Below are 72,089 nucleotides of genomic sequence, written 5' to 3'. Positions count from 1 at the left end.
AATCCAGGTAGTCTGGGGGGTATTATTACAACATTCCTAAGGTGCTGCACTACATCATTACCCACTCAATCAATTAGGACCCAAATCCATTTGGAGCTAAGAGACAAAGGTTTCATCTTCTGTAACTACAGAGGGGCATAGAGCTGACCCTGCTTAGTGGGGACAACATTGAAGAGGGTAGGTGCTAAGGGCTGATTAATCTTGGGATCAGGTAGAGGAGAGTATCTGGGTTGAACAAGTAGTTGGAAGTACTTGGCATAGAGCCCAGAAGAGTCAAAGTTCACGAGAAGGTAAAATAATAGGTGGCATGGAAACTCTTCCACTCCTACATCCAAAGGTTGCACAAATTAATTTACTTATAAGAGACTGCCTTTGCTCCAGTTATAATAAAAGGCTTGGGAAGGTACTGAAGTACTTAATTCTAAAACAGTACATATCAAATAAGATATTTATAAGAAAACATGTTTGTACCATGGGACACATGATTTCCATATTAATAACAAATAGATAAAATTGACTTTTTTCATTGATGGAATAAAATATTCCATAAGTTATATCCCTCTTAAGAAAACTGATTACACTAAAATTATCTTCTCCAAACCATATTGAAGATGTTTCTGATTTAGTTTCAATAATCAATAGAATAAGTGAAATGTACCCGAGCATATAGTTCACTGATGATCAAGCAAGTCTTTTTAGGTATTTGGGGTGTCCCTATTATAGAACAGAAGACTATCTTTATCTTCTCAACAAAGTAAGGAAGCACATTCTACCCAAGCAGGCCATGTAAAAATATTGGGACTCAAGATGTGCAAAGCTTCCAAAATATATGAGTGTCCCAGACAAGTGTCATGGATGTCCCAAAAGAATTTGGAAGCTTAGATAATTTCTAAGTCAAGTGGTATAGTTTTATTATCATTCAATATTGTATTACTATATATACATATAGATGTGAGTATATTTAGAAAGACTAAGTGTGTGTGTGTATGTGTTGTCTCTACAATAAAATATAAAGTAAAATCCTATTTGGTTTTAAAGTCCTTCAAAACCTGCATTCCCCTCTCCCACATTTCCAATCTTCTTATACTTTTCCTCCTCCAAATACAGTGCAATCTCCTGATACTAACCTACGATTCCCTACATAGAATATACTAAATTTAGTATATTCTAAATCTCCTGACTCTTAAGTGTTTTTATTGGCTGTCCCTCATAACTGTAATTCTTTTTCCCCCAAATCCAACTCCTAGTTTCCCTGACTTACTTAAAGTTTCTGTTAAAGTCCAACTTCTAGAGAAAGTCTTAATTGTTCTCAATTATTTTTATAATACAGTATCCCCCCCCCAACTAAATGGAAAAACAATTTAAAACATTTTTAACATGTTTTTAAGTTCCAGATTCTGTCCCTCTCTCCTCTACCCCATCATGAGAAGATAATCAATCTGATATAGATTACACATGGGCAATTATTATTAATCATTTTGTGGAAGAAAACTTAAATCAAAAAGGAAGAAAGAAAGTGAAAATAATGTGCTTCTGTCTGTGGTCAGATTCCATCAGTTCTTTCTGAGAAGCAGAAAGCATTGTATATAAAAATGTATTTTATTTCTTTCAATGGCATCTAAAAACAATTTAAAACATTTTGTTTGTTTTGAGTTCCAAATTCAATCTTTTCCTCCTCTGCCCCTTGCCTGAGATGGCAAATAATCCAAACATGTGCAATCAGAAAATATATTTCCATATTAGTCATTTTGTAGAAGAAAACAGGAAGAAAGGAAAGAAGGAAGGAAGGGAAGAAGAGAAGAAAAAAGGAGGAGAGGAAAAAACAGTATGCTGAAGTCTGTTTTCTGATGCCATTCTTTTTTTTCTCTGTAGGCTAAGAGCATTTTTTCCATCATCTAGGGCACATTCATCTGTGGGAAAGAAGAAGCAGTCTGCCCTGGACAAGTGAACTTCTTCTGGGAGAGGAGGTAGCCTATCCTTCAAAGAGTCCTGGAGGTTTATAAAAGTGATGTCGTGGTTTTCTGGTTCTGGGTGAAAGAATAAGGACAGTTGTATCAAATAGACTTTAATAAGCTCTGTGAAGAACAATTGTGTTTCTGGGTGTTGACTACTCTTAATACCCCCAAACAAAGACCTATTTACTCCTATTTACCCTAGTTACTAATCTGATATTTCTTACCCCATAAGGTTGCTCTTTGTAACTCACAAAGTTCTATATAGGTGTGAATGATTTGAAGATATCTATGATATCATCTATCCAATTCTTTGGATTATTCTTCTGTGGATATGAACCCACCTAGTTTCCTGCTACTTTTCATTTTCTTCCTCCTTAATATGGTAACTGCACAGACACATGAGAAAGGAAATATTAAGTAAGTAGAGGGCTTAACAGTGAGAGCCAAGCCCATGACTTAATGTCTCTATAAAGGTATAGAGCTTAGTGTTTGTGAGTACTGAGCCTAGAATGACTCAAATTTGGGGTGGGATGAGGAAGAATATATTTATTTCACTTTGCTTAGGCTGTCCTGATTAGATAATCCAGTCTTTTGTTCCTACTGAAAGAAAAGGTGAAAGCCACAAATTAAAATTTGACTAATTCCTTATTCAGGTGTTCTTTAATCATTCTCTGAGTACCTGCACTTACACAGACTAGATGAATAATCTTTTTCCGGCAACAGTTACATTTTGCTTCTTTATTTTATATCCATCAGCTCCAAAATTTTCTATTAAATTTTTGGAGGGGAAAAGACTTAAACTTTTTTTTATTGAATATAACATCTTTTAAATGGTAACCTCAAGAATTAGTTAAATAGTTATTAGTTATAGTCAATCAATCAGTCAACCCACAAACATTTTTTAAGCACATTATATGTGTCAAACACAGTTAGTACTGCTGGAGATATAAAAGTAAAAGTGAAACAGTCCCTACACTCCAAATGTTTATATTCTAGCAACTTAATATCCAGTGTTTTGCAACCAATAGTAAGGAAACTCATTTTCCTAACTAAACAGTGAATAGACATTTCTGTAAAGACTGTTTTATAGTTGTATTCATATAATTCTCATTAATGTGCTAAATAGATTACCAAATATCGCATACATTCTATGACTATTTTGAATTGACTTTCTTTTTTTCATGTCTTCCTAGGTCATTTTATTGTTAATATTCAGTAAGGGATATAATTAAATTAGGTGGGTTTCATTTCTTATTCTTTTATTGATGCCATTGTTTCTATTAATTTTTAATTGACTTAAGGTTGTCGAAGTATACCATATTTTATCTACAAAATTTGACAATTTTATTTTCTCTTTGCTCATGCTTTTTCCCTCAGTTTTTTCCATACCTCATCACTATAGATGATATTTTGAACATAACATTAAATAACAATTGTCACAAATGGATCTTTCATATCTCTATTATTAAAAAGGCTTCTTGAGTTTTTAAATGGCATTTAGTACTGCCGCTTGTTTTTAGAGAGATATTAATCAGATATATGCTATACTGAACTTATTGTCTTCTCTTAGATATCTTCCCCTCCTCCTAACTTGCCTATTATTGTTGAAGACATCACTATCTTTCCAGGCATCCAGGTTCACAAACTAGGTATCGTCTTCAATTCTTTACTCTCCTCCAACCTTAATATCCAATCTATTGCCAAGGCCTGTCTAATATGCTCCATTTTATCTTCTGGATTATTACAATAGCTTGGTGGTTAGTCTACCTACCATAGACAGATCAGCTATCAAAATGATCTACTTAAAGTACAGGTTTTACCCCCACCCACAAACTTCAGTGGCTCCATATTACCTCTAAGATCAAATATAAAATTTTGTTTGACACTGAAAATCTTTATAATCTTACCTTACCCACTTTTCCTGTCTTCTTACACTTTTTATACCTCTATATATTCAAAAATCTAGTGACAGTAGTCTTCTTGCTGTTCCTTTGAAGATAGTCTGTCTCCCAATCCCAGCCATTTTCATTATCCAGCATGCTTTCAGTCATCTTCTCTACCTCCTTGCTTCTTTGGCTACTACAACTTCCTTCAAAATCAAGGCTAAAATCTCACCTTCTACAGGAAGCCTTGACTGGTCCCCATTAATTCTAATGCCCTCTCTTAATTACTTCCATTTATCCTTTATATAGCTTGGTTGCCTTTTCTCTTCCCCATTAGACTGCAAACTCCTTCAAAGCCAGACTTGTCTTTTACCTTTCTTTGTATCCAGGCACTTAGTACAGTGCCTAGCATTAGTGACATCATGGGTGATGATTTATGAGTAAATTGCTTCTGGGTGAAGCAGTTGCACTAAGTCATCAGTCTTACTCTCTTCCAGTCTTCAAGGCAGTCTTCATGACCTGGAACTAGATAGAAATGCAGTATATATGATCTTGGCATCTTGGATATCTGACCAAGCTTTAAGCACTTCACAGTGCCTGCTTCAGTCATCTTCATGGCAATTGGAACAAATTCTTCTAATGAATGTTTATTTAAAAAAAATTTTTTTATAGCTTTTTATTTACAAGATATATATGCATGGGTAATTTTTCAGCATTGACAATTGTAAAACCTTTTGTTCCAATATTTCCCCTCCTTCCCCCCACACTCTCCCCCAGATTGCAGTTAGACTAATACATGTTAAATATGTTAAAGCATAAGTTAAATACAATATATGTATACATGTCCATATAGTTATTTTGCTGTACAAAAAGAATAGGACTTTGAAAATAGGACTATGAAAGAAATCAAAAAGGCAGATGGACAAAAATAGAGGGATTGGGAATTCTATGTAGTAGTTCATAGTCATCTCCCAGAGTTCTTTCGCTGGGTGTAGCTGGTTCAGTTCATTACTGCTCTATTGGAACTGATTTGGTTCATCTCATTGTTGAAGATGGCCAGATCCATCAGAATTGATCATCATACAATATTGTTGTTGAAGAATATAATGATCTCTTGGTCCTGCTCATTTCACTCAGCATCAATTCATGTAAGTCTCTCCAGGCCTTTCTGAAATCCTCCTGCTGGTCATTTCTTACAGAACAATAATATTCCATAACATTCATATCCACAATTTATTCAGCCTCTCTCCAATTGGTGGGCATTCACTCAGTTTCCAGTTTCTGGCCACTGCAAAGAGACCTGCCACAATCATTCTTGCACATACAGGTCCCTTTCCCTTCTTTATGATCTCTTTGGAGTATAAGCCCAGTAGAAACACTGCTGGATCAAAGGGTATGCACAGTTTGATAACTTTTTGAGCATAGTTCCAAATCGCTCTTCAGAATGGCTGGATGTATTCACAATTCCACCAGCAATGTATCAGTGTCCCAGTTTTTCCACATCCCTCCAACATTCTGCATTATTTTTCCCTGTCATTCTAGCCAATCTGACAGGTGTGTAGTGGTATCTCAGAGTTGTCTTAATTTGCATTTCTCTGATTAATAATGACTTGGAGCATCTTTTTATATGACTAATGAATGTTTATTAACATTTACCATGTTTAGCATAGGTGCACTTTTCCTATGCTTTTTTAGATTTTTTTTTTTTACCAGAAATGGTGGTTGTATTATATCAAAAGTTTTCCTGCATATGTGAATACAATCATGTGAGTTTTTGTTTATGTGATTAATATGATTTATTATTGTTACAAATTAATTTTGAACTACCTTTTTGTGCCTAGTTTAAACTAATCTGGTCATAACAAAAATTTGTTTAATCTACTGTGACAATCACTTTAAAAATATTTTGTTGATCTTTATTAGGGAAACTGGTCTTCTCTTCTTTGTCTTTCCCTAATGTAGGTGTAAAGACATCTGTTTTGTAGAATGAATTTGGCAGGATCCCTTTTTTCCATATTCTTGTAAACTACAATGTTGAAAATAATTATTCTTTGAATGTTTGATAACATTTACTTACAAATTCAATAAGTCAGGGTTTCTTTGTAAGTTTTTTCAATTTCTTTTGCTGAGTTTAGATTATTTAAATTCTTTGTTTTTTATTCTGTTTAACTGGAATTATGTGTATTCATCCATGTTGTTTTCTAGTTTATTGTTGTTTCTAGTTTATTGGTATATAATTGAATAAAATAGCTTCTAATAATTTCCTTTCTTATTTGTTATAAATTTCCTTTTTTTATAAGAACTTTTATCTTCCTCTTATCTCTTTCTGTCTTTCTCTCTGTCACACACATATACACATGCAGGTGCATGTACAGGTACACACTTCAAAATAGGATTGTTTTTATAATTCATCCATTTTATTAATTTAAAAACATGTTTTGTTTTATTTTTAAATTCAAAGTCTTATTTTTGCTTTCAGTTTTGTTAGTCTTCAGAATTTCTATTTTGTTATTAAAATATAATTCTTTTAGGGTTTTTTTTGGTGAGGTGCAGCTCATTTACAATTCATTTTTCTGTTCTTTCTTTTTTGACAAAGGTAATACAAAATTCAAATTTTCTTTATAGTTCTGCTTTGGTTGAATTCTAAAATTTAACAAGCTCTCTTGTTTTCTTGATAAAACTAACGTTCCTATAATTTTGAACTACAAATTCTTTAAAATTAAATTTACTCTCCATTTAGATTAAATTTTTTTCTTCAAAATATGTTTATTGATTATATTCTTGTTTAGTATTGTTATCAAAGGGTGTGTTTAATATTTTTTCTTTTCTGTAGTTTGATTTTTATGCCCAAAAACATGGTCAAATTTTTTTGTTCCATAAGTAGCTGAAAAATATGTATACTTCTTTTCCACTTAGCAATTTCCAAGTATTTATCATAACTACTTCATCCTGATATATAACAATAGAGAAACAAGTTGATATAGTTGATTGATAGAGAGTAAACAAATCTTAGTGACAGAAAGATCTGGGTTCAGATGTTGTCTTTGTCAAATAACAGCTGCATGTTCCTGAGAAAGTCACTTAGTGCAATTCTGTCAAGCTATAAATTAAAGAATTACTGACTTGCTCTGGCAAAAGGAGTTTCACTTCTATGAAGTTACCCTACAGTGATGATGATAGAAGTCTGAGCAAAAAAGAGAAAAAGAAAAATCAAGTATATGGAAACCTTAAATGAAACATTAAAAGTCATCTGCTTCTTGGTGTTTAGTCATGAGGCTGATTTTGAGAGTAACTTTTGTCTAAACAATAGAACTCTCCAAGCAAATGAAACTACTTTTGGAAATGTTTTATGGAATGTATGGTGAGCAGCATACTATATTTGAGTGGAGGTAGAAGCTATCTGCAGCATTATTTCTTCTTAAGCAGTAATTTAGTTAAATGTTCATGTAAAAACATATGTAAAAGCCATGTGATCTAGGAAGGGAACTCATGCAGACACTGAGTAAGATCTATAAAAACCAAATTATTATTGGGAGGAGACGGGAGCACCATTGTGATATGACCATACAAAACATTCCATTAAGCAAAGATGCTTAGATGGAGGAGACAACTATGTCATTCTTGAATAAGAGATTCAAATATTAATTAATTACCAGAAGATCTAAATCTTTAATACTGTGCAAGTGTTAAGTATTGGATTTTTAAAAAAATATTTCCATTTTATCTCTTTCTCTTGAAATTTTCCATTGTCCTTCTTTTCTGATTTTTTAGAATTATTTTGCAATTTTAAAATGGCCTACAGTAGCCATCAATTTCATTTAAAATATTTTTATGTTTTTTTAGAGACATAATTATTCTGCTGAGGACACTTTAGCTGAATTTCTCAAAATTTTGCTTTCCTGTCTCATCATTATGTTTCACCTAGATATTTAATGTTTCTATTTGGGTTTTTATTCTGTGCTTATCCAAAATGTCATTATGAAATCTACATGCTAGTCTGTATCTTTGGATTTCATATGACATATTAGTAACTAATTTAATGCATTAAGTTTTGTAAAGAGTAGGTTTAGTATTGTCTTTTAAAGTATGGTTACAATTAAAATTCTTTTTTCAATTAAAAATATTATAATTATTAATTTTTTTGCCCTCCTGCCTTGCACTCCTCATTGGGAGAAAAAAGAAATACAAAATCCTCTTAGTAAATAAGCATAGTAAAGCAAACAAATTCCCATGTAGGCTATATCCAAATATTATATTTATAAACATAATAGAATAGAAACTAATCTATTACCTCTGTTTATTGAGGTTACAATATTCTTTGCCATCAATTCTCTGGAATTGTGATTGATCTCTCTTTTGACAAAGTTCTTAAGTAATTCAGAATTGTTTTTATAATACTGATATTATAGTACAAATTGTTTTTCAGTTCTACTTACTTCACTCTGCATTAGTTCATTCAAATATTCCCAGATTTTTCTGAAACTATATTTTCTTTTATTTATTTATAGCACAATTAGATACCATTACATTCAAATGACATAATTTGTTTAGTCATTTAATTATCAATTCTTTGTAACTTCAAAAATAAGTTCTAAAAGTTCATTAAAACATAGGGACGTTTCCCTCTTTTGTTTAGTAATTTATAGTTCTAAATTGCTTTCCACAATGGCAGAGCAACTTCATCAACAATGCATCAATGTATTCTGTCATCTTTTTTTCTTTTGTCTTTTTTTTCAATCTAAAAGGTATAAAATGGAACCTCAGAGTTGTTTGAATTTGTTCTTCTCTAATTAGCGATTTAGACTTTTTTTTCATTGTGGCTAGAGATAGTTTAATTTCTTTTTTTTTTTTTTTAAGAACTGTTTACTCATATCCTTTGAACATTTTTCAACTGAGGAATGGTCTTTATTCTTACACATTTGAATCAGTCTTTTATATATCTTAGGAATAAGATTTTTTTTCCAGAGAAACTTGCTGCAAATTCCCACACCTCCCCCCAATGAAATGTTTTTATTTCTAGTTTTAGCTGCATTGTAATTATGCAAAAACTTTTAAGTTTTATTAATCAAGATTATCTATTTTATGTTTTGCATTTTCCTCTATCCTTGGTCATGAATTCTTCCTTTATCTACAGACTATTTTATAGACTTGAGTTCCCTTTCTTCATATTTAAAAATTTTTCTTTTCCTTCAAATTCTCCTTGATCTTTCATCCCTCCTAGTTAATTTCATTATTTTTACTTAAGTTTTATAAGTTAATCAATGGGCTATTTGACACTGAATAAGTATATAAATTTAAAAATTATTGTCTTTGTTGTCTCAGCTTGTTATTGTTCAGTCATTGCCATGTTTGACCTTTTTGACCCCTGTGGGGTCTTCTTGGCAAAGATAATGGAGTAGTTTGCCTTTCCTTCTCTACTAGATCAATTCAAGGCAGTGATTCAGATAATCCCATTTTACAAATGAGGAAAGTGAGGAAAATAAAGGTGAATGACTTGCCCATCATATAGATAACAAATGTTGGAAGTTGGATGTGAACTCAATACTTCCTGACTCCAGACTCAGTGCTCTATCCACAACGCCACTTGGATGCCTCATTCTTACCTTACCCACAAAAAAATTCAACATTCTTCCAATTATTAGGTATATATGTCTGTACATGTTTTACTTTTGTATTCTTATATTTCCTTTGTATTTTCAATAGATTCCCAAGTAACATATTTCTTAGTTATTTTAAATGAAATTTCTCTCTTGCTGCTGAGTTTTACTGGTAACAAGAAGAAATGCTGACTGTGAATGTTTGTTATATGTAGTCTCTTACTTTGATATAGTTATTCTTTCAATTAACCTTAGTTAACTCTTTAGAGTTCTTCAAATACCCTATCATTAGCTGTAAAAAGTGATAATTTTATTTCTTTCCTGTCTTTACTTATTCATTTAATTTCTTTTTCCTTCTTATTTAGTATAGATAACATTTCTAACAATATATAAAATAGAAGTGGTGACAATGGACAGTGATATCGTCATTGCAATTGATTCCAGTTTATCCCCATTATATATAATGCTAACTCTTTATTATAAACTATTTAACATTTATTCCAATATTTTCTAGTGTGAACAAATTTTTAAAAAAAAGAATACATAAAAATTTTATATGTCTATTGATACATTTATATGCCTTTTCTTGTTTATAGTTTTAATACTGAACCAATCCTATATTCCTGCTATAAATCCAATATAGTCATACTATATAATCTCTAACACATTGCTGTAACTTTCTTGCTGACAATTTCTCCTCAAACCTAGAGAATTATAATAGTCAAATTATTAGTTAGTTTCTCTGCCTAAAAATCTGTACTTTCTTCAGTCAATCCTCTACTTATCTTAAAGCAAATGTCTCATGCTGTAACCTTTTCCTCCTCATGATTCAGCCAACTGTAGTAGTTTTCCATCACTTTTAGGATCAAATATCAAATCAATTTTTGTTGTGTTTTCAAAGTATAACCTAGTCTAATCTGCTTATAGTTTGCTCTCTTCTACATATTATGATTTAATGGCACTAGTCTCTTTGCTCTTACTCACAGAATATATTCTGCTCTCATTTTTGTGCATTTTTGCTGTCACTATGTCTGGAAATTTCCTTCTCTCCATCTCCACTGCCTGGAATCTTTTAAATTACAGCTACATACCCATATTCTTCAAGATGTAGTTGCCAATATCCATTAATGCTAGTGCCTTCCTTCTGTTGATAATCTCCAACTTATTTCATACATATCTTGAGTGTATATAGTTGTTTGCATGATCCCTCCCTCATTTAAACTGTGAGCTCCTTCAGATCAAGGATTGTCTTATCTTTCTTTGTATTCTTAGCATTTAACTTAGTGCCTGGCTTATATAATGGGCAATTAAATGCTTATTAACTGACTGGACATACACATTTCTATTTCTATATACATAAGCACACATTTATATGCACATATACATACTTATTATATATGAACACAAATATGAATAAAAGTATGTTTATCATTTTCTTTTTCTGTTTTACCTAACTAGTTGTGAGTCAAGTTGGCTGTCAATAGTTCCTTTAAGCAAAATCTTATAAGGCTTCCCAGGAAAAATTAGATTCACTTTTTTGCTGCTGAAAGTATAGAACTCCCAATCACACACAGCATATATAGTATAGCTCTGTCATTTAATTTTGAGAGAACATAGGTTCTCTCAAAATAGTGGCATTTGCCAGATTGTTTTGACTTGTGATCACCCAACAAGGGCTTTATAAAAGTATTGCCTATTAGGAAGAGCATAAAAGAGGGAAATATATTTGCTAATAACCTTAGACCCTCCTACCCAAGTGACCCTAGCACAGACTTTTTCCTTTCCAATCTGTTTTTCCATACTCCTGACCTTGACCCTAGAGTCTGCCAGTAGGTAGGTATATTTTATTAAGGGCAAAAATGTATAGAGTTTTATAGTCCATATGAAATATTTCCTAATGAAGTGCTTTACTAATTTTTCTTTCCTACTATACTGCATTGATAATAATACCATGAATTGCATACACACATAGCATCCTTGTGCATCCCTTAACTAGGGAGAGCAGGCATGTAGTATAAGCAGCAATGTTATTGGGAAAGTGATTGCATCTCTTCAGAAAGTAGAAACTCTGCCACAGAACAGAATGCTCTTAATTTTATGGCTCCAGATAAAAAAAAAAGAAATAAACTAGGTGTCTTAAATCCTTCTTCTTCTTCTTTTCTAGTTCCTGGTATCTCTGATGCTACGGTGGCAGCAGATACTTGGATACCTTCTTCATTGAATTTCAGGGAAGATGTGTGAAAAATACTTAATAGATAAAAAGATTTGAGTATTGACAGTCCAGAAAAATCAGCCTTATCCTCATGAAAGGCATCAGACATTCCCAAACTGCAGAGAATATGAACTATGTCACACTCTTGACTCTGGGGATGAACAATGGTTTGCTAAGAATTTCCATCAAGGCTATTGTTTCTGGCTTTGTCCAGGTTATAAATGTTTCATAGGTAAGCTCTTTTTCAACCTGTAGAAAAGAATTGAAAATCCCCAAATCACGCTATGTAACCTCATCTGTTCATTCTCCGTGTACTATATACCTAGAAAGTTATTGCCTCCCCAGGATCAATTGCAATTTTTGGTATATTTGCACATACACTATGCTGGATATTGTCTTTGCCTTTTTCTCTCCAAATGCTTTCAACTCTTAAAATATAACCATTGTTATCCTGTGGAACTATATTTAAATAAATATAAACACACAGGGGAAAAGGTTTTCTGTTGTGATATAGAAATTCTTGAAGATCAGGAGAAAACATCCTCTGACAACTTGGTGTAAAGAATAGAAAGGCAATCTTGGAGTTTAAGTTCTGTCTCTGATATATACCATCTGGTAAACTCCTTAACTTCTCAATCCCATAGGTAATTCTTTAATATTCTGTCTTGCAGATTATGTGTTGATCTTTCCTGGGAGAAGGAGTTTACTTGGGCAACTAGATCTATCATTTCATTGACAGATAAAGCCACCATCTGGTAATAACAATAAAAAGATACTAGAATTAATAGATATAGAGCAGGGAGTTCTCATCAGTGCTCTCACTTTCTAAATAGCAGGAATGATGTCCAGAAAATTGAAGTGATTTTCCTCAGGTATGAAAAGTACTTTACCTTCTCTCCCTCAATGATCTCAACTTGTTCTAAAAAGTCACAAGTAAAAAGACTACTGCTATTTTTGACACAATGTTGACTTCATGTGTTGATATTTTTCCAGATAATCTCTTACTTATACCTTCTCTATTATCCAGTTAATTTTTATTTAGTTAATTTTTGTTGTGTTCTTTGATAAATCCAAATATTATTGTTTGCTTTAGAAAGCATGAAAGATAGATTGTCAATATCATCTTTGCCCCATCATTCTCTCAGGTCTGCTTTTAAATGTCAGAATCATTGCCTTGGTTAATGAAAGTCTAGAGAAAGGGGATCTTATTAGAAGATTTGGACCTAGAAATATCTGATGATGCTTCTTCAGCCTCATACTTTTCTTGCAATCTTAACAATATCAGTTGAAAATTGTCTGGATATGAAAATTCATGATCTCCCCTTTTTAAGTCATCCTCAAATAGTTAAGTCTGATTTATTCTCAAGTTCCATTGAATTAGGCCTAGAATTATTTTAGGATTCCAAAAATCTTACTCCTGTTCATCTTCCCAAATATTTATTGTTGCCAGAAATTTGTTTTGTCACAAGACCACTTTCATTCCTTAAGCAGAGGTCAAAAGAAGAAAAATAATGAAATAAGTTTTACTTTTGAAATGTGAAAAAAAAAAATTCTATCTTGTTTGAGAGGCTTAAAAAAAAAAAGCCTTTTAAAAAATAAGAAACTAAAATCAAAGGAAGATACTTCAATTTTGCCAATGTCTAAATTTACCTTTAACTAGGAGAGAAGAGATAGAAAAAGTACCTGGAAATAGATAACTGACTTCATGAGACTGGATGCTTCTTTTGTAGGAGAGAGGCTAAGGTCTTGAAATCCACAATCATAGAAAAATATTCAAGATAGGTCAAAAGCAGTTACCCCATGAGAAGTCAGAGAATGCGGGGAGGGGAAGAGAAAGAAAACAGGAAGGGGGATAGGGGGACAGAGAGAGATAAAGATACAGTGTTATTATTATTATTATTATTTGAGATACAGAGTGTTATGAGACATCATGCCACCTATAACTGATATTGGTTCTAAAGAGAAAGGGAAAAGCAAGCAAATAAGCATTTATGTAGCATTTACTATGTTAGGCATTCTGCTGAGTACTTTAAAAATATTTTATTTGATCCTCACAATAGTCCTACAAAATAAGTGTTGCTATTATACCCATTTTACAGTCAAAGAGAAGCAAAGATTAAATAATTTGCTCAACCTTACATCTAACAAGTCTCTGAGTTGAAATCAAAACTTATGTTTTTTTGGGTTTCAGAAAACAGAAAATTTTCCACATGTTTCAGACTAAATCTACACTTCACAAATTCTTTAAATGTTGTATTTTTCTTTCTTGCCCCTTGTCCCTCCAGCCAATCTTAAAGGTATTTCATCCCTAAGGAAGATTCTTTTCCTTTGCAATGAAAGTGATCTCTCTCTTTTTGAGCAAATTCATTCAAAATTTTTCTAAATCCAATAATATTTTAAATCTTATAATAAAGAACAGTGTTTTACATCAGGAACTGAACTGGCATTTAAAAAAATTAACTACACTCTTGGCCTTTTGATAGGTTAGCTTAGGCAAATGGAACTCATATCCAATGTCTATTGTTAACAACTCTACAATAATAATATAAAAAAAAAAAGCAGTTGGAATAAGGACAAATAAGGATGACAAACTGTCATTGTAGTCACTAAGTCTTACCTTTTTGCCATCATCAACAGGAAGTACAAAAATAATATTCCATTCCATGCTATTATATGTACTTGTACAAACATTAGCACCTAGTTCTTCTATGTAAAACCCCAGAAATATCTCTTTCTTCATTACACTGTATGACAGTCTATATTCCTGGTTAAAGGAAACAAATGAACATTTTATTAAAACCAGATTATGTAAAAGGATAGGAAAAGAGCAAAAATAGCTTATTAAAAATATCTGAAGTTTTAAACCATTCATTTGTCTTTACAAATAAAGGCATTTTGTAATTGCTTTTTACATACTGAATTTGTGACAGTTCTAGGTTATCTGTGAATCTCTTCCTTCATCCTCCCTGTTTCCATCCTACCTTTCTGATTTCATAATTTCTCTTCATCGAGGTATTCCATTGCAATTTAAAGTTGATGGTATTCACAAAGATCAGCAGGCTAAGTGGATTCACTGAATCTTTAGGTAGAGCCTCTAAAACTTTAAGAAATTTAGAGAATATGTTTCATTTCTAGACATATATTCATTGAAAAACTTTCACATGACATATATAAAAGATTCTAGACTGAGCACCAGATAGTTTACTTTTCTAAATGAATATCAGAATGAAAGGGATGGACCTCCCTATTTTAACTCAGATTAGAAATGCTATAGCTTTTCCCGATCAGCAAGAAAGCTTTCATTTTCTTCATTTTTTCCAAGCTAGATGGATTCACTTCTCTTTAGGCAACCAGATGGCCCTCTTTACTAAGGCCTTATCTTATTAGTATATAAGACTTGGTGTAAATCTCTGATCTGTTTTAGTCCTACTGGCAGCTCAGAATTCCTGAGATTAAGATATCCACCAGTCTCAGCCTTCCCAGCAACAGGGACTACAGGCATGTGCTAATATACTTACCTCTGAAATTTAAAATTTTAAGAAGAAAAGCTTTCATTGTCACAGAAAATTTTAATGTAACAACCCACATTGATGCATACTTCAATGTATGTAATCCATTGTGTCTTATCTCCTTAGGTCCAAACAAGCCTGTCTTGTAAGTATTGTTATTGTAACTATTTAACAAAAAAGGGAAACTGAATCTGGTAAAGAATAAATGGGTTACCTAGAATCACATAGCTAATAAGTATCTGAGCCAAGATTTGAACTCAAGTTTTCATGACTCCAAGTTTAACATTCTATCCTCTGTACCACCCAATGATAACTGTTTTAGATAGCAGGGATTTTGATTTTGATAGGCCCTATTTTCAAAGGAATTATATCAAGAATCTTATCTTGATTCAAGAAAAGAGATATATAACATATATGCAAATAAAAGGCTTACTTCAGTTTTTCAAGAATCTATATTCCCTCCATGGACACAGACTGCAACTTTCATTTGTTGCAGTGACTTAAAAGTATCTTAGTTGTCAATCTTCTCAGATGAATTTCTCAAAATTAGTTATTGGTCTTTAGATAACAGACAAATCACTAGACTTCACTACACAGACTATCACTAGACTCAGACTCCAAACACTTCCAGCTTAGTAGAGCCTGCTAAATATGACCAAGAATTCAGGGTATCATCTCTATTCCACAGTAAGACATTAGAAAAGACTTGATTCTTCTATCTTTTATTGGGGAAGCCAAGTGCTAAAGTAGATAAGGAGTCAAGAAGACCTTCGTTGAAATCCAGCCTTGGACATTCACCAGATGTATGATCCTGGGCAAATCACAGCTAGCTTCTCCTTGCCTCAGTTTCCTCATCTGTAGAATGAGGATCATAATAGCATCTACATCACAATTTTGCTACTAATATCAAATGAGGTAATACTTGGAAAGCACTTAGCATAATACTTTAAGTTATATTTGCTTAAGATACATTTGTTTTCCTTTTCATCAATAAATACAGGAAAGATATGCAAACATGCAATCTGATAAATCAATAATATATTGGACACAATCAGTTGGAAAAACTTTGAAGCATTCTGTGACTAAAAAGCAGTACAAGAATATAGGCTATATCCTAGTACGGTACCAAAAAGGTCATTTAGGAAGTGGGAAAGGAATGATTGTATGCCAGTACTTCAGCCTTAGATTGCCTGGAATGGAGGGCCTGACATGAGTATCAGTATTTAAAGAAATGACTGTGGTAAAAAAGGATAGGAAAATATGGTAGAGCTCCTAGGATTCTATACTGGCATCACTGTATTTGATCACTGGTAGTGCCAGAAACCATTAGATGTCTGTGATGTGGATGAAAAATGTAAGCCCATACTAGGGAAAAAAAAAAAAAACAAAACAGAAATATTTTGGAGTTTTTTTTAAATCATGATTTTTTTTAAGCATTATTAAAATGGAATGGGCCACTTCATAGGATAAAGCGTGACTTTCAAGGAAAATTGAGATGATCCTTTGCAGTCTGTTAAGAAAGAGATCCTTGGTGAGATGCAGTTAAAGACCAGAAAGCCTTTAAGGTTTCGTAGTTCTATAAAGATGTAGCAACCAATATGGATATTCCTGAAAAAATAACTAATAAGCGACATAAAAAGATAAATTTATTACCTCCAGTCTTCCTTTTTACCCAAGTATTTATGCATTTTCTGATGACCTCTGCCTCTTTAGAAAAGCAAACATCTTTCAGTAGTGAGTTATAGAACTTTTCACAGCATCCTTTAAAGGACTAGAAGAGAGCAAGGGAGAAAAAAAGGTCAGAGACATTTCTCTGGCCCGTTTCTAAAAAGCAGCAAAAAATTATAATTTTTAGCAATATATAATACATTTTTATTATTAATATCTTATCAAATATACATACATATACATATTCCCAATAAATAAGATCATATCTTAACCATATATTTGTAGCCTATTCAAAAGAGGTCTCAGAGACAAGTTATATACTCCACCTCATTTTTCCCCTTCCAATGTTCATGCAAATTAAAATGTAATTTTAGTATCCATAGTATCCAAGTATCCAAGGATATTATTAACATAGTATCCAAGCAAAGACAGCAAGGTATAGTGGAGAGAGGATTGATCTAATTTAGTAGTTTTGGAAGTGTGGTCCAAAGAATCCTGAGAGTCTCTGAAATCCTTACAGAGTCTATAAATTCTAAATTAGTTTTTATTTCTATATGTAAATATCTATAAATATAATCCACAAAACAAAAATTCTTTGGATAGAGTCTCAACAAATTTTTATAATACAAAGGGATACTGAGAACAAAAGTTTGAGAACCACTAATCTAGTCTAAGACTTAGACTCCATTTTCCTCATTAAATATCTGTTTTTTATTTCCATTCTTCATTACCACTTTATGATTAAGTAGAAACACATGACTTACTGGGAGGAAATTTAGAGCATTTTCTCCAAAGAGCCTGTTGGTAGTTTCAAGCAGGTATAAAGTATTTCTTTTATTCATTTCAGTGAGAAGTGATTGGAAGCCCAGGTTAATATCTTCATCTCTGTTTAAAGAAAATAGCTGAGAAAAAGGGTAGGGATAAGGAGGGGAAGAGACATTAGCTTTTTCAGTTGGTCTCTTATAAACAGAAAACAAACCTTTCCAGTGAAAGCTTTGTGAAATCTTTGCTTAACTATGGAGAAAACTGATTAATTGTGAATTGACTATGTGAAGGATATCCTAGAAAGAAATATTTGCTTTTACCTAAAGGGAATGAGGAAATTGGGGAGTGGGGAATCCAGCAAAACCAAACCTCTGACCAAACAAAGGATGTCATTCTGGAAGACCAAAAATATAGAGAAACGAAAAGTAGCTTTATCATCAAAACCAAAAATAATTCTTTAGACTCAGATTCCAATTAGAATTGTCCCATGTGAATAAAATTTTGAGATTATTTTTCTCCCTTCTCTGATAAAATCTGCACTGCCCCATCTGGAACTCGGGTATGGTTTGGAATTTGGATTCATAAGACTTAGGTTTGAATCCTGGTTCTCCCACTTAAAAATTGTGTTGTTGTCAAGTCAACAAGCATGTGTAAATGTGTCAGCCGTTGTGCTAAGTACCTAAGATAAAAAAAAACAGTCAAAAACAGCCCCTACTTTCATGAAACTTATAATCTATTGAGGAAGACAATCTGCAAAAAATTATTTACAACAAGAAATGCAAAGAGATCAGTTGATAACCTATTCAAAATTAATCTCATGGGGACAAGTTATATTCTATCCCATTTTTTCCTTTTTAATATTCCCTCATTTTCCTTTTGACTTTCTTCAAAAATCATCAGCTTTCCATTTTTATTGTTGTTTCCCTTTCTTCTTATAAATATACTATAGGTCTCTCTTATTCTGAAAAAATACTTTCTTTTGATTTGGCCAAGCCACATCAATCTTCTTGCCAAATCTATCTTTTGCCAGACTTCTCAGGCAAATGGCCTAGCCCCTACCTCCATTTTTTTTTTTTTTTGCTACCAATAAATGCCTTTAACATTTAATGGATTTACTTTATGCTATTTTAAGATATATAATTTCCATCTTGACTACTCAAGTTACATTTAACATCAGAAATCTTTTCATGGCCTCAAAACATTTTACTTTATATGCCTCTTACAACTCTGTGAGATGGGACATTGAAAATATTTTTGATACCATCATTTCCTCTTTGTGGATGAGCCCCAAGGTAATAATAAATGTCAGAGCCAGGTCTTTCTTGACTCCACATTCAGAATCCTTTCTAATACTATAGGCGATCCTTTTCAGTTTATTAATGACCATGAAAACCTACTACTCTTTTCTCACTCATTCTCCCTGCCTGATTTGAAGCATATGACAATGTTAGCTGCCTTCTTTTTTCATTTTCAGATGAAATATACATTAGATTCAGATGTATACATTAGCATACAGATAATAGATATTTAATGAATATTAAATCGAACCACAATCTCAGCTATTAACAAGGAAACAAAAAAAATGGACTACATAAAAACAGATTCAGAATCACTCTGTAGCCCTATGAGCCCATGATCAGTACTGAAAATGTAACAGACACTCTACAAGTATATTTCCTACCTGTTCTTTGTCCTTTGATTTTTACATCCTTATGCAAAAAGACTTACAAAAGACATACAATTTTTTTCTAATTGTTCCTAATAGTTCTTCGTATGGATCCCACCTATGATCTCAAGGGAAGGGAGTGGAAAGTAAAGATTTAAGATTAAGTATATTTCTATATAAAATGAAAATGTGAGATGCTTTGACTTATGAAGGTTTCCCATGATGAAAAAGTGAAAAACTTGCTAGAATCTGAGTGGGCACAATCTAAAGACCATCCCTATGGTAGACATCCCTGATTCCCATCCTGCTTCCCCCTATGGAAGAAAGACCATTATACCCCATGTTCTGGATACTGATCTAATGGCCATGTTACAATTATATTCTTTGATCCTGGGTCCCCAGTGATTCCCCCCCAAGTAATTCAAAATAAGCTTTATATCTTCCTTTCTGTGAGCAACACACATCAAATAAAAGTATGATTGATTTATGCATAACCAGTCTGTGTCATTTTCTTTGTGAAAACTTTAGTATATAGTAAACCTAATTCACTTAGGGCAAGTGGCTTTTTTTTTTTTTTTAAATAGGGAAATAGGCTCAGAGAGATAAAGGGATGGGACAAAGAAGGTGATAGGGAAGCCAAGTTGGCAGAATAAAGGCAGAGACTTAATAGATCTTTCTAAAATTCCCTCCAAACAACTTTAAAATAACACCTCAAATTCCTGGAGCAGGAGAACCAAGAAAAAAAAGATGATGTGAAACAATATTCTAGTCCAAAATAACTTAGAAGATCAGCAGTAAAGGACTTTCCCCAGCAAGCTAGCAGCAGATCTTGAGGAAAACTGAAATCAGTAGTACTATAAATGATAAGAGCTTGGATAGCTGATCAGGAAATAATGGGGGACTCTGTTGGCAGACTCTGTTGCATTGCTCATATGTGATTTTGGGTCATAGTCCCAGGGTAAGGAGGAGCACTAACATAATGAAAGTTGTAGTTAGAGGGGAATGGGGAACCTGGTCAAAGTTCTAGGGCAGAAAAGAGTGCTTGTGGTCACTTACAGACAAGAGCAGTGACCAGGAGAACAATGATCATGTCTCCTTAAATCTTATAAGCACCAAAGTGCTTATAAGTTACTCAGAATTAGCTCTGAAAAATACCTGAAGTTTAGAACAGTACCCTTCCCAGCTCAAGAAGCACAGGCCAATTTTAACAAAGTTAAAAATCCAGAAACAAGTTAGAAAAATGATCAAACAACAACAATATCTAACCATGAAAAAGTTATGATTTTGACACAAACTCAGAAGAAGACAAGATGTCAAAACATCTACTAACAGAGCCTTGAAGAAAAATATGAATTGGATACAAGACCATCACAAAAAAGATTTTAAAAATCAAAAAAGAGAGGAAAATTTTAGAAAAGAAATGAGAGTGATACAAGAAAATTATGAGAAAAAGATAAACAGTTTGGTAAAAAGAGGCACAAAAATACTGAAGAAAAGAATTCCTTTAAAAGCAGGATTGGCCAAATGGAAAAAGTGGTACAAAAGTTCACTGAAGAAAGTAATTACTTAAAAATTAGTATTGGGCAAATAGAAGCTAATGTCTTCATGAGACATTAAGAATAAAGTTAATTGTTTTTAAATAGAAGAAAATGTGAACTCTCTCATTGGAAAAATAACAGACCTGGAAAATAAATTGAAGAAAGATATTTTAAGAATTATTGGACTACCTGAAAGCCATGATAAAAAATAGTCTAGACATCATATTTTAAGAAATTATCAATTGAGATGATATGCTAGAACCAAATATCATGAAGTCAAGATCACACAAGATTCAGTTGCTTCCACAAAGCATCAGAGCATTAGAGCTTGACATATGATATTTCAGAAGGCCAAGAATCTAGAATTACAATCAAAAAATCACATGTCCAACAAAACTGAATATAATCCCTTCAGAGCAAAAAATTAATATTAAATGAAATAGGACTTTCAAGCATCCCTAATGAAAAGAGCAGAACTGAATAGAAAGTTACATTTTCAAATACAATACTCAAAAGAAGCATAAAGAGGTAAACATGAAAGATAACTCACAAAGGATCAAAAATTGTGAAAAAAGTTAATAGCTTGGTAAAGGAGTCACAAAAAATACTTTAAAAAACACCTTAAAAACAGAATAGGCCAAATGCTAAAAGAGACACAAAAATAGACTGCAGAAAATGCTTTAAAAGACAGAACTAGAGCTCAAAATTAAAAACAAATGTTAAAAATTGTTTTTTACTTGTAAATGGAAAACAACAACAAAAAAATTAATGAAGTAATTGAAAGATTCTTTTTTAGTTCTAGGATTTTGACTGCAAAAAGGAAAAAAGAACCAACAGTAAAGATGGTTAAGTTCAGTCATGATTCTTATGAAAACATTCTTGAAACTGACCAAAGCCTGAGTTATTAGAACAGGGACTCCTTTAAGGATGAAGAATGTGAATATCAAAGAATACTCAAAAAAAAAAGTTACAAAGGCTGAAATTAAACATTTTTAAAAAGTTTAAAATCATGCTAGAAAGCAGGAATTTGGAAGATTTCAAATGTTTTGACAAGAAAACCTAGGTTCCATTTCTAAATGTATTACTTTCTGAATACAAGAAAGTCATTTCACTACATGTCCACATTTGTATAGGAAAGTGAAACCCAGTCACTGAAACTTCCTGAGATGTTACCCAGCAGAACAGACATTCACCAACTGCTAGCCTAGAGTTTCAAACATTATTCTGAGTCCATAGCATAAATTTCCTTCTGAAATTCAAAGATTCTATAAAGATATATTTGAAAAGGATGGGGAGAAAGTCCCATTCTAGTTCAGCAAAGTTCAAGAAATAACTCATATTGTTTCTGGAGTTACTATAGTTAGATTGTTTTTGTTTTTTTTAGATTTTTTTATGCTATCTTCATAAGAGATCCAGAGAATTGTGTAAAGAACAACCTTTTTAAATATTTTTAAAATTTACAAGATTAAAATCTTAAACTGTCACAAGCCCTCATCATTTTTTTTAATTGTGCATAAGCAGGGGATAACTTAGCAGTCACTGACAAAGGTGCCTCTTCTTGTCATCCTCAAGGAGAGGTAGTATGGAGCAGTAGAAAAAATAATGCATTTAAGACTTTATACTTCATTTTTAATCCCACCTCTGCATTTTCCTATCTTTATAAACTTGGACTAGTGGCTTCACCACTCTGGCTCTGTTTCCTTATCTCTTCTTGTTGTTTGTCCTTTATTCTCTAAGAGGACCATGACATTAGGGAAATAATGCCATACATAAGTCAGAGAGGGCTGTACAAAGTTACCTGCCTCACTTTCCCCTCCAGAGCCATCTGGATCCAGTGGCCAGATGCAGATCAAGACCACTGATTTTCCTTTTCCAGTTTATACTACAGCTTTTCATTTTACTAAGTTTTTCATTTACACCTTACTTCTGTTATCAAACTATGAACTCCTAGAGCACAGAGTTGATACCAACTCTGTTGATTGCTGAGCACAGGTGAGCACAGAGAAGATATTAACAATTTTGTTAAGGGGAACAATGAAGAGAGACAAACATTCCTTAGCCGAGCCCAGAGCCTCCCTCATTATCTAGTTAGAAGATGAGCCCAAGGTCTTTTCTGTTCAAATCCCAATATCCCTTTGCAAAAAGGCAGAAATGTTACAAAATTGGGTAGGAACATGTTTTGCTTGATTAACAATTGGATTGCTTTACTGCCAAGCAGGGATATGCCTATCAGCTTCCTTGATGTTTCTATTCATCTGGCTTTTAAAGATTTCCAGGAAAAGAGATTCATATTTTAGATGACTTCTCACTTGAATTACTCATCAATTAATATAAATGTTCTTTAAAATTGGTCCCTTAAATAAATAGTATGATCTCTGGTGGACTCAAAATATCTTATTACTACTCTTATTTTTTTCTCCTTTTCATTATAAAAACTAATCATTAGAATCTTTCTTTTGGATTACTTCCTAAAACTTGGGGCTAGTGTAGAGGAAAGTATATAAACATCTGCCTCACACATTCTTTAGACAGCCTTCTAGCTATGAACCATCATCATATTAACACAGATTTATTTATCAGTATCATTATTATTACCTGGGGGGCAGAGTACAAAAGTAATGAATGGAATTTACATAAAATATCAATTGAGTAAGGAGGCAGAAGACTCAAACTAAGCTTTAGTGTGAGTATAGCTCTGGATTGTAGATGGCAGAAAAAGAAGGGTAGAAAAAAGTGCTTAATAGTGTGACAGTCAAGAATAAGGCACAAAAATAGTGAGTATTAATAAATAAAATGCAATGACTTCACAGTTTTGATTTGCAAAGTGTTGGAATCCTTACTAATTGCTAACTAATTAGAGTTGATCTAATCTTACAAGAAGATGTTTTGGGCAGAACCTGAAACAAGGTACTAAGTAGAACTAATTAATACAAGGCTTGTGTTCACACCTTTACTCATTGGAGTTCAATGAGTTCATACCTCCCTTGAAGCTCTTTGGGAACATAAATAGAGCTTCAATGGGCCAGTCAAGGAAGTTCTTCAGAGGAAGAAGCTACAAGTCGAGATTTCACCGGAATGACATGAAGAGCGGTGCTGGTTCTGGAGGCTGAAGAAAGCAGAGGCAGAAGCAAAGGACAAAGTGGCAAGAGCTCTTGGAACCAAGCAGAGAGATAGGCCTCTAAGCTAACCGGGCTATATTGGAGATAATAAAAGATCTGAACTTTTATCACCTGGCTGCGTTTTGAGAAGAAAAAGCTCACCACATTTTGGCGCCCGAACAGGGACTGATTCAGATCCATCTGAACTAGATCACCACAGCAAAGGTCACAAAATCCTGAAGTTTTAGCTATCTCTGCCATCTTTGTCTGCCTCCACAGATTGGATATTCAGAATCTCTCTTAGATGTTTTTAAATAATTATTTATGGTTTTCTTAATATACAATCCACTTTATTAATATGAACTTGTGAAACTAGATTCGATTTTTTTTTTTTTGCATCTTGGCTACAAAGTAGTTGGTGCAGCTATGTTCTATCCCATTCATACCTCCATGCCATGACATAGATTCTAGTACCATAATTAAGTGACCACTGGTAAAATGCTTAATTACATCAAATATGCATGGGTAGGCTGAGCTAACATAATAAAAATGACAATGCTACCTAAATTAATCCACTTATTCAGTGCCATACCAATCAAACTGCCAAGAAATTATTTTATAGAGCTAGAAAAAATATCAAAAGTCATCTGGAAGAACAAAAAAAAAATCAAGAATTTCAAGGGAATTAATGAAAAAATTTCAAATTAAGGTTGCCTAAAACTATATTAGAAAGCAGCTGTCATCAAAACCATTTGGTATTAGCTAAGAAATAGAGTAGTGGATCAATGAAATAGATTAGATTTACAAGATATAATAGTCAATTACTATAATAACATAGTGTTTGATAAATCCAAAGATGCCAGGATAAGATATGACAAAAATTGCTGGGAAATTTGGAAAATAGTACGGCATAAACTAGGCATTGACCATTCTAACATCCTATACTAAAATAAGGTTAAAATGGGTACATAATTTAAACATAAATCTTAATACTATAAGCAAATTAGGAGAACAAGAGATAATTTACCTCTCAGATCTGTGGAAAAGGAAGGAATTTATGGCCAAAAAGAATTAGAGAACATTATGACATGCAAAATGGATAATTTTGGTTACATTAAATTAAAAAGGTTTTGTACAAACAAAACCAATGTGGCCAAGATTAGAAGGGAAGCAAAAAACTGGGGGAGGGATTTCTAAAATATAGAGAGAGTTGATTCAAATTTATAAGAATACAAGCCATTCTCCAATTGACAAATAGTCAAAGGATACAAACAGTTTTTAGATAAAGATGTTAAAATTATTTTTAGTCATATGAAAAAATACTTGAAATCACTGTTAATTAGAGAAACTCAAATTAAGACAACTCTGTGGTAACACTATGCACCTTTCAAATTGGGTAAGATAACAAGAAAAAATGATAAATGCTAGTGGGGATAGGGGAAGACTGGGACACTAATACATTGTTGGTGGAATTGTGAACTGATCTAATAATTCTGGAGAGCAATTTGGAACTATGCCTAAAGGGCTATCAAAATGTGCATACCCTTTGATCCAGCAGTGTCTCTACAGAGTCTGTATCCCAAAGAGATCATAAAAAAGGGAAAAGTACTCACATGTGCAAAAATGTTTGTAGCAACCTTTTTTTTTTTAGTGGTAAGAAACTGGAAATTGAGTGAATGCTCATCAGTTGGGGCCTGACTGAATAAGTTATGGTATATATATGTTGTATATTTTTTCCCTTTTTGATCTGCTTTTTCTTGTGCAGCATGATCAATGTGAAAATATGTTTGGAAGAGTTGCCTGTTTTATCTATATTGGATTATTTGCTATTTAGGGGAGGGGGAAGGAGAGGACTGGGGAAGAAGGGAGAAAAATATGGAACACAAGGTTTGCAAGGGTAAATATTGAAAGCTATCTTTGCATATATTTTGAAAAATAAAAAGCTATTATTTTTAAAGTTTCTTACCAGTTTATTTGGAAGGAAGGATTTTTCTTTCTTTGTGTCTCACATACTTACTTGCTCTATTTGGGCTGCAGTATCATTCTTTGCTCCCAAGAGAATCATGGCCAGTGCAAATGAGATGCTTGGGGGAGAAAACAACACATTTTCTGTTTTTTCTTCACAAAGCTTTTTCAGAAGAGTAATGGCAAACATGTTGATTGCATTGGTGAGAGAATCCATGACGGAATCTTTATCAGTCACACAGAAAGATACAACACAAGGCTTATGAACAGAATAGTTTGCACATAATAATACACATATTATTTTCATCTTATTTCCCTCTGCAGTTAATATTTCCCAAATAAAAAATATATACATCTTAAAAAATAAGGAATGTTTTTCCTGATGGAACACGAAGTATTGTAGTGGCTCCTAAGGGATTTGTTTGAAGTACAATGGGTATATACCAAGAGGAGAGGTCACCTTCATTCAAATTCTGCTTTTGCCATTTAGTTTCAGTGGGACTTGGAAAATCTGTTATTTCCTCTTGGCCTCAGTTTTCTCATTTGCAAAACTATAGATCTAAATTAAAGGACTTTGAAGGTCCTTTCCAGTTATAAATTAGTGATCTTGTGATTAATATAAGACACAATATTTTGAAAAGGACGGGAAGAGCCTATTTTGTTCACCCCTCCATTTGCACAGGAGGGAAGACAAATTATTTGCATATGCATAAAAAGAAAGCCTGACTGGAGCAAGAGTGATGAAGTGAAGGAAGAAGAAACTTTCCAGGATAGTAACCATGAAGTATAAGAGTCAGCTGTGAAAGCAGCTGTCGTAGGTGTAACACCAAGAACTGAGAAATGGGGATATAGACCAAGAAGTATCGGACCAAATGTGAAAACAAAGCTGAAAAGGGAAAGAAAGCAGCTAACTCTAGGACATCCCAGGAAAACATGCAACAAGGACTTGACTAGATGGTCCCATGACCTTTATATAAATCTCTAATATGTTCTATACTTTAGATGGATGTTTCCAGAGGAACCAAAGATTCCTATTGGAGACAATCAGCCAAATTCAGATGTTTCTGAAATAGGAAAGAAATGAAGCATAGAGTAATTAGAAAGATTTCAAGGTTGGACTGTGGTAAGTGAGAAGTTGTAATTCTGAATCATAGTGGACATAAGGAAATTATTTCCCATATAGAGAACATAGAGTGACCAAAAATCCAATCAAAATAATAATACGCTTTGGCTTATTGTGAGGATTCTCCCAACCTTAATTTTTTTTTTTTTTAACATTTCAAATATACACATTGATCTACTTCTTATTCACTTGATTTATAATTCTTAGATTTGACTGCACCTAGGCTTTTGGAGGCTACATAATGTTCACAAGTTCATTGTTTTCTGAAATAGTCTTTCTAGTCAAAATGCTTCAGAAAATTTTTGTACCTCGAAACCTTCCAGATCTTTTTTTGTCCTCAGTCTTAGAAATCATGTGCAGACAGGTATTACACTATCCACAACTGGTGAGGTTCAATCCCTATTCTCATAAAACTGCTTACTTCCTGGATTTCATTGAGAAAGAGACCTAACTGAGTTTCAATTGATAAATGATGGACAAAGAAGCAGTTACACCCAAAGAAAGAACACTGGGAAACAAATGTGAACTATTTGCATTTTTGTTTTTCTTCCAGGATTATTTTAACCTTCTGAATCCAATTCTCCCTGTGCAACAAGAGAACTGTTCGGTTCTGCAAACATATTGTATCTAGGATATACTGCAACATATCTAACATATATAGGACTGCTTGCTATCTAGGAGAGGGGAAAAATTGGAACAGAAGTGAGTGCAAGGGAAAATGTTGTAAAAAAATTACCCTGGCATGGATTCTGTCAATATAAAGTTATTATAAAATTAAAAAAAAAAAAAACTGCTTACTTCCTCCCACCCCAAAAGCTGAACTGGAACTAGAAAAGTTTAGTTGAAGTAAATTTAGTTCATGCTGACTTCAGGATCTCCCAAGGTAAAGAGTAGAATTCCTAAAGCAAAATGCTACCTTTGCCCTCCCCTGTCCCATGGAATAATGGAAAGAACAATAGATTTAAAGAAACGGGATCACAATTAAAACTCAGTGCTGATCTTCATTATTTATGTGCCTTTGGGCAAGTTATTTGCCTTATAATGGCTTTAAATTTTATTGTTGTTATTAAACTATGCCCCCATTTGGGGTTTTCTTGGTGAAGATATTGGAATGACTTTTTATTTCCTTCTCCTAATTCATTTTACAGATGAGAAACTGAGGCAAATAGGGTTTAGTAAATGTCTGAGGCCACATTGAACTCAGAAAGATGGGTCTTCAGACTATACTTTGAGCTATAACCACTACATCATCTAGCTGCACCTAAACTTTTGTTACTTAACTCTAAAATGAGGATATCAAATAAGGTAGAGAATCTTAAGATCCAAACAGTCTAATGTCTCTTCTGAACTACATAAATGAAACTTCCCAAATACCTTCAATTTGGCATATACATGGAAACATGAAGTCTTACTTACTTGGGAAGTTTCTCTTCTGTTCTTTTCTGCTTTGCTAGGAAGCCATTTTTTTTTTTTTTAACTAAGACAATTGAGAAGGTGAATTTTTTAAATAATCAGGAATAGGTGTGTCAGGTGAAAAGTATCAATTGAGCAAATCAACTCACCTCATTTGCTGATGAAGTTGAAACCCAGAGAGATTAAGGTCATAGGGTAAAGCTGAGTTTAGATAAGCTCACTGCCTCCAAAAACAATTCTATTTATACAACTTACACATTTCTTTTGTTTTCTTGAGTAGAAGAAAATAGCAGGACCTTAAAAATAAGGGCAGTTTTTGCTTTTTGTCTTGGCTGCTACTGCTTTTGGAGTATGATGAACACTTAGCTTAGGGTGGGTCTTAAACTTAGATATACTAGTAAGTTAAAAAGAAAGGTAAATTCTGGATCTACAGGAAGAAGGTGAGGGGCTCATTCTATCTGTCTATCACTTGGGACCAAGTGATCTCTCAACTTCATTTACCCTTAAAATTCAGTGAAGAAGAAAAAAAAAAACTTCTATTGTAATGTCAGAGAAACTGAGCAAGATAGAGGTCAGAGACCAATTTAACAGTTTATTAAATGGAGAGATATACTGGGACCAAATGGATCCATGGTCCCAGGGTGTAATGACCGCCTATTTAAAATCAGCCGGAGTCAGGAATTCAGGTTAAGGGAAAAATCTTCAATCTTTATTGAAGTGAAGAGGTGAAAAAGGATTGTGATAGCAATATGGGCAAGAAAGATTGTGATAGCAATATGGGCAAGAAAGTTTGTGATAGCAATATGGGCAGCTGTGACAGGAAGCCAGATAACAGAGTAGGATCTGAGCTGAAAGGGCCGTCGCAATGGCAGTGCGAGCAGTCTCTCCTTCCCCTTCCTTTTCCACTCTCCTGCCTATACAACACATTTCCTATACAACAAATCAGGACTTGCACAAAGAGTGGGCGGGGGCCATTATTTCTCCAAGCATATATATTAATAGAGTATCGTCCAATTACTATTTAGCCTCATGTGCTTGGGACCTCACTGCATCAACTCAAGCCTCAGCCCATTACACCAGGGCTAGACGAGAGTATCATCCCAAAAAATCCAGCACTAAGTATCAGAGAGCAAGCTTTTTTATAAGATAACAAGAACAATGACATAATGGAGAAGGTACCTGGATGAGGATAACCTAATGGGAGGAGGCACCTAGGATGACACAATGGAGGGAGATACTGGAGAGGTTACTGATGGGGATAAACTTTTATCCTGTCAAACATTAAAAAGGAATGACATAACCTAAAGATATAAAACCTTTATTTCATCAACCATTTAAGAGGGAATGATTATAGCCTATGGTTTTGGGGTAGAGCAACTGAGGTAGACCTTTATTTCATCAATCATTAAGAGGGAAAGATTATAACCTGAGACAGAATAACTAAAAAGGACAATGGGGAAACTAGGTCAGGACATCAAAAGGGAACTGTGGCACAACACTGTTATGGGAGGGATTGGCTTCAGTGGGTAGAGTGGTGACCTTTCCTATGGCTATCCCAACAAGCTCATGGCTTTTCATAATTCTTCTACAGGGAATCCACTCACTCTGATTCTCCTCTAGAGGAGAAAATCTCTTGATATTCTTTGAATGCCAAGAGTCCATGGACTTGTTATTCTGGTTTGCCTTTCTTTTTTTTTTTTTTTTTTTTTTTGGCAAGGCAGATTTAATTAAGTAACTTGTCCAGGGTTGTACAGATAGTAAGTGTTATCCTCCTGAGTCCAGGACTGGTGATTCATCTACTGTGTTACCTAGCTATCCCTTTCTTTTCTTTTTCACAACTGACTAGACCAACTTCTTTTCTGATCATTTGTCTTTGTGGTAATATTTTCCAGCATTCTCATATCTATCATATGCTTATCCATTATGTCTATGAATGAGTGACTTATAACTTTAATTCTTGGACTATATCACTAAATTACTTAGAGTCCAGGTGGACTGCTTGATTGTTTTTACATGGCTTGGATGAGCAGGGAGTCACTAACTTTTTCTTCTGGTAAGATGGAAGACTTATAAGTTTTAACTATCATCATGGGAATTATGAGAGACAAAAAGAGTCTCATGGACCATAAACTCTGTAAACCTGGGGGGGAGGGGGAGAGGAGTATCAAAAAATCTGTAGCCAAACTGAAATGAAAAGAAATCTATTAATGCACTAAGGAAATGAAAGATGTGGACAAACCTTAGGGTCACACAAGAGTTGCTAAAGTCAGATTTGTTTTTATGAGAATATGCATTTCTATGTATTCAGTCTTATTAGAATATCCTAGGTTTGTAGTAAATATCTAAAATGGTGGGAGCCTCTTTCAAGGTAGACTCAATCAGACTTATCCTGTTGTTCCCAAAAATGAGGGGAATAAAATACAGCCTTTATTTGCCAATCCTATAGTTCTTTGTGGGAGAGTGGCTGAAATTAGTTTATCAGGAAAGACATGGTTCCTCAAAACTATAAATAAATAAATGGATAAATAGATAGATAGATCTGGAAAGGGAAAGTGAATCCTCCCTCACTTAAATCCAATTCACTTGCGTATCATAGCATCACCTCCCTGATGTCATGGTCCTCTTCAGGAATGAAGGCAAACAATTTGTATTTATAAATTTACATTTACCCCTTGTATATCTTATATACCCTTGTTTTCTCCCTATTAAAATGGCTTCTTTGCCAAATGACTTTCCCTCTACTTTTTAGTTGTCATTATTACCTTTACATTTATGTTGTATTGTACGTGATTTAGGCATAAGGGTGACACTATAAGCAAACTGGTAAAGCAAGAGACAGTTTAAGCATCAGATCTTTGGAGAAGGGAGGGATTTATGACCAAAGAAGAACTAGAGAACAATATGAAATGCAAAGTGGACAACTTTGATTACATTAAATTAAAAAGGTTTTGCACAAAAAAAAAATCAACACAAACAAGATTAGAAGGGAAGTGCAAAACTGGGGGAAAAATTTACAGCCAGTATTTCTGTTAAAGACCTCATTTCTAAAAGATATAAAGAATTATATTAAATTTATAAGAATATAAGTCATGGAAAATTCTAAGAAGATGGTGTAGGTCAGTGAATTTCAAGGTCTTCAGATTTCCCCCACAAATAGAACAAATTTGCACTGCAGGGTGAACATAGACTTCAGAAAAATCAAGAAGACTTGGGGTAAAATAGAAGTCCTCTAGGTTCAAACCCAAAAGGGTCTGAAGAAAGACAGGGAATTAACTTGCGTAAAATGCAAATACTTCCAGGATAGTTTCTTAGAAACAACAGGTGGGGAGCCCTGGGGAAAGCTGGGTGTGACTGAAGCCTCAACAGGAACCACAGAAACTTTCACTTCCTGGCCTGTGTGTGGAATTGTGGTTTGAGTCCCAGAAGACTGAATGAACCTCAGCTGATCATAAGCCCAGCTGTGCTGCAGAGATGTGACCTTGGGCAAGAAGGAACCAACATATCCATGAGTGCAGAGGTAGGGGGAGGGGAGCAGATAGGATACTGGCTGCAGTCACTTGGTTGGAAGGTAGAGCTCTTGGTTTGGAATTCCAGGTCAGAAGGGAAGACTCAAGTGAAGTTAGAGACACCATCTCTCACCCAATAAGTAGAAGGCTTACACTATTATCTAAAATTTTGAAAAATGAACTGAATCGCAACATAAAAACTTACTATGGGAACAGGGAAGACCAGGGTTCATCTTCAGAGGAGTACACTAAAGTAAAAAGAGCTTCTTCTACCCCAAAGAATAACATGAAATTGCTCCCTGCCCAGAGAGAATTTATAGAAGAACTCAAAAAAAATTTAAAATCAAATGAGAAACACTGAGGAAAAAAAAAATTTTTTTAAAACCACCCAAGTAAAACAAGAAGATTATAAAAAATAACTAATTAGAAAAAGAGATATAGCATCTCAAAAATGAAAATAATTCTTTGAAAAGTAGAATTGAGCAAGGGAAAACCAGTGAAGCTATGAGAGGCCAAGAAATAACAAAACAGATTCTAAAGAATAAAATAAGAACAGAATGTGAAACATAAGAAGAATGACAGATCTGGAGAACAGATCAAGAAGAGAAAACATAAGAATAATTGGACTGCCTTAAAGTTGTGAATAACAACAACAACAAAAAGAACCTGGATGAAGAAATAATCCAAGGAAATTGTCCTGGAATTATATGAGGGGAAACTAGAAATAAAAAAAAAAAATCCACCAATCACCATCTCAAAGAGATCCTTTATGGAAAACACATAGGAATATTGTTGCCACATTTTGAAACCCGAAGATCAAAGAGAAAATTTTGGAAGAAACAAGAAAAAAAATAATCATATACTATTAGAATTGTATGGGATTTATTGGTAACCACAATAAAAGACCATAGGTCCAGGAATCACATGTACTGATAATCAAAAGAAGTCGCCTGCAGCCAAAACTATCATGTTCAGCAAAATTATTTACAATATTGAATGAGAAAAAAAAATGGACTTTCAACAAACTTGCCTATTTTCAGGACTTTCTATTAATGAAATCTGATTTTAATAGAAAATTTCACATATAAGAGCCAATATCAAAGGTCATTTTCAAGGAACTCAATATGTACAAATTATTTATGTTTTTTTGTGGAAAATTTATACCATATGTTTAAGATTGACATCAGCAATAGGGTAGCTCAAAAGGATTGAGGCAGAGTTAAAAATAAAAATGAGTAGATACCCATCAATTGGGGAATATGGTATATGAAAGTAATAGAATTTTTTCTTCTATAAAAATGATAAACAAGCTGATTTTATAAAGGCCTGGAAAGATTTACATAAACTGATGCTGAGTAAAACAAACAGAACCAAGAAAACATTGTACACAGTAACAGCAAGTTTGGGGGATGATCAGTTATGACAGACTTGGTTCTTTTTAGCAGTTCAAAGAACCAAGGCAATCCCAATAACCTCTGGCTAGAATATGCCATCTGCACACAAAGAGAGAACTATGGAGACTGAATGTAAATCAACACATGCTATATTCATTTTTTCCCTTTTTATTGTTTTATTTTTCTCTCATGGTTTTTCCCTTTTGTTCTGATTTTTCTCTCACAACCTGATTCATAAGAAAATATGTTAAAAAATAAATTTATATGCATAACATTATTAGAATAAATTAATTAAAGAACATGCTGTATTTACACACATTTTCTATGTTGTTTACCACATTACAATGTGAACTCTTTGGTACAATGGATGGAGTGCCAGTCTTGGACTAAGGAGGACCCAAATCCAAATTCACACACTTGCTATCTGTGTGATCCTGGACAGATTTTTAAAAATGAACTCTTCTTGAGCAAAAAAACTGTATGATTGTGTAGTGTATGTGTGTGTGTGTGTGTGTGTGTGTGTGTGCACATGCAAGTATTTCCAAAACTTAGCAGAGTTCCTGGCACATAGTAGGCTCTTTATATATATATATATCTATATATATATATATATATATATATCTATATATATATATATATATATATATTATATATATATATATATTATATATATATATATATATATTTGTTGATTGATTTTTAAATAGGGTAAATTAATACCTTAGATAGTCTAAAAGAAGGAGCCTAACTATGAAAACTAAGGTTTAGAGAAAGATTTTTAAAACAGAATCTGAGAGTTGGAAGGAACCTCATAGTCCATTAATTTTTATTATTCATATGTCTTCCTCTGATGATTCATCAAGGTATGAGGATTTTTAATGGCTATGTCAGTGAAGTATAAAGTCCCTGGAAGATCCTATCAAGCTGAAAAAGCTTTGTGCAGGTTCAAGGCTTTATCTGCTCCATTTGAAAACCTGCCTTTGATTTATAGAGACTCATCACCAAAGGTTGGGTTACTGAGTGGGGCTATTAGCTGACACATCTCATAAACTGTCTGTCAAAGTGGGAAGAGTTTGTAATCTGTAGAGGTAGAAGTAGTACCTACATTAGTGAAGTTTTGGTTCTCTTGGAATTTGGAAAAAAAATTAAAACAATAATGGTTCAATCAACCATGGGGAGGGCCTCCATTTGAAAGAATGAATAAAGGGAAGTTTCACAGGTCCAGTGTTTGACTTTCTCCTCATAAGCTAGCTACATGATTTCTGTGGATCTCAGTTTCCCCTCTCTGTAAGATAAAAGTATTAGACAAGATGATCTCTAAAGTACCTTTAAATTCTAAATCTTCAATTATATAAGCTCATAAATCTATAAAGTAGGTGAGGTTTATATTCTATGCTGTTCACACCTGAATGGCATTAATAGAGTCAAAGGACCTAGGTTAACATCCTGCCTCTGACATTTAATTTATTGACTTGTTCAGTTGTATCACTCATGGACTTTTGTTCATGGAATTTTCTTAGTAAAGATGCTGGAGTGGTTTGCCATTTCATTTTCCAGTGTGTTCCCATTTTACAGATGACAAACTAAGGCAAAAAGTAGTTAAATGATTTGCCCAGAGTCTCACAGTTAGTAAGTGTCTGAATTTACTAACTTCCTAACCCAACCCTTCTCATTTTAGAGTTGAGGAAACCAGGTTAAAGTACTGGACTTGTTGTCAAGAAGACCTGAAATTGAATCCTGTCTCAGATGCTTACTAGTTGGGGTGATCCTAATTAAATCACTGAAATGGGAAATGACAATAGCACCTGCTCTTCAGGCTTGGTCTCTCCACACTGCACACTCACTACATTTAATTTGTGGGTAAATAAATCTACCTCAGTTTTCCTCATCTGTAAAAAGAGAATTGCACCAGAAGTTATCTGAACTTCCTTCCTAGTCTGCATTTATAATCACAAATTATATAATTTCTCTAGGCCTTAGCTTCCTTATCTGCAAAACCTAACAAATGAAGGGGTTGGACAAGACAACCTCTCGTGTCCTTTATTCTCTGGGCTTATGATTCTATCACCTGAATTTATTTAGTCTCCCTGAGTCTCAGTTTCCTTATTTGCAAAACAGTGAAGGAGTTGAACTGGTTGGTTCTAATGTTTCTTCCAGTTTCAGAGCTATGAAACTGTCCTTCACTCGAGTCTATTAATCTTCCTCCTGTTTCCTAGTCTATGAGTCTTCATTAAATATTATTTCCTGCCTTCCCTGCCATAATTTAGGGATGTTATCCTGACATAGAATACTGAGTGTGAGTCATTGAAGCTTAAAGATCAGGGCTGGATCTGTGACATAGTCCAATGAAATCTTATACCTATGTCTCATTGGGGTGTGGAGGACACATCAGTTCTCACAGGTACTACCAAGCTGGAACAACTTCAATGATTTGTTCAAGGTTTTGTAAGCAGTAAGTATTATCAAGAATAGAGTCCAGTGTCTTTGCTGGACAATAGACAGACACAAAAGTAATTTCCTTCCTTCGCTTCTCAACCCCAAAACCAATAGCACATGAGACTGCATTAATGGTGGGAGCAACAACAGAGAGAGATCTTAGTTTTATTCCCTTTCCTGTGCAATTCACAGCAGCCTAATGATATGCCCCTCCCTAAATAATATATAATGACTGATGGATGACACACTAAGTTCTGCACCTTTATTCAATTTTCCTGACTCTGGGGTCAATTATTCATATCCTTTTACCATTTATTAATTGGGAGTAACTTGTCAAATTCTTATTTTTTAAACCCAGTTGTCTTTAACATTTTAGAAGACTTGTACTTTAACGTACAAATAAACCTTCAATCATAGATTGGAGCAGCAATGGAAAGCACAGAAGATTCACTGACCACTAAGTTCTGTTCTCCATCTTCCCTTGATCTTTCAGTGCTATACTTTGGGAGAGGAATTGGATTTGTTATCTATGGCCCTAGTGAATAAGATTTGGAGTAATGGCATAGTGGAAAGAGAATAAAGGATTTAGAGTTAGAGCCACATGTCAACACCCCATATTTGCTGGTATAGGGGCAGCAGATGGTCCAGCAGTCAGGAAGTCCCAAGTCCAAATCTGTTTTCCTCTACTTAATAGCTGTATGATTCTGGGCAAATCAATTAATCTCTCTTAGCTTCACCTTCTTAATCTGTAAAATAGAATAATAGTACCTACCTCTCAGGATTGTTGTGAAGATTAAATGAGAAAACAATTGTAAAATGATTAGCACTGTGAAAATATTATCTCTTATTATTATCTTGATTACTCACATGACCCCAAGCAAGTTACTTTGCTTCTTAAAGTCTCATTTTTAACTTCTTTAAAATTAATGTCAATGACTATAGTAATTTAGTGTTGGAGAAGTCCTAAGACTCCAGCTTCTGGGACAAGAACACACTATCTAATAAAAATTGCTGGGAAAACTGGAATAGTATAAGAAACTAGGCATTGACCAATACATAACACCCTATACCAAGATAAGGTCAAAATGGGTTCATAATTTAGACATAAAGGGTGATAATATAAGCAAATCATGAGAATAAGGAATAATCTACCTGTCAGATATGTAGAGAGGAAAGGAATTTATGGCCAAAGAAGAACAAAAGAACATTATGAAATGCAAAATGGATAATTTTAATTATATTAAATTTAAAAGGTTTTGTATGCAGCTAAGATTAAAAGAGAAGCAGAAAGCTGGGGAATTTTTTTTTTTACATCCAGCATAAAAAAGGCCTCATTTCTAAAATATGTAAAGAATTGTCTCAAATTTATAAGAATACAAGTGTTCCCCAATTGATAAATGGCAAAAGGAGGTGAACAGACTTTTTTTTTTTTTTGGCTGAGGCAATTAGGGTTAAGTGACTTATCCAGGGTCATACAGCTAGGACGTGTTAAGTGTCTGAGATCAAATATGAATTCAGGTCCTCCTGACTTCAGGGCTGATGCTCTATCCACTGCGCAACCTAGGTTTCCCCCCCAAATTTTCAAATAAAGAAATTAAAGCCATTTCTAGTTATATAAAAAATGGTTGCAAATCACTATTGATTAGAGAGATGGAAATTAAAATAACTCTGTCTCAGTTTGGCTAAAATGGCAAGAAAAGATAATGATAAATGCAGGGAATATGGGAAAACTGGGATACTAACACATTGTTGGTGAAATTGCGAATGATTCAACCATTCTGGAGAACAATCTGGAACTATGCCCAAAAGACCATAAAACTGAGCATACCCCTTTCATCCAGCAGAATCTGGATTATTATCTGGATATTTGGTCTGTATCCCAAAGAGATCATAAAAAGGGAAAAGGACCTACATGTACAAAAATGTTTGTAGTAGCCTTTTTGTAATGGCAAGGAAGTAGAACTGAGTCCCATCAGTTGGGGAATGGCTGAAAAAGTTATGGTATATGAATGCAATGGAATATTATTGTTCTATCAGAAATGCTGAGCAGGTTGATTTCAGAAAAGCCTGAAAACTTAAATGAACTGATATTAAGTAAAGTGTGTAGAATCAAAAGAGCATTATACATACCAACAACAAGATTATATGATGATCAACTGTGATGGACTTGTGTTTGTTTTTTTTAACCATGAGGTGATTCAAGTCAATTCCAGTTAACTTGTGATCTATCCCTATCCAGAGAGATAACAATGGTGATTGAATGTGGATTAGAGCATAATATTTTCACCTTCTTTGGGTTGTTGTTTGTTTTCTTTTTTTTTTCTTTCTCATATTTTTTCCCGTTTGATCTGATTTTTCTTGTGCAGCATGACAAATATGAAAATGTGTTTTGAAGAATTGCATGTGTTTCACCTTTATTGGATTGCTTGCCATCTAAGGGAAAAAGGAGGAGAAGAGAGAGGGAGAAAAATTTGGAACACAAGGTTTTTCAAAGATTAATGTTGAAAATTATCATTGCATATATTTGGGAAAATAAAAAGCTATTATAAAAATTAATTTTAAAAATAAAATTAATGTGTTGAAATATTAAATTTTCTCAAAGATATCTTTCTACTTAAGCCAAAATCATGGGTTTCAGAAAAGAGCCCAGGGTATAAAAATATCTATACAGTATTTCCAGTTGACAAGATCAGTGGACAGGCTGTATCTTCCTAGTTTGAACAAACTCACCCTCAGCTTATAGAAGCTTGTCCCCAGAATCTAGGCCATTAAGTGAAAGGGCTGTTGTTTACCTATATAACTCATGTATGTCAAAGTGTGAAGAGGATTTGATGTGTAGAGATAGACCTGGGGCAGTAAAACTCAGGCCCTCAATTAAGATTGAACAAATTCTTTCTCCAATATCTTGTCTATCTATAGTTTGAGGTAAGGAAGGGAGGGACTGATACACATATGTGAGTGAGACTATTTTGCTGATCTGTTCATGAGTACAGCTCCATGAAACAGTGGATAGTGTTGAGCCTGGAGTTGGGAAAAACTGAGTACTCATCTGGCCTCAGGCATTTACTTGCTGGATGACATTGCTTTGTCTCAATTTCCTCAACTATAGCCTGGGGATTTTAATGTCAACAAGTTATTGTTCAGCCATTTCAGTCATGTTCAACACTTCATGACTCCATTTGGGATTTTCTTGGCAAAGATACTGGATTATACACTAATAGTGTATAAATATAATATACATTATAATTTAATTAATAGCAACTAGCATTTACAAAAATCTGTTCTAATGAGTAGAGTTCATTTTTTGTGGTGGATTTGACTTGACCATAGACTGCTTTGAGCCAATAACTTCTTCTGCTGGATCGGGATTTCACAACCTAAAGTTGATTGAAAGGGACTATATAGTAAACAGAGGTCAAAAGAAAGGGGGGAACAAGGCCACTCCAGACTGTCCAAACCTAAGCTTTGAGTGATTCTTTCTGGGATTCTTGGATGAGGTAGTATTACTAGTACTGGGTCTATGACCCAAGGAGATCAAAGAAAAAGTATATATATATGCATATATATATATATATATATATATATACACAAAATTTACACAAAAATTATAATAGCTCTTTTTGTGATGGCAAAGAATTGAAAACTGAGGGGCTACCATCAGGGAAAGGATGAACAAGTTTTGATATATGGATGTGATGGAATATATTTCTAATATAAGAAAGAATTAAATGTAGGAGGACTCATATAATTAATATAAAGTGAAGTGAGCAAAACCAGAACAATTTATACACTAATAGTAATATTGTAAAGATAATCAACTCTGAAAGACTTAGTAACTATAATCAATACAACGATATGTCACAACTCCAAAAAGTCATGATGTAAATTGTTATCTACTTACAGATGGAGAACTAATGAAACACTTTTTTTTTTTTTTAACTTTCTTTGCTTTGGAGGAAGATTTGTTTTCATATGCATGTTGTTATTGTTCAGCCATTTCAGTCATGTTCAACACTTTATGACTCCATTTGGGATTTTCTTGGCAAAGATACTGGATTGATTTGCCATTTCCTTTTCCAACTCATTTTTACAAATGAAGAGACTGAATCAAACAAGGCTAAGCAATTGTCCAGGATCACACAGTTAGTAGGTGTCTAAGGCTAGATTTGAAACCCGGAAGATGCGTTTTCTGGACTCCAGACCTGATACTCTTTCCACTATGCCACCTAGCTGCCCATTTTATATGTATGATGGGTATTATATTTCTTGTCTTCTCAATGAACAGAGAAGGGGGTTAGAAAGAGGAAAAGAATTTGGGACTTAAAATAAAAATAAATTTTCAAAAAATGTAGTGTATGAGAATGGGATTAATTTTTCTGGACTATGGTTAAAAATATAGGAATGGTATAATACAGATTTGGGATGTAATGATCCCCAAAAAGAATTGAAAAAATTGTATTTTCCTAGACTATTGCAAGCCTGATAAAAAGGACATTAAATTGTAATAGATGTAGAGATAAAAATGACACGTATGTCATTAAGCTACATCACAGAGTAGCTACTTTATACTATAGGAAATATAATCTCAATAGAAACTTTCAAAAAATTTCAGGAGACCACATTCAAAAAGGTATCACTATTAAAACCCATATCTATGCCTAGAATATAATAATAAAAGACTAGACCCTAATCAAAACCCCTAAAAGGGGTTATAGAGCAGCATCATATATTAAGAAGTTATACTCACAGGAGAAAGTATAGGGACTAGAGAGAGGGAAATAATGGAGAAAGTTTTAAATGAACAGAAATAAAAGCAAGGTTGATGTTTTCACTGGAATATATTACATATTTCCTAGATAGAAGGAATTAGCTATGTTGGGAACCAGTATCCAAATTTTCTCACAAATGCATTGTAGTGTAGTGATGGAGGACTCTGGAAGCTCAAATGATAAATCTATGATTTGCTTCAATATTAGTTTCATTCTTAAAAGCATAAGAAACAATAAGGATAAGTGTTATTTCAGATTTAGAAGTGATGGGATTGTATTATCATATGTGTATAGCCTATATCAGATCACTTGCTGTCTTGGGGAAGGAAGAGGGGATGGAGAAAAACTTGAAACACAAAATCTTGTAAAAAGGACTGTTAAAGATTGTTTTTACATATAATTGAAAAAAAATCTAAATAAAAAGACATGCATAGTTCTTTCAGTAATTTTAAGCTTTTTTTTAACCAAAAAATAGCCTTGAACAAAACAAACAAAAAATTCTGCTATATTTTGCTGCTCATGGAATATCACAATTAAAAAAATAAATACTATAGATTAAGAGAAATGAAGAAATGCAGAAGTGAAAACAGGCTGGAATATATCACCACAAATAAAGTATGCAAAAAATAATCTAAAAGGTATCATCCATAAAGATTAGAAAAGGAAACAGGCCAAACATAATTAGAGTGATGAGTAACAAGAAATCTGAGTGCTATTCACAGGATATTAAAAAGACATAGATTCTAGAGGAACTTTCCTAGTGCATGGAGTGGATCATCTATACATGACTATGGGTGAATGGTCACAAGGATAACAGAAGATAAAGTGTGGACGTATTCTGATCAGCCCCACTGGAAGAAATCCACTAAAATATTGGGGTTTTAATATCTATAGTATTTTTTCTGGATTACTTTAATTTCCTGTTCTGTTTGATTTATTATCCCCCTTTTAATTCATGATTTTGTTGATATAAATAACATTGAATTTTGAGACAGAAAGAAAACCTATCCTCTGTGCCTCTCTCTGTGCATTATCTTAGCCTTTTGGGGCCTCAACTTCCTCATCTGCAAAATGAGGAGAACTAGATGACCTCTAATTCCAGTGATGCCCTTCACCTGTGAAACCTACTCCTAACTATTTAACAACTCTCTTTGCCAATTACTTTAAAGAACGTTTCCTAGTAAAACTAAAAGGGATACTTCACAGGTAAGGAAAGGCTCAGGTTTGCATTTCAATAGCAAACTGAAAGTTTGGAGAGGTAATCATAGACAAGTCACTTAAAAAAATTATGGGTTTAGACATTTACTAGTCTAATCCCTTTATTTTACAGATAAGAAAACTGAAGACCATAAGGGTTAAGTGACTCATCTTTTAGCAGAAAATTTTACTCTAAGGGGTGAAGATGGGATTTGAATCAGTATCATCTAGTTTCCAGATCTAGTGTTATTTCCGCTACTCACTCCATGATAGTGGTTGGGGTGGAGGAGGAGGTCAGCTTGCTTTGGGAATTGTACCTATTATTCTTTGAAGAACCTTTGGTTGGGTTAAATTACACTAGCCTTTTATCTTACTTATGAATGTGGATTCAACTATGGTAGAAAAAGAATGAGAAGACAGGATTTTAGGAAAATGGGCATTGGTCCTCACCATTAAGAAATGATGCACTGTCTCTACTTTCAGACTGTTTTCTGAGTATTGTGACAGAATCCTAAAATGGTCAAGACCACAGAAACTCTGTAGCAGTTGTGCTTCTGATTATGTAGAGCCCCCAAGCCCAGGGGGCTTTTATTCTTAACAAGGATTTATAAATTCTATGTGTCTCTTCCAGATGTGAGAGTCCTACTTGCATAGATTCAGTTTTGTTCTTTGAGTTATCTTAGGTGCCCCTGCAAGAATCATCCAAATATGTAGACCATTGGAACTGATCAAGTCACTATTTTCTACACTGGTTGGGCTGGGGAGGGGGTGCATAGCTGGGGAAGGGGAATCAAGTATCATTCTAGGTCAACTGATCCCTTTTCTTCCAGAATCTGTTTTTTTCCTTGCCCTATCACTTTCTCTTGGATTATATTCCCATCTCTGAGTTTTCAACCATACACTGTGATGATAGACTTCCTTCACAGCTGGCTCCTATCTCTCCTGATTTCTGCCCTGGGACTCTTGATTCTCTCCACCATTGCTCACAGCTTTCTATGCAGAAGCACTCTAACATTTCTCCACACTCTCCATTTGGATGTGGACATAAAATGAGCTGTTTCCAACCTTTGTAAGTGCTCAGAGACTTTGTGCACAGTTCTGCTCTGTGTGGCTCTTTTGCATGTGGTGTAAAACTAGCATTGGAAACATCTATTAACTTGAGTCTACCAAAGGAAGACTCACTTTTCTTCAAGGTATTTGTCTTTTCTGTAGGCTCAAGTTGGGTAGTGTTGAATACAGAAAGAAAGTGAATGTGAAAATGAAATATATATCAAGTTCCTGTTATGTACCAGATATTCTGTTCCCAAGCTGTGTGTTTATTAGTCATTTCATGTGTGATTGGTCAAGGTTCCATCATGGATATTCTTTCTGAAGGAAATGTTAAGTTTGCCATTACTCTTCTGAAAAAACTTTGTGAAGAAAAACCACGAAATGTGTTGTTTTCTCCCCCAAGCATCTCATTTACCCTGAAAATGATCCTCTTGGGAACAAAGAAAGAAACAGCTGCACAAATAGCAGAGGTATGTTTCATTATTCCAAAGGAAGGAAAGAACAAATGTATATCCCTCCACAGCATCAGACTCTGGGAAGAAGCAAACATGTGGAGGAACCAGTCCCTCAGTCATATTCCTTATTATAGATTACCTACAAAAGAATGAATTATTTTTCCCTTCAGTGAATTTAGGGATTCTTTTTTGATCTCCCAACAGAAGAGAGAATTCACTATATTGCCCAGTATATTTTAATCTGGATATCTGTTTATAATTGGCTTGGATAAATGGATTTATTTGCTCTTTATTTTGTTTGATGTTCATTGTGAAACTGACATTTGGTGGAAAAGGAGTTAAGCCTTGGGATATTTATCTTAGAATATTCTTTTCCTTTTAAATGGAACCTAAAAATTATTTCTCCCTAAAGAATTTCTTAGAAAAGTTGAACCAATGCAAAGTAGTGCCACAAACAAATCAAAGAATCCAGAAATCACCTTAACTAGTGAATCCAACTTTTCAAAGAAAACCAATGTCTTTCATTTTGGCTATTTCCTAGAATTGGCCATTTCTTTGGATAGATTGGGTAGAGCTACCATAAGATATTAAATAATATTTCAATTTTGTCCTTTCTTCTAGTTTGAAATCAAAATGATGTGGATAGAGCAATATCTTAAAGTCTGGAATTTGGGGGTTCAAGTCCTGCCTCTGACTCACGCTGGTTGTGGAAATCTGGGCAAATCACTGAACAATTCTCTAAGAGCTCTAGGCCACTCTCAAGATTGTGAGTTGTAGGAAAGTTACTGAATTGCAGTGGTAAAGAACAGTTACTCACATATGAGTTTTCAATATCAATAACATCAAAGATAGTTCCATATCACCTTCTAATTTAACATTTGTTTTGAGTTTGCACATATTTATCTCTAATTCTAAAATGACTGCATTGGTAAACAGTTTACTTTCAGACATAATCAATTTCTCTCTAATTTTCTTCTTCAAGAATATATTCTTTATATATAGGCATAATGTTTCTTGAGTAACTTGCAAGTCTTTGGGTTCTTGCATTGTTTGAATCCCAAACTATTTTCCAACACAGTTTTTGTAATTTTCTGAGCCCATCTTTGCATCCATATCATTGAGCATTAAATTATGGGCTTTTTTATGTTTATGGTCAACATTCTCATGTGATAGCTCTGCTTTTTTACTTTCTGTGGCTCTACCACTCATTAATGAATAATTGTCTTTGGAATTAATCCCTTGGCAGGTAGAGTATAACATGAAGTATACTTAAGAGGCCTGCCTATTGTTTAAGTTTCTCTCAGCTTTAGGGTTCTCTTTTTCATGTTCACAGTGAACTATGTAATACTAAGAGAACAATTGCCTTGCAAAATATATCTTTGATTTCCTTTTGGTTCATGATGAAACCAATGGCACCAATTCCTTCATTATCCCATATGAAGTCTAACTTAGATTTTTTTTTTCTCTCTGACTTAAGTATAATTCCCTTGTCTTCTGGTTGTTTTCATAGCAAAAAGTAAAGTTAGAGTTCAGTTTCTCCAGTGGCATATCAACTTGTTGGTCAGTGGACAAGATTTGGTTATTAACTCCAACCACTCTGGTAATTCTTATAGATGATCACAGGAGCCTTGGTATAAGGGAGATAATAGTTTTAGAAATCTTCTTCTCCCACATACTAATGTAACAAATGAATCCCCTAAGTTGTGATGTTTTTTCCAAGATCACATAACTTGGAAATTAATTAAATAAAAATTAATTAGCAGAAATGGGATCTAAATGAAGGTCCTCTAATTTCAAATCAAATAATGTTTTTTCTACTTCTAGGTTAGAGGGACTGCATAGGACTGAAGCTTTCCCTTTTTAAAAAAAAATTATTTTATAGCCATATCATCTGGTGACAACTCTTTGCACTTAGAAGCACTGATTATAAGATAATAAATTTGAAGGTGGAAAGGACTTTAAAACTCAGTAAGTCCAATCCCATCACACTTCAAATGAAGAAACAAACTCAGAGAGATTATATGATTTATCCAGTTTATTCTTGTTGTTGTTCAGACATTTCAGGCCTGTCCATTTTTCTGTAACCCCATTTGAGGTTTTCTTGGCAAAGATATTGGAATGGTTTGTCGTTTCCTTCCCCAGCTCATTTTAGAATTGAGGAAACTGAGGCAAATAGAGTTAAGTGACCCACCCAGGGTCACATAGTTTGTAAATATCTGAGACCAAATATGAACTCAGATCTTTCTGAATCTAGGCCCATTTCTTCATCTAGTGTACCACTTAAATTGCCCAATTTATGCAAGACCATGCAGCTGATAAGTGTTGAAGTCTGGATTCAAACTCAAGTCTTGGTGATTCCAAGGAATCTAACGACAAACCTCTATTTGAAGCTTCCTTCGCTTTAAGTAGTATCTCCCAGAACTTAGAGAGCTAAGAAAATATCTGAGTCTTGCTTTCTGTTATAATATTCTTTCTTCACAATAGTATTATCCAGCAGGTTTTACTAAAGTAATTTTCCCATAGTCACTTAATTATCATGTGGAAGAACCAGTATTTTAACCCAGGCCTGATGACTTCAACTCTAAATAATCTAATTCAGCTTGACCACAGCAAAAAGATCCTACAAAGTATTTCACAAGTCACTCTGATTAGAAGGGGAAAAAAAATCAACTTCAAAATCCATATTCTCATGGGATCAGATCCAAATAAAGTCTGAATCTGGAAAACTACTCTAAGCTTTGCAGATAAAATTGTTGTTTCTATATATTTGGGTGTTCTCCAGAATGATGTTAGATTTGGTTCTATCTTCTGTCTATCTGGTTTTCTCTGCTTTCTTCCTTGTACAAAGGGTAAATTGAGCAGCTGCCTCCTCAAATATATAGTCTTACATGGTTCTTTCACAATTAACCTATTTTCTCAATAGTCAAAGCTCCTATGAAGTATTCACTAGCAGGATTTGATTGTTGTTCATCATTCTTCAAAAACCCAACTGAGAAAATTCATGTCTGTTTTTCTTAGTTACTTTCCTTAAATAAAAAGAGAGATATCCTTTGGGGATTCCAATTACTTATTAATGAAATGAACAAATCATCTACTTGGTATCAGCTTCAAACTACTAACAAGATCTTTGGAGAAAATACTCTAAATTTTGTCCAAGTAAGTTCCATATTTCTATTTTATCATAAAGTGATAATGGAAATGAAAATAAGTAATGAAGAAATTGGATTGAAAGTCTGAGACTAGACTTTCTTCACCCTACTTCACTGCTTCTATTTAGATACTATCCTGTGTAATAGTATAGTTTGAATAAACATTGAAGACTTTTGGTTAAGATGCAAATATAACTCATTAGGAGAAACGATTATTCCTTCTTCTCTCTGTTTTCTCCTTTCCTTTCCTTTATTTCACCCATTCAACTTTGCAAAGGTCAATATTCCAAAAATTTTTTTCTTTCCCTCCCTCTCCTCTCCCCTAGGCAGCAAACAGCCCAAAATAGGTTAAACATGTACAATTCTTCTAAACAGATTTCTATATTTGTCATGTTGTGTAAGAAAAATCTGATCAAAAGGGGGAAAAATGAGAGGAAAAAAATCTAAGCAAGCAAACAATAACAACAAAAGGTGAAAGTACTATGCTTTGATCCATATTAAATCTCCATAATTCTTTCTCTGGATGCATATGGCTCTTTCTATCTCGTCTTATTAGAATTTCCTTGAATCACCTTATTGTTGAGAATAGCCCAAATCTATCACATTTTATCATCACATGATCTTGTTGCTGTGTACAATTTTCTCTTGGTCCTATTCACTTCACTTATCATCAGTTCATGTAAGTCTTTCCATAGCCTGCTCTTTCTAATCTGGTCCAGTTTTTTGCCTCTTTAGGCAACTGAGTGGACCTCATTCCCAGAGGCTCACAATTTTGGTATTAGGTTTAGTGTAGATAGACATCTACTTTAGTCCTATTGCAGCTCAGAACTCCTGAACTCAAGTCATTCACCAAGCTTGGCTTTTATTACAAGCACACACCATTTAAGTTCAAAAATGGAAAAAAAAATTCTAAATCCTGAAAAATACTTTTTTTTTTTTTTGAGAAATAAGGATATTTCTTTTGACTTTTTCTTTCTTTCTAGTCTTTTAATTGCAAAGAATGGAAAAAGGCTTTATGTTAGGGTAGTCAAAAACTTGGAAGGAAGTGGTAGCAATTTATATTAATCCAGTCTCAACAAATACAAGTATTTACTATAAGTTCAAAATATCACTTAAAAAAAACTAATTCAAAAGTTCTGTAAGATTGGTTCTTTGTCCTTGAAAAGTTTACTATCTCATTTTCTGGGATAAGACTAACACTTCTGAATTTTTTTTTAAGTTTCATTTTTGGAATAGATTCTGTTTTGAATACAGTGCTTCTTTTCCAGGTTGTTAATGGTATATGATCAAGGACTGATATATTTAGTTACTTAGTACACAGCGATAGGACCTGTGATTTAATTAGCATAGGGAACTCTCAGATAAAAAAAATTCCTTTCTGCTCTATAGGATAGTACCTTCTGTGCTACTTATAGTCTTAGAGAGTTGGGATTTTTTTTTGGGGGGGATTGCATTGAGAATTGGGGATTTATCCAAGATCACATAGCAAATGTGTATATGTGTATCATGTAATTTATAATATATATTTCTAATTCTTAGAAAATTTGGGGGACTTAGAAATATGGATGTCACTCTGATAATTTTTTCCTCTTCAAGTCTTTTAGGAAATCCTGTTTCAGATTCTGCAATTCAGTAATGGAAGATGTTTGCTTTTCTCAAGAGGCAGGGGCCATCAGGAAATACATAAATGACTGGGTAGCAAAGAAGACTGAAGGTCATAAATTCTGTCTTTTCATGTTTTTCATATCAGTTATCTTTTAAAGAATGTTCTTTTTATTTTAGTTTTTTATTTTACTTTTAATTTATGTAATAAAACATTTTCATAACATAATACAATACAATGAATATAAAACTGCAAATCTACTATACATAACTTGATATTCCTTTCAAACATACAACAAAATTAACTTGTGATTTCCCCACCCATCCTGCAGAATTATGACACCCATTACTATAGAATCTCAGAGTTGGTGGGAACTTCAGAAGCCATCCTAGTCCTACCTGTATCTCGACAATGATCTCTTCCACAACAGACCTGACAAGGGGCATGTAGTGAGCAGGAACAGCCTATTTTATGAAGCAGCCCATTCTACATTTGAGAGTCATATTCCTTAGAATTTCTTAGAGTACCCAAATTTACTTTTCTGTCCCTTCTACCCTAGGTAGTACTGCATTTTTCAGCCTCATCACAACTCTTTAGTGATTTCTAACTCAATCAGTAATCAAATGTAATGAAGCCTGTGCAGGATTCTAGAAGTCTACCACATTTTCCCACCCAACTTAAGCAAAGCCATTCTTTCAGCCATTGATTTGCATGCCCTCAATCCCAGCCAATTATCCTTTCCCCATTTTTTATATTTCCTTTATTATTTTTTTTTTGTACACTGGGACTGGTTTGTAATATTTCTTCTATCAATTTTCATTCATCTAATTCTTCAGTTATTCCCAAGTCATATTCAAGTCCCAGTTGATTGTATTTAACCAATTATTGGTTATATTGCATATATATTTGCATCTTCTAAAGAAAGGCTTTCCCAACCTCTCAATTCTAGAATCATTTTTCTATTAATTATTTTCTATTTATCTTGTTTATTTGTTGTCTCTTCCATTAGATTATGAGTTCTTGAGTACAGGGAATATATTTGGCCTTTATATATATCTTCAGCACTTAGCATTATACCTGGCACACAATAGGTACTTAACTGTTTATTGATTGATTGATCCTGCATTCCTGAAGATTTTGTAAATGTGGCACAAAATTTACCAACATGAAGTATTTGGTATCTGGATCTAATTACAAGCTCTAGATGTTTGTGATCCAAAGACCAGCATAACCAAATATTGAGTTAATCCCAAAAGATTTATCCCACCAAGTAATGAGTTTGTTTGTTTACTATTATAATTCAGAAATAATCTACAAAGAAATGGAAGGATGGTTACAGTTGTCTCCATGAAGACATAGTCTTTGTGAATGCCATGAAGACATGGAGACAACTGTAACCATCCTTCCATTTCTTTGTAGATTATGAAAGGCATATTTTGAGACATTAAATGTGTATTTTTTGTCTGTTATTACTTGATATACAAGGTTATTATTTTCATGATGGTAAGACTACATACTATCAAACCACCAGTAATCTAATATAGTATTGTGTACCTTGTAGATATATAAATGATTTTTCTGACAATGGAGAATTTATGTTAAGATTATATTTAGTAGCAGTTCAGAAGCTGTGAAAACCTGGTGTTCAATCTATATTCTATTATGTCAAACCATGTCAACATATTATTAAAGGATATTTTTTTCTGGGGTAAAAAACCTAAACCTAATTTATATTTTCTTAAAAGATAACATTTTAGAGGCTCTACCTGATGGTCTCGTTGATCCACTTAGCCTGCTGGTCTTAGTGAATTCCATCAACTTTAAAGCAAGCTGGGAGCAGGCATTTGATCCAAGGCACACATATACTGATGTTTTAAAAATCAGTCAGGTAGGATGTGAATATGAGTAAAGAAAGGAATTTCCATATATCTTAGAACTGACATTAAGAAATAAATTAAGATTAATTGCAGTATTTATTGGTTTTAAGAGTATCCATGTATAGTTTATAAATTTGAAAAATATTTTAAATATTTACTTTTTTTCTGTCCTTTCAATAATCTGGCTTCAATCTCATATCTTTTTCTTTTCATTAAGCATGAGAAAAGAACATTTCAAATTATGAAGATGAAAGAAGAGTTTCTGACATATCCATTAGAAGAGCTGAATGGACAGCTCTTCATCTTTCCCTATCGTGGAATGGAATTGACCATGATCTTTGTGTTTTCTACTATTGGTGACCTAACTAAGGTAAGGCTGGGTGGTTAAAATTGCAATGCTATATTTTGACATGTCTTCATTCCAGCAATAACTTCCTCAGAACACAACTATTATAGTAATTATTGAGAATAACTCTTATTATGTCTTGTTGAATATTCAAATGGTCAGGCATGGCTGGTAGCAAGAAAAGACAGATTGTGTTCCTGAAATAAGACATTCTTATCCTGAAGCATCACAAGATTTAGAAAGCAATATAAATTTACTTGCCGAAAAAAGAGAAATGTCATTGTCATTAAAAGAAAGAGGAATTAACTATGTCCTGAAAATTAAGTTAGTTTACTCATCTGGGGGATGGGAAGAGTAAGCAGGACAGGAAAGCTGAGAAAAAAATCAAAACTTGGTAATAATTATGAAGCAGAGATTGGGGCTGCTTGTAGATATGTTGGAAAAAAATGTCTAGTTTTTGATGTCTAGAAGTAACTCTTTTTAAGGGTCATTATCTATTTTAGCAAATATGATCTAAGTTGATATAACTTCTCATATTAGTGACAACCCATATGTCCAAGCACCATACATATATGCTAATTTTCTTGGATTCCTGATTTAAGTTGATTCTGGTTCTATCTACCATTCTCCATTCCATGGATGCTCTCCTCTTTTCTTCAACCAACTTCTCACAGTGTACCTGCTTAAAAACATTTTGGTATTCCTTCTGTTATGTATTTCAAAATCCCAGCCTCTCTCCTACATATAGGTTTTACACGAATAAAGCATCCCAGACTCTTTGAACATGATGTACCTCTGACCACAGGTTTTACTGAATGCAAAATAATTTATTAAGCAGTTAACTATATATTAATTACTGTGCTAACCCTGAGGATAAAATGCAAAATAAAAGATAATTGGTCCTCAAGGAATTTCTATTTCAGTTTAAAGTAGAAGGCCAATTATTGACAAAATTATTAAAAATTTTTGTCTTGAACTTTTAAATGCCTAGACTCCTTTCTCTGAACCTTCTCACAGCAACAGGAAATTGTCCCTCACTTCAAAAGCAATAACCTCTTTGTCTTCTTTTCAAGACAAGAACAAGTCTGTTATCAGTTATGTAATGGGCAAGTTTATCCCTTAGCTTGTTCACACTAGCACGCATCTTTGATCTCTCCTTGGAGAATTAAAGTGTCATTCTGTTGTTATTAAAGGAACTTTATAAGCAGTTGAGAGAGATGAGGTTCTTTTTTCCCCCCTGAAATCATTCTAGATTCTCACTTGACCCTGAGGTACCTCCCCCCCCCCAGCTATGTGATACAACGCTGAAGTTTAAAAAAAAAAAAAAAAAGAATTTAAATCCAACCTCAGACACTTGGTAGCTCTGTAACTCTGAGGAAGTTACTCCACCTTTCCCTCAATTTCATCATTTATAAAATAGGAATAATTGCAGTACCTGCCTTACAGGTTTTTTTTTTTTTGAGGATGAAATGAGATAATATTTGTGCCAGGCACTTTATTAAGTGTTTTATATGTAAGTATATAAATGTTTACTCTTTTCTGTTTCCTTTCCCCCAAGATAAAATTAAATTAGCCTTTTGAAGGTGACAAATGAATAGGAATACAAAACCTTTCAAATCTGACAATATCCTATTCCTCCAAAGATAAGCTGAGGGACTGATTTAGGTAAAGTTGCCAGACAATAGATATGGCTGATTGGAGAAGTGAAAAAGCATTAGTTTCTTCTAAGTTCTGGAGCCTACCCTGAACTTAAATAGATCTGTTATCCAGGCTCCCTTTCCCTAGATTTCCCTTCATTTTTCAGTCTGAACATAGAAAGTGCCATCTTCTATATTCTGCTTCCAATTTTTACCTATATTTCCATCTTCCACCCCAAAATGTGGCCTTATTTGAGGTGGAGTGTCACATTATGTCTGTGTGTGTGTGTGTGTGTGTGTGTGTGTGTGTGTGTAAACACATACATATCCATAGTATATCTATTTTGTGAAATTATACATGTATTTATTCATATTCATGTTCACATCCATAACCTCTTTCAAGACATTTTAAATATACATAAACCATAATTTCCCTTACTGGAAAGACCTCTTCCATTTTTTTTTTCTATCTCCTTTAAAGAGGCTGCAAATAAATGTTCATTAGAATGCTTCCTATTTGTTAGAGACAAGAATCTCAAACAAGCTGAATAGGCCTAGTAGGCTGATAGAGAACATACAACTCTAATTACTACTTTCTATCTATTCTTCACCTAATGAAGAATAAAAAGCAATGCTATATTTATTAGGATCAAATGTGAAGAAGCAAGGGAAAGTGGATAGAAAGCCTGGAACCTAGAAAACCTGGATTCAAGTCCTGCTGCTAACTCAGCTGTGTGACCTAGTTCGATTCATTTAAATTTCCAGTGACTTAGACAATTGTGACTGACTTGCAGGCCCAATGCAAGTCCTTAGATATAGGGAGTAAAATTTCCCTCTCAAGTATTCCCTTAGCAAAGATATCACCAGTGCAATTCCTAATGTTCTCTCAAAGAATTCTATAAATATTGTCTTGACAATAACTTTCTTTTAATTGTAAAGACTTCCTTTATCTGGAAAGTCATCAGCAACAATTATATTTACATTTTATAAAATAGGATTTTAGCCTCTCCATCAAAGAGATCACTTTTAATTTTTATTTATTTATTTTCATTCATTCATTTATTTATTTTTGGTGAGGCTATCGGGGTTAAGTGACTTGCACAGGGTCACATAGCTAATAAGTGTCAAGTATCTCAGGCAAGATTTAAACTCTGGTCCTCTTGATTCTAGGGCTGGTATTCTATCAGGTATGTTATCTAGCTGCCCCAAGATTACCAGATTTTTATATGAAGCTTTTTATTTTTAAAACACATATGTAGATAATTTCAACATTCATATTTGCAAAACCTTGTGTTCTAATTTTTTTCCTGCCTTTCTCCCATCCCTTCCCCTAGATGACAAATAATCCAATATATGTTAAACGTGTGCAATTTTTCTATACACATTTCCACAATTATATTGCTTAAGAAAAATCAGATAAAAAAGAAAACAAAATGCAAGCAAACAACAAAAAAGTGAAAATATTATTGTGATCCATACTCGGTTCCCACAGTCCTCTCTCTGGGTGCAGGTAGTGAAACTGGCCTGAACCATATTGCTGTTGAAAAGAACCACATCCATAAGAATTGATCATTGTGTAATCTTGCTGCTGCTGTATACAGTGTTCTCTTGGTTCTATTCATTTCACTTTTCACAGTTCATGTAAATCTCTCCAGACCTCTCTGAAATCATCCTTCAAATCATTCTTATAGAACAATAATATTTCATAACATTCATATACCTCAATTTATTCAGCCATTCTCCACTCATTTTCTAGTTTCTTGCCATTACAAAAAGACTGCTACAAACATTTTTTTGCATGTATGAGTTCTTTTCCTTTTTTATGATCTCTTTGAGATTCAGGCCCAATAGAGACACTGCTAGATCAAAGGTTTGATAGTTTTATAGTCCTTTGGGCATAATTCCCTATTGCCCTTCAGAATGGTTGAATTGGTTTACAATTCCACCAACAATGTATTAGTGTTTCAGTTTTCCCACACTCCCTCCAACATCCATCATTGCCTTTTCCTCTCATTTTAGCCAAAGCTATTACTTTTTAAACCAAAATGGAATCAATGAAAATAGTAGTCCTTATCCAACTTGGAGGAACTCACTCGATCTTTCTGGGCCTTAGTTTCCTCATCTGTAAAATGAGGGATTTGTACTAGAGACTCTCTAAATGTTTAGATTCTCTGACTTTTTTCTAAACTGTTATTTCATGGGCATAGTAAATACCAATGCAGAGCAGCACTTTCTCTGTAATCTGTAGTTTGGGAAAGTTATTTAAGATTATTGAGAGTTTAAGGAACTTGTCCAGAGCCATTATATGTCAGAGGCAGGATGAACTCTGGTCCATTCTGTATCCATTTGGCATTACTTGAGTCCCAATTAAAATTCAGTGTCTTTCAGTTGTTAAATATTCCAATTTGTCCTATATATACCCACATACATATCTTGTTTATAGATAGTTGTTTGCATATTTTCTCCTTGCACCAAACTGTGGGCTCCCTGAGAACATGGATTGTCTTTGACTTTCTTTATATTTTTTTGTGACTAAACATGGACTCTCAGATGTTATGATTTAATTGAAGAAATTGGCCAAGAATAGAATCCCCTAAAATAGAAAATGTAAAGTTCAAAGCTGCTGATAGAAATGGATACTGATTCAGTGTCTCACATCATTGACACAATGTTAAGGAATATATAGTATTTTGGGTGATTTGCATACTGAATTCAACAACATTAATGATAATTAACATTTAAAGAATTTTAAGTTCACAAAATGTTATTTATGTTGTCCTATTTGATTTTTTCACATCAACTCAGAAGAAGATTCTATATTATTCCCATTTTACAGATGGGGAAAATGAGGTTCAAATATGAGAAATTAAGATTAAGTGACTTTTCAAGGATTATACAGCTAGGACTCAGTCTTCCTGACCCCAATGTGCTATCTATTTATCATCTTGTTATATGAAATCCATGACACTTAACAAGTGTTAATTAATGTATAGTATCTGACTTCAATCCATTATGTCAAATCCCCTTAGTTTTCCCACTCACTTCCAATTCCTGTCCTGTATACTAACAAGAAATTGTAAAATGCTTAGAATTTTCTTAAATTCTCTCAGTTATGTAGTTGGAGTTAAATTAAATCTAATCCCAAAGGTCAAGGAAGGATGCATCTTGAAAGATGAGGTCAGCAGGATGGAAGGAAAGAAGGAGATGTCTAAAGCATAGACACTGACTGGCAAACAGAATAAAGTTTCAAGAAACTTTAGGGAAACAGTTGACTTCTATCTCCAGTGTGGAAGGAGAGTTATTTAGATAGCAAAATCTTAGAAGTTTCAATTTTGTCTTCCAGTTGGAAAATGGGCTTACCTATGAAAGATTTATAACCTGGACAAAGCCAGAAACAATGGCCTTAATGGAAAATCATGACGAGACATTTTTTCTCCCCAAAATCAAGATAGAGGAGACCTGTGACCTGGAGCATATCCTCTCTACTTTGGGGATGTCAGATGCATTTGATGAGCAAAGGGCTGACTTTTCTGGAATGTTTACACTGAAACCTTTGTATTTATCCAAAGTTTTGCATAAATCTTACCTGGAGATCAATGAAGAAGGCATCAAGGCATCTGCTGCCACTATAGCAGCAGAGATACCAGCAGCTGCAAAGAGAAGTGAAGGTCTGAAGACTAATGGTTTCTTTCTTTTTTTTATCTGGAGCTATAAAACCAAAAGTATTCTGTTCTGTGGCAGAGTGTCCACTCCCTAAAGAGATGTAGTCACTATCCCTAGAATATTTTCCCTCTTGTTACTTCCCTTTCTCTTCCTAAGATGCATAAAGATGCTATATCTAAAGCATGTAAGCTGTGCTGATTTTACTGATAGAGTGTAGTAGGGAACAATATGTAAAACACTTCATTGTGAAACTGCACATGGACCACATATAACCTTGATGACTTTCATCCTGACAGGCATTAGGGATTAGGTTGGGAGTGTGAAGATTTAATCTTTAAGAGGAAGAGCCTATACTAATGTGAGTTAGGTAGGAGAGTCTAAGTCCATCAAATATTCTCACTTCTTTATTATGTTGTTACCTCGTTAATGGAGGTGAAGAAGATTGATCAATAATGTTTACTGAGTTCTTGTAGGCTGAGCCCTAGACTAACTTTTAATAAAAACCACCCATCCTAGCTCCTATATTTTTGTTTTCCTGAGATTGTATAGCAGAACTATACTGTGTGTAATTATAAGTGCTGTGCTTTTCACAATAAGAACATTTTGATTTAATGATAGGAAAGGTTATGTGGGCAAAAGGAGATTATCTCTAGTCCTAGAAAACTCGAGATTATGCTTTAAAAAACCCATAGACAATGAAGCAATATTAATACACACACACACACACACACACACACACACACACACACACGGCACAGCCACAAAATTCATAAAAGAAAACAATTAAAAAAACTAATATACACTAAATGTGGGAAATTTAAAATTAATATATGAAAGATTTATGGCATCTTCTAAATGGGATTTTAAGAATGTGCATATTTCTTAGTACTTCTTGTATTGTGATGGGAAAGAAAACATGTAAACAACTAGATAGATAGGAGATATTTACAGAGTAGATGGAAGGGCCTCTAACTGAGAAGAGAAGTCATTTGGGAGAGCTAGGAAAGGTTTTCTGAAGTAGGTGGAATTTGAGTTGAATCTTGAAGGAAATTGGAAAAGTAGAAGGTAGAAGTAGGGGAGGTAGTGCATTCGTTCAGATATGGGGAACTGAGTATAAAGGCATTGAGAGAGAAGATGGAGCATTATGTTGAAGTAAAAGGAAACCAGTATTATTGCAACATTGAGTGAGTGGAGAAAACTAAGGTAAATGAGGACTGAAAAAGTTATAATAGTCTGACTGAAGTTGACTATTACATTTAAGCTATTTATAACCTAGTCCAGATTTGTGCTTTAGAAAAAATAATTTTGGAAGATGATTTGGAGAGGGGAAAGACTTTAGGTAAGGAGAACAAGTAGACTTGCCATAGTACAGGAAGGAAATTGAGGATCTGAATTAAAGTAATGGGTGAATAAAGAGAGGGGAAATAAATATTGTATAGATAAAAATGTAAAGATTTGGTAATGGCTAAGGGGATGAATAACATGTTAAAGCTGATATTGAGGTTGTGAGTCTAATGAGGAAGAATGGGAGATTCTAAAGTAATAAGCATGTGTAGAAATTGGGTAGATTTTTATAGGAAAGCTTATGAAGTATGCTTAAAATGCGCTAAATTTGAGATGTTCAGAAGGAAGTGATGTTGGATTGAAGTTCAAAAGAAACATTAGTACTAGTATTAGCATCTCATATTATGTTACAAACTATTGATCATCAGAATAATTTGACTCCCCTAATTTTAACTAAAATTAATCAGTAAAGCAGATTAAGCATGTAGTATACAAAATCAAACAAATCTAGTAGATTAGTCTTAAACCTCCAAACTTCAGTTCATGAAATAAACTATTTGACAACTGCCAGGGAATTGGAAAGTGGGCTAACAAAAATTAGATTTCTAATATCTCACACCATATGCTATGATAAACTTTAAATGTATACATTTCCCTCTAAACAATTTTAAAATAATGACAAATCAATTCTTGAGTGGCAGAAGCAACAAATAAGCAGAATAAGATGTACTTCTAGTCCAAGACAACATGGAGGGTTGAAAAAGATCTGTAATAGGAAAGGAGGCTGATCTGAGACTCATGTGGACAGAAGCAGTAGCAGCTTCAAAAGCTCTAAAGATAGAGACAGTAAAAGGACCTAGCAATTGTTCAGAAATTACAGGTGACCACTAGATGTAGGACCACTCTCTATTTGAAAATTCCATTGCCTATACCCACTTTGTGATCACAGTTTAAGGTTCAAAAGAGCACTCATGGTCAAGAGGGAGTGGGATCCCTGAGGAGCAATTCTTTGGCAACTCCATTGACTGCGACCACTTCAGGATCATATTTTAGAAGCAGAGAGGAGTACTTTTAAGCAAAAGAAAATGGAAGTCCTGACTTGCAGTATCACTTGCAGTCTCAAGGGATTAGGGAGTCTGAGAAACATTATTGTTTCCTATCCCAAGAAAGAAGAGGCCCTGAAATACAGTATGCTCTGCAATCCCAAAGGATCAAGGACCCTTTCTGGGTAAGAGTGTAGAGCAGTGAGCAGACCTCTTCCCAGATCATACTACCTTGAAAGCATTGAAAATTTCAAACTTCCCAGAACTAGCTCTGAAAACAGCAGTGAGAAAAAGTCTGAAACTTGAAATAACCTCTTCTCCCCTAAATATATACTCATGTGCCCACACATATGCACATGTGTCCATACACACACACGGAACAGAAGCAAACATCAACATAAAATTTAAAATCCATAAATAGAATAGGAAAATGAGCAAATAACATCAAAAATAGAACCTGACCATAAAAAGTTACTATGGAGACAGGGAAGATCAACACAAAGTCAAAACAACTACACACAAAGTCTCAGATAAAAATATTAATCAAGTTACAAATCCAACAGGAATTCCTGAAAGACCAAAAATAAATTTCAAAATCAAATAAGAGTGATAAAAGAAAAGTTAGGTAAAAAAAAATTCTAGTAAAAGAAGAAAATTATAAAATAGAAAGTATTTTGGTAAAAGAGGAAAAAATACTGAAGAAAATAACACCTTAAAAACCAAAATTGCCCTCAAAAGAAAAAGAGATTCAAAAATTCACTGATAAAAATAACTCCTCCACAAGCCAAATTGGTCAAATGGGAAAAGACACTCATTGTGTCTCAGTGAAGAAAAACTCACTGAAGAAAATAATCTTTTAAAATTAGAATTGGGCAAGTAGAAGATAATGACTCCATGAAATATCAAGAAACAATAACACAACATCAAAAGAATGGGGGAAAATAGAAAAAAATTGAAATATATTGTAAGAAAAACAGAGGAGAAATAACTTAAGAAGTATTGGGTTGTAATGGGCTGAAGCTCAAGTTGCTGCACTGAGGTCCCAAGCATGTGAGGCTAAACAGTAATTGGACCATACTCTATTAATATATATGCTTGGAGAAAGAATGGCCCCCACCCATTCTTTGTGCAAGTCCTGATGATTGTATAGGAAATGACGATTTTGGTGGGTGGAGGCAGAGGGGCAGGGAGAGAAAAGCGGAAAGAGACTGCTGGCTGGTGTCTTATTGCAGCTGCTCACATTGCTAATCCCCCTTCACCTCAAAAAGAATAAAGATTAAAGATTTCTCCTTAACCTGAAGTCCTGACTCCCGCTGATTTTAAAATATGCGTTCATCACATAGGATTATCCAAAAGTTATAATCAGAGACAGAACCTAGATATTACATTTCAAGAAATGATCCTGGTACATTGCTCTAATATCCTTGAACCAAGAGTAAAATAAAAATTGAAAGAATCTACTGATCACTACCTGAAGGAGACACCAAAATGAAAACTCCCAAGATGTTATAGCCAAATTTCAGAGCTCCCAAGTGAAAGAGAAAATGCTTCATGCAATCATAAAGAAAACATTCAAATTGTGTAAGGCCATAGTCATATTTACACAAGATTTATCAGCTTCCACATTAAAGGATCATATAACACAACATTCCAAAAATTGAAAGAGCTAAGATTACAATCAAGAATAACTTACTCAGCAAAATTGAGCACAATTCTTCAAGGGATAAGATAGATATTAAAAGGAACAGGATTTTCAAACATTTCTGATTAGAAGATAAGAGTTGAATATAAAGATGAGTTTTATAACTCATAAAAAAGTAAACATGAAAGAAAAACCACAAAGACTTAATAAGATTAAATTATTTACCTTTCTATATAGGAAAGTGATATATCTGTCTTTTAACTTTTTTAATTATTACAGGAAAATTCTACATAAAAGGAAGTTGCAAGAGTGAATTAGTTAAGTTGGGATGATGTGAAAAAACAGAAAAAAAGAGGGGCATGCTCTTTTTGAAGGAATTAATGATATTTATATTAATCAATATGTTGTATAATGAACATACTAATAATTTAGTCCAGTAAAATTCTGTTAACGCCTGGAAGAAAGGAAAATGAAGAAGAAGATGGGAATTTTATTTATATAAAAGAGATATGCAAGGAAAAACTTTTACAGCAGAGGGAAGAATAGGAGAGGTAGACAATGTTTGAACCTCATTCAATTCTAAATTGGTTCACAGACTCAATTGATTTTGGGTATCTTACCCATTAGCAAAGTAGAAAGGGAAGGGGATAGAAGAAGGGAGCAGGGTGTTGATAAAGAGAGGAGTATTGATAAAGTTATCAGATTAAAAAATGTCAGGGGTTATGAGCAAAATAGACTTCAGGGAAAAGACAGAATTAAAAAAAAGAATAAACAGAAGAAAATAGGTGAAGGGAAATGTAAAATTAGTAATCATTACTATGAATGAATGAACACCAATTCACCTATAAAATAGAAGAAGATAGCAGAATGAACTAGAAACAAGAATTCAAAAATATCTTGTGTTCAAGAAACATACTTGAAAAAGAGATACATATAGTTAAAAGAAGCAGCTGTATCAGAATCTATTTTGCTTCAGCTGAAGTAAAAAAAAAAAAAAGGAAGGGGTAACAATCATGAATTTGGATAAAACCAAAACCAAAAAAAAAAAAAAAAAGGGATAAATGAAGAAAGAATATCTTGCTAAAAAAAACCACAAGACCCATAGAAAAATGAAGGACTCATAGAGGTACATAAAAGAAAAAAAATCACAAAACATCCAAAATTTTAAAAGAAAAGTTCAATGAATCATAGGAGAAATTGTATTGCTGGGGGACTTCAACTCTCCCCGCTGAGAGCTAAATAAATTTAACCATAAAATAAATAAGAAAGAAAGAAAGAAAGAAGATGAATAGAATAGTAGAAAAGTTAATTACGAAAAACCTGTGAAGAAAAGTGAATGGAAATAGGAAAGACTACAGTCTTTTTCTCAGCAGTATGTGGTTACCTTTACAAAAATTCAACAAGCATCAGGGCTCCAAAATTTCACAACTAAATGTAGAAAAGCAGAAATATTAAATGCTCCCTTTTTCATAGTATAATGGAATAAAAATTACATTTAAGAAAGGACTGCCAAAGCATAGATTAAAAGATATTCAGAAACAGAATCATCTAATCTATAAAATAAATGGACAGCTAGGTGACACAGTAGATAGAGTGCTAGATCTGAAGTCAGGAAGACCTGAGTTCAAGTTTGACCTCAGACATTAACTGTGTGACACTAAGTCATTCAACCCTGTTTGTCTTAGTTTCCTCATTTGTAAAAATGAGCTGGAGAAGAAAATTGTAAACCATTATAGTATCTTTGCCAAGAAAACTTCAAAAAGGGTCACAAAGAATCAGACATGACTGAAAAATAACCAAAGAATGAGTCAAAAAATAAATCATAGACGCTATTAATTCATTCTTGTTATTCAAGTAACCTGAAGTTACTTGAGTCATGATTCTTTTTTTTTTTTTATGATTTATAATCTATCCTTGTCTGTTGATTTGTCTTCCACCCTTGTAACTTCACATTTCTTGTAACCTCACTCACATTCTAGAGAATATATTTAACCTAAAATGTGAAACTGATTCAATCTAAGCTACTGTGGAAGCTCACAATTTCCCCAAATTGTGTCTTGTTTATGACTAAGGGGTTTCAGAAGTAGACGTCCAAACATTGCAATATCAAGCTGATGTGAGAAGTTTTTACTTAGTAGCGAATGAGAGGAAGACGGAACTATGCTACTTGAGATTTTGCTGTCACTTTATTAATTATTGTAAAAGACCCTGTCAATCTTCACTCAGATCTTTGATTATTGAGAAGTTATTGATCCCATTAATTAGCAATTGCTAAGCTTTTTAATAAATGGATTGCATTAAAAACTGTCTCTTAGAATTTTTCAACAACAAGTTTCTGGGGTAAGAACTCATCATTTGAGCTGGAAATCAGAAATCAAGCATAAACCAATATCTCACACTGTATAAAAAGATAAGGTTAAAATGGATAAATGATTTAGACACAAAGAGTGATATCATAAGTAGATTAGGGGAGCATGGAAAAAAATGCACCTGATGGATCTATAAATAAAGGAAGAATTTCTGACCAAACAGAAATAGAGAGGATTATGGGAAATAAAACGGATGATTTAGTTACATGAAATTAAAAGGCTTTTTTTGCACAAACAAAACTAATACAATCAAACCTTTGTATTGGCAAAGAATTGGAAATTGAGGTGATCAATTGAGGAATTGGTTGAACAACCTGTTATACAGGATTGTGATGAAACAATGTTGTGCTATAAGAAATGAATCCAAAGAATTGGTTCACAAAAACCTGTGAAGAAGTGTAAAGTGAATTGGGCAAAGCTAGAAGAACATTGAACGTTGTAAGAACAATATTGTAAAAATAAGCAACTGTGAATGATTTATCTACTTTGATCAAGACAAATGTCTGAGACAATTCCAAAAGACATAATGAAAAATGCTCTCACAGAGAAAACTGATAAACAGACTAAAGTTTAATTTTTAAAACTTTCTACATTTAATTGTATTAGGTTGTTTATGTTTTCTCCTTTATATACCAACAGGCTTTGCAAAACTTTGTATGTAGAGAAGTGGAGTCAAGATGGTGGAGAAAAAAGAGACAATTGCCTGAGCTCTCCCTAGGTTCCTTCAACACAACGTTAAATCAGCACTGAACTTTTCTCAGCAATACAATGATCCAAGACACTTCCAAGACTCATCCAGAGAAAGAACTATGGGAATCAGAATGCACATGGAAGCACAATATTTTTACTTTTTTTGTTGTTATTTTCCTTTCTCATAGTTTTTCCCTTTTGTTCTGTTTTTTCTTTCACAACATGAATAATGTGTGAATATGTTTAAATGATTGTGTATGTATATCCCATATCACATTGCTTGGTGTCTTGGGGAAGGGAAAAAAGGGAGAAAAAATTTTTGGACGTCAAAATCTTATAAAAGTGAATGTTGGAAGCAGCTAGTTGGTACAGTAGATAGAGTATCAGCCCTGAAGTCAAGAGGATCTGAGTTCAAATATGACCTTAAATGCTTACCACTTCCTATCTGTGTGACCTTGAACAAGTCACTTAACTCCAATTGCCTCAGCAAAAAAAAAAAAAAAAAAAAAAAAAAAAAGTGAATGTTATAAAGTATCTTTACATGTATTTGAAAAAAAATACTTTAAGTAGGGGGGAAAGAACTATATTTCTATTAAGTTTGAAGGAACATACATAAGACAAATGACGTGGGCATATGTTGAACTTGGTGGAATGATACAAAAAATTAAGGCAGGAAAAGAGGGTTGAACTGGGAGAAGAGGGGAAGGAAGAGACAGCGTAGGGTAAATTATATTATATGAAGAGGTATGAGAATTCTATTACAGGGAAGGGAAAGAAGGAAGGGGGGGGGTGAGTGAACTTTAATTTTATTGGATTTGGCTTAGAGGGAATGACATACACACTCAGTTGAGTATAGAAGTCTATATCAACCTATAAACAATAAGGAGGGAAGAGAGAAAAGAAAGGAGACAAGATAGATAGAAGGCAAAGCAGATTGAGGGGAGGCAGTGGTCAGGAGCAAAACACTGATGAGGAAAGATAGTGTGAAAGAATGGAGGGGAAAAGTATAAATGGGAAAAATAAAATGGAGGAAAATTCACAGTAATCAAACTGTGTATGTGAATGGAATGATTTCTCCTACAGAACAGAACCAGATAGAAGAATGGATGGAAAAACACATTGGAAGCATAGAGATACACACAGAGTAAAGATAAAAGACTGAAGCAAGAAAAATGTTATGCTATAGCTGAAATTATTTTTTAAATGCAGGGGTGGCAATAATAATATAAGACAAAGCAAAAGTAAAATTAGACCTAATTAAAAGAGATGGATAAGGAAACTACATGTTGCTAAAAGTTACCACAGACAATGAAGTAATATCAACACTAAACACATAAGCACTAAATGGTATAACATCTAAATTTCTAAAAGAGAAATTAAATAAGAAACAGGAAAAAAATAGTAAAACTATACTAGTGCATGGACTTCAACTTTCACTTTCAGAGCTATGTAAATCAAATCACAAAATAAATAAGTTAAGGAGATGATAGAATTTTAGATAAGAACATGATAGACTGAAGAAAATTGAATGGGAATTAGAAGAGAATATATCTTTTTCTTATTAGTACATGATACCTAAAAAATTGACCATTTATTAGGGTATAAAACCTCACAATAAAATGCAAAAAGGAAGAAACATTACATATAAATTTTTCAGATAGTAAGGCCATAAAATTAGATTCTATAAAACGAAGTGGAAAGAATAAAAATGAATTGGAAACTAAATAATCTAATCCTAAGGAATGATTGAATCAAAGAACAAATCACAGAAAAAAATCATCGCATTTATCTAAGAGACTGACAATAATGAGACAATATAAAATTTGGGGGGTGAAGTCAAAGAAGTATTTACAGTAAAATCAGACTCTAAATGCTTACAGTGACAAAACAGAGAGAGAATTAGGTGTCCTATTAGAATACTGACCCTGGTGTTAGGAGAACCTGAGTTCAAAATTCAGCCTCAATACTTAACATTTTCTAGCTAAGTGAATGTGTGCAAGTCACTTAACCCAATTGCCTGTCCAAAATAATAATAATAAAATAAAGAAAGAATAAATCGATGGATTGGAAATGCAATTAATACAGCAGGAAAAAAAACAAATTAAAAATCTCAGGTTAAACATGAAATTAGAAATCCTGAAAATCAATGAAGAGATAAAAATTGAAAGCAAAGAAAACCATTGAAATAATAAATAAAACTAAGAGCTAGTTTTATGAAAAAATAAGATGGATGAATAATTGTTTTATTTGATTTTTAAAAAGAAAGAAGAAAACTAAATTACCAATATCAGAAATGAAAGTGGTGAATCTTCCCCCTAATGAAAAGGAAATTGAGTTAATAATTAGGAGCTATTTTGTCCAAATGTATGCAAAAAAGTCTGACAATTTAAGTGAAATTTATGAATATTTGCAAAAATATTAACAGAAAATAAAATAGAATACTTAACTCCATTTTAGGAAAAGAAGTTGAACAAACTATCAATGAACTCTATAAGAAGAAAACCCCCAAGATCAGATAAATTTACAAATGAATTCTACAAAACATTTAAAGAACAATTAATTTCAATGCTATATAAAGTAGTTGGGGAAATAGGAGGAGCCCTATCAAATTCCTTTTATGACACAAGTGTGATGCAAATTCCTAAACAAAAAACAAAACAAAACAAAACAGAAAGAATACTACAAATTTCTGAAATGAATACTGAGGTAAAAATCTTGACTAAAATGCTAGCAGGGATATTATAGCAATATATCACCAAGGTAATACATTACAAGCAGTGGGATTTATTCCAGGAATATAGTCTTAAAATATAATTTAACTGTGACTTGAGACTTTATTATAACACTTTATAATAATATACATCTGCACCCCCATACCCAATCAAGATGACTTGCTGATTCTGATAGACTTGTAATGGAAAAAGGCATTTGCATTTAGAGATAAAAGTATGAAGATTGAATGGAGATCAAAGTATAGTATTTTCACTTTTTCTTGTTGTTTGTTTGCTTGATTTTTTTCCTTTTTTTTTTCTTTCACCTTTTGATCTGATTTTTGTTGTGCAACATGATGAATATGTAAATGTGTTTAGAAGAGCTGCACATGTTTAGCCTGTGTTGAATTGTGTCTATGGAAAAGGGAGGGAAAAGAGAGGGAACGATAATTGGAACACAAATTTTTGCAAGGGTGAATGTTGAAAACTATCTCTGCATGTATTTGGAAAAAGAAAAAAGCTATTACGAAAAAGGAAAAAAAAAAAAAGATGATGTGCCAACTAAAACACTTCTGAACTTCTTTAAGAGTCAGTGAGAGAGAGAGAGAGAGAACAATTCCCTCCTTCCCTACATCACACCACTCTGAAATCAGGCTGAATGGGACCAAGTGAAGATTTCTTAAGAAGAGATGGTAGTGGGTTAAGACACTAGGTCTGAGTTTTAGGAAATTATGTGACCTACAGGAAGTAAACAGCATTGCTGACTATTGGTTACTTCCTTTTCAGTCCATCCACTGAACCCAAGTCTTTTGCTATTTAATCAACTCATCATTTCTTGTTTACTGCCATGTACCATGCTGGGACATGGGAACTGAGAGGCTCTGGGGCTTCTCAGCTGGGTTGCTTGATCTCTCCTTGCAAGGACCAAATAAATTCTTCCTGTCTGTATCTGAAGATATCTCTGAGTAGTCAGTTTAAGTAAGGGGTAGCACCCCATCCCACACAAAGTCACATCTGGAAAACATATTCAGATATTGGTCCTACATTTTAAAAACAACATTAATATATTGGGGAACACTGAAGCAAGAGTGAGTTTTATGCATAGACACCTCAAGAAAAGTGAGTGGGTTCATACCTCTCAGATTAACTAAAATGAAAGGAAATGATAATGATAAATGTTGGAGAGGATATGGGAAAACTGGGACCCTAAATGTATTGTTGATAAAGTTGTGAAATGAGAGCAATTCTGGAGATCAATTTGAAATTATGTTCAAAGGGCTTTTAAACTGTGCATACCCTTGGATCCAGCAGTCTCATTACTGCATCTATATCCCAAAGAGATTATAAAAAAAGGAAAAGGACCATATATACAAAAACATTTTAGCAGGCCTTTTTGTAGTGGCAAGGAATTGGAAACTTAGTGGATGCCCATTAGTTAGGTAATGGCTGAATAATTTCATATAAGTCTTTCCAGGCCCTTTTGAAATTATCCTGATGATCATTTTTCTCAAGATTGTTTTAATTTGAATTTCTCTAATTAATAATGATTTAAAGTTTTCCTTCCTACTTGAAAATGACCATGGCATCAGGGAGGTGATTAAGACTAGGTGAGAAATGAGTCAGAGAATAATTTCTTTTACTTAGTTAAAAATAAATCAATTTGGGAGCACAAGACCCTTAGGGTTTGTGACCAAAAGAGAGTGGGTCCTATTTACATTCTAATGTAATGTAGGACCTGTGCTGACCAGAGGGGAGTTTCCACCCCAATTCTCACACCTCATCACAACTATGACTAACCTCATCATTTGACCTCATCAAACCCTTATTGACTCTTGTTTTTAAAACCACCTTTAAAAAGAACTTTCTATAAAATTTTATAAACTTTACTTCTTAAGTATATTTCTTTGTTAAAAGGAGAAAGCAAGACAAATATTAGAAGATTCACAATATAGGTTATATCTAAATAACTTTGATTCAAATTTCACAAAATTAATATTTTATGTCCAGCAAAACTGATAAAATTTTAAAGCATAGCTCATATGATTTTTACAAATAGCCCAGTTTACAATTTATAAAGCATCATAGTACTTTAAATATACAAACATGTGCTCTCTTTAGGTAAGTTACCAAAGAACTTACCTAAATTCTGATCTAATCTGGCCAGAGTTGTGATTGATCAATCCTTGAGACCTGGAGTGATTTGGCTTTCCTTTAAGAAAGGAATCAAGTAAACAAATTCCATGCTTTCTTGGGAGCTTTCAGAGATCAAAAACTTGAGTTAGTCTATTGAATTTTTAAGTCAGCCTAATTTACATGACTACAAGCCTTTTACAGGTCTGAACCTAAGAGGAACTGCAGAGAAGAAAAAAATAACAAACAAACAAACAAAAAACCCTCTCTGGGATTTTCCATGTTTTTCTCCCTTGGAAAGGCTTGTGGAATTTGTCCTGGCAAGGCTGGCGATCCTGCCTGGCCTGCATTCTTCTGAAGTTTTTGCTGGTGCCCCAACACCTTCAACATTGTTTCTTAACATTTCAGACATGAAGGGTGGGCTAGTCATTGGGCCACAGACCTAACCAGGCACCTGAGTCCAAAAATTCTCTGACCCTCTTCCCCAGAATCCTAAAGTCTACCAAATTTTTAAAGGCCTTCTTACAACCCATTTGCCAGAAATGGGGACTCTGCATTTTCTCCTTCCTGTGTGTGTGTATGTTGGCATGCGTGTGTGTGTGTGTGTGTGTGTGTAAGAGTAAATTTCAGAAATATGTGTGCATTCATAATGAAATATTGTTACTAGAAGTTTCAATCTGTATTTGATTTGATTTTAATTTTGATTTTAAGTAATTAAAACAAATTTCTCTGGTAACTTACATAAAAAGATCACATATTTGTATATTTAAAGTACTATGTTGCTTTATAAATTGTAAATTGGGCTATTTGTAAAAGTCATATAAGCTATGCTTTAAAATTTTATCAGTTTTGCTGGACAAAAGGTATAAATTTTGTGAAATTTGATTCAAAGTTATTTAGATATTACCTATATTGTGAATTTTCTAAAGTTTGTCTTGCTTTCTCCTTTTAACAAAGAAATATACTTAAGAAGTAAAGTTTATAAAATTTTATAGAAAGTTTTTTTTTTTGTAAGGTGGTTTTAAAAACAAGAGACAATAAGGGTTTGATGAGGTCAAATGATGAGGTTAGTGGTAGTTGTGATGAAGTGTAAGAATTGGGGTGGGAAATCCCCTCTGGTAAGCATAGGTCCTATGCAAAAGAATTAGCAAACCCAAAATCTGTGTGGCAAAAGGGATTTATTGGCACTGAGAAGCCAGCTTTGCTAATAAGACTTCTTATTGGGCAAACTTCTTAGTGGGCAAAAGGTCCTGTTAGGAAGATAGCAAAGATTAACATTGAGAAAAGAATATCTTCACAGTGGGCAAAAGGCCTGGCAGGGCAGCTTGCCAAGAAGAGAGCTTCCTTGGCAAGCATAATCCTGTTTCAGACTTCTGCAAAGATTAGGGGTTCAGAGTTGTCTTTTATTAGCTGTCTGAGGCTCAGGCTTCAATTCAAAATTGAATGAGATTCATTCAATGTTGTCAATCACCCGGGCTTAAATTTCTAATTGAAAAGAGATTATTTATCTTGGGAGTTTTGAACTACTGGAAGTGGTTTTGGACTAATCTTCAACTCAACAGAGGGTGTGACCATATTCCTGGCCAAGATCTCCAATTGAATGAGACCACTTAACTTGATTCCCTGAGGGTGGGTCTCTCCCAGACAATAGTTTGGACAGTTTCAGGATTCACCCCCATCATTTCCCCCCAAAAGTCAAAGGGGACACAATTTGCATCAGGTTGATTGTAAAAGTAATTGATAAGATTAAGAAGATGGAAAGTTTATTTATTTCATTAGCCTTGCTAACCCTGTTTTATAAATGTTTTGTAAATCTAAGTTAAGGAATTGGGTATTTCTACCTTAACTAGAAAATTACGAGGAAATTACAGCAAAGACTTTTTGGTTATTACTCATGAAAATTCTAAGATTGCTAATTAAGTTATAGGGAGTTATTGTCATCATGCTAAATCTAAAACTGGTAATTACTGTATTTGTAACAAGAGGGATGAGACTGAAAACGTTATCAGTTCGTCTTTAATATAAGGGTGTACAGCATCCTCTTTTCCCTTTATAGAGTGGGAGAAGATATCAAACAGCCCACAGAAGATAGCTGGGGTGGGCAATAGCAAGCTCAGCCTGGTTTGTGAACTTCCTAGATTTGGAAAAACCTGAGTATAGACTTCCATTCTCTTCACCTTTAGATTTCTGGAGGTTTTTGATTAGGATTTTTGGTAGTTAATCTGAAATTTAGGATTGAAAACTATATACTAGTTATTTACATGATCTGTTGGCTTAGGAGGGTAAAGACAGTCCACCCTTCTCCCTTTTGAACAACAGAAGCAATTAATATTTTTTTAATTTAATTTTATTTAACAATAACTTTATATTGACAGAATCCATGCCAGGGTAATTTTTTACAACATTATCCCTTGCACTCGCTTATGTTTCAATTTTTCCCCTCCCTCCCTCCACCCCCTCCCCAAGATGGCAAACAGTCCTATATATGTTAGATATGTTGCAGTATATCCTAGATACAATATATGTTTGCAGAACCGAACAGTTCTCTTGTTGCACAGGGAGAATTGGATTCAGAAGGTAAAAATAACTTGGGAAGAAAATAAAAAATGCAAATAGTTCATATTCATTTCCCAGTGTTCTTTCTTTGGGTGTAGCTGTTTCTGTCCATCCTTTATCCATTGAAACTCAGTTAGGTCTCTTTGTCAAAGAAATCCACTTCCATCAGAATACATCCTCATACAATATCGTTGTCGAAGTGTATAATGATCTCCTGGTTCTGCTCATTTCACTTAGCATCAGTTCATGTAGATCTCTCCAAGCCTCTCTGTATTCATCCTGCTGGTCATTCCTTACAGAGCAATAATATTCCATAACATTCATATACCACAATTTACCCAGCCATTCTCCAATTGATGGGCATCCATTCATTTTCCAGTTTCTAGCCACTACAAACAAGGCTGCCACAAACATTTTGGCACATACAGGTCCCTTTCCCTTTTTTAGTATCTCTTTGGAGTATAAGAAGCAATTAATATTAAAGGAATAGCTGACTTTTACATGGTGTTAATAATTGAATATTTGCTTTTATTTTTCAAGTCTGTGGTTGTTTTAAAGCAAAGTCATTTATGGAGATGTATCAAAGGATCTATTGCTTAGCAATGCAAGGAACTTTAAACAAAGTTTTTTAGAAAGTTCTATGAAAATAATTACTTCGAAGGTCTCTGTCTGGGTTTTAGAAGAATTATATTATAGCTTTCTTGGAGCATTTAGGGTAGGATTTCAACCTGATAGTTCTGCATCTAGTTTTGACTGTGCTCTGCAGGGACAAACTTAGGTAGTTTGAGATTTGAAGCCTCTGATTAGTGAAACTTGCTACTTACATAGAATCTCTTGGGATTATAACTTACTGTTTTGATTTTTGAATTTGGGAATAATTATCTGATGAATGATTAAGTTAATAACCCATTATTTGAGACCTGAGTTGTATATAAAGTGGAATGGTTTCTAGATGACTGATTGTCAGCTGTGACTTATGTGCCCTCAGGTCGAAGCCCTGAAAGATCAGTTTTGATGCTATTATAATCAAGCCCCTGTTTTTCCTCTTAGAGTAAATTTCTAGAATCAGAGCAAGTAATCAGTAGAAGCCATGAGCACAATACAAGTATATAAGATCTTACTGTTTTCAATCTGAAAATATGTAGTCATTATATCTTATAATTAGGTAAACGAGTATATGGCATTGTAATCTATCTGTTACTAGTTGTATATGCCTTTGTGGGAAAAAAAGAGGTCTTTAAAGATTTCAAAATTTAAGAACAATTGATAAAACTGTTGGACCTGTTATTTTATTTATTATTTAAACTAAAGCTGAAACATCTTCCGAATACTTTAGAGAAGAGGATTTTATTGTATTTAGGTCTTGTTAGAAAGACATAATTTATGGAATATTTTGTAACATCAAAGGGAAAGTCAATTTTATTTAAGTTTGTTACTAATGTAGAACAGCATATTTGTCCTGTGTGTATCTTCTGACACCCACAGTAGTTTTTAAGCATCTTCAAGCCAGCTTTTAATCCCAGAGTTAAGCCAGTGGAAACTTTTCTTAGGCCTACAACAGGCTACAAAAGCTTTTGTAAAATCTATTTTCATTTATCAGAGGCTAGGAGCCCAAGTGACCTCTAAAAATGCCATTGAACCCTCTTATCCTGAGATCTGTTCAGAAGAGGGATACTTATCTAGGAAAAAAATGCTGGCAGAGAGGTTTCACATATGCCTCATGCAGAAGTCTGGGTTAATCTATCTCAGTATTCTTCTTTTTATTGGTAAATGAGATTGGGTAAGGAAGGATTTTGTGAATACCTCTGTTATTCTGATGGGATTCCTCCTTTCTGAAAATTGCTTTTGGGTTGTAATGTAGTCTCTATTAAAAGAGATGAAACTTAACTAGCTATTTACAGAAACTTCAGGGAATATACGAGCACAACTCCCAAGAATGAGAGTTCTGCTCTTAATGCTCTCTCACATAAGCTTTCTCTAGTTCTTTTCTTCTAGGCTTTGAGCAATTCACCTTCAAATGACTAGCACCAGAAAACTACATTGACCTAGCTTCAGAGGTCTGACTCAACCCACTGGATCTTCAATCAGCACAGCCTCTTCCAAATGGGAAACCGTGGGATGATCCAGCTCAATGCCCATTCTCAGCCAAAAGTAGTTTCAGAAGATGAGATCATCGTCTCATGCCCCAGA

At 33.8% G+C, this 72,089-nt stretch overlaps 2 protein-coding genes across 2 annotated transcripts; one reads left to right on the top strand and one right to left on the bottom strand.

Annotated features, from left to right (window-relative positions):
- Positions 1-16,447: 16,447 nt before the first annotated feature.
- LOC127546391 (serpin B9-like) lies at positions 16,448-28,447 on the bottom strand. Its single transcript, XM_051973526.1, has 5 exons — positions 28,396-28,447; positions 25,909-26,081; positions 17,589-17,726; positions 16,810-16,927; positions 16,448-16,521 (listed from the first exon to the last, which is right to left on the bottom strand). The coding sequence occupies exons 2-5, from the start codon at positions 26,071-26,073 to the stop codon at positions 16,448-16,450; spliced, it is 495 nt and encodes a 164-aa protein (XP_051829486.1). The 5' UTR covers positions 26,074-26,081; positions 28,396-28,447.
- A 14,530-nt stretch (positions 28,448-42,977) lies between these two features.
- On the top strand, positions 42,978-55,996 carry LOC127562330 (serpin B6-like). Its single transcript, XM_051997984.1, has 6 exons — positions 42,978-43,214; positions 46,218-46,355; positions 47,945-48,062; positions 49,697-49,839; positions 50,046-50,198; positions 55,155-55,996. Exons 1-6 carry the CDS (start codon positions 42,978-42,980, stop codon positions 55,566-55,568), a joined length of 1,203 nt encoding a protein of 400 aa, XP_051853944.1. The 3' UTR covers positions 55,569-55,996.
- Positions 55,997-72,089: the final 16,093 nt, after the last annotated feature.

This window comes from Antechinus flavipes, chromosome 1, assembly GCF_016432865.1.
Source record: "Antechinus flavipes isolate AdamAnt ecotype Samford, QLD, Australia chromosome 1, AdamAnt_v2, whole genome shotgun sequence".
NCBI classification, from domain to species: domain Eukaryota; kingdom Metazoa; phylum Chordata; class Mammalia; order Dasyuromorphia; family Dasyuridae; genus Antechinus; species Antechinus flavipes.
The sequence above is the reverse complement of the archived record's forward strand: the minus strand, read 5'-3'. Positions and strand labels throughout refer to the sequence as shown.

Excerpts from the sequence above, each read along its gene's own strand:
- LOC127562330 (XM_051997984.1), top strand. The coding sequence starts at position 42,978 with ATGTACCAGATATTCTGTTCCCAAGCTGTGTGTTTATTAGTCATTTCA. Across the intron at positions 46,356-47,944 it reads ATACTCTAAATTTTGTCCAA|TCTTTTAGGAAATCCTGTTT; the intron begins GTAAGTTCCATA and ends TTCCTCTTCAAG. Across the intron at positions 48,063-49,696 it reads GGTAGCAAAGAAGACTGAAG|ATAACATTTTAGAGGCTCTA; the intron begins GTCATAAATTCT and ends TTTTCTTAAAAG.
- LOC127546391 (XM_051973526.1), bottom strand. The coding sequence starts at position 26,073 with ATGGATTCTCTCACCAATGCAATCAACATGTTTGCCATTACTCTTCTG. Across the intron at positions 17,727-25,908 it reads CTGCAGCCCAAATAGAGCAA|CTATTTTCTTTAAACAGAGA; the intron begins GTAAGTATGTGA and ends CCTTTTTCTCAG. Across the intron at positions 16,522-16,809 it reads GGTAAAAAGGAAGACTGGAG|TATGGGCTTACATTTTTCAT; the intron begins GTAATAAATTTA and ends TTTTTTCCCTAG.